Genomic DNA, 72,089 nt, shown 5'->3' on the forward strand with positions numbered 1-72,089 from the left:
CGTAGGAGCTGAATAAGTGTAATATCATTCCTTTCTCATTTTTATCGCATTCTTCCTTTACCATTCCATAGTTACTAGAACCACTTAATTCTGACTTAATGCCACATTACTCTATATTTCCCCCCCTTTAGGGAAGTACTAAGAGTTAGAGCTACGACGATCTACTTATAGATGTTTTATCTCTTCATCTTTGGCGTCTTTTCACTTCATAGATAACCCTTACTCGCCTCGCGATAACCCTTTTGTACCAAGGATAACAAATTTCCTTACTCGCGAGGGTGACACTTAGTATAACTAGCACACATAGTCCCTTAAGCTTAACTTTGCTCCCATTGCTTGCTTTAGGGAAACGTCTTCCTGAATGACCTTTAAGGGTTATTCTTCTGTCGTCCATTCTCTTATCGTCAGAATGCAATCTGAAATTCTCATGATGCCGACTATTATCAAATCACTCAGTCCCCAATTCATGCTTAGTTTATCTTGTCCACCAGCCCATATTGATTTCTATTACTCTGAGGTCTAACTTTTCCTTTTAGTAGTCGTGTTGGAGTCACGAACTTATTTCTCGAAATAAGAATATGACTTTATGGCCTATATTCTTTTGTTGTCTAGAGGCATGTCATCTCTCGTCTTTTCCTTCACTTGACTATAGACTTTATAATACTGTCATGTTTTTGATCTACCGTTGTCATCCATGTATCACATCTTACTCATAATGCTTCATTAACTCTCTTCTTATTTCCCGCTAACATTTATGTCTATCACTTTATTTTGAAAACTCGAACAAGACATTCTTTTGCCTTTTAGCTCCCCTTGGTCCATCTACTCGCTCTTCGGGTTGCCTAACATTCTTTCTCCACTAGGGACGGGAGCTATACTAAGGTAATATTTATCCCTTCAAGGCTTCCAGTGCCTATCTTTGTAGTACTCATATCCAGCTATACTATTTTAGAGTGCACCATTTGGGTGTCTCATAAGGAGATCTATTAGCACATTTGCAATATCCTTCAGAAATGTCAACTAACGCAAACAATCCATTCACCAATTTGGGTTACTCTAACCCCAGTCGGATCCTGATATCTTGTCTTTCTCTCAAACCATATTTGTTAGCTCCCATATAAGGTAGTCATTGTACATTCTTGGTGTACATATATATATATATATATATATATATATATATATATATATATATATATATATATATATATATATATCACTATTGAAGGTAACTCAAAATGCTTATATCTCCCTTCCTGAATGGTAAATAATAATAATCTTCACTAACTGGGTACCTCGTACCCTTTTTCATCTTGCTTCTTTTACTTGTTGAAGCTTGTACCTTCTGATTTTATCGTCGTTTCTCACCATATGGGTGGATAGATATTCATGCCTTAGGGCTCCTTAACAAGAAGCTCACACATCTTAGTACACACATGATCTGCTGGAGACCTTACATTTACTCATCACAAGCATGATGTAAAATCGAGTTCCTCTAACTCAACTTTTCCACAACCGTATTCAATCCTTTACCAACCGTCTTTCTAGAGGTAGGCATCGTCGTATTATGAATAAGATAGAGTTGAGGAGATTGAGTTCTTACAACTGAGCTCTACCACACGATCTAGAGTACGAAGAAAGAGTGACAGTCCTAAATGCCCTGTAGCCTCCTGCTTATAAGTGTGGTGCACAACACACCCAAAAACAAGACTCTACTAGACATGGCTTGTAGATTCCCCAGGACATAACTACTCTGATACCACTTTTGTCATGACCCAAACCGATGGGTTGCGACGGGCACCCGGTACCTTACTCAACCGAGTACCAACATAACGTATCTTTTCAATATCATACTATCATAGATAACTGAGCCGGAGAGGCTGCCGTGAGATAAGTAGAATACAACATGAAATACCAACTTATACATAAGACATACGTCCTATAAGACCAAAATAACCATTCGTACACTGAACATAGGCCGACAAGGCCATACAATCATTTATGTACATGACATATGTCTACAAGATTCTAAGAATACATAATTGTCATAAAGGCTGGGACAGAGCCCCGCCATATCAAACAATACACGTCTAAATCATACTGACCAAACAAGCAACTTTGGAGCAAATGGAGCACACCAACATCTTTCGTTGAGCTAATAGCCTACTTAGAGGACTCTCGACCTGTCTATTGGGACCTGCGGGCATGAAACACAGCATCCCCAGGCAAAAGGGACGTCAGTACACATAATGTACCGAGTATGTAAGGAATGAAAATCAGTAAGTAATAGATATGAGAGAAACATGGAGTAAAAGACTCAACATGTAAGTCTGAATTACTCTATGAATCATTTCATATTTATATTGTCATGCATATGCGTATAAATGTCATACCATGTATAGGTATATGCGTTCATAACATCATCAAGCCTATGAGGGAATCACATCATATCATCTCGTCCACTGTGGACAAATCATCAACGTATACCAGTTGATCATGTGGTGCTGCGTATATAACGCCATAACCTTTTTCTATATCCCATATACATATAATATACGCGTATATAACGCCATCTGTTCATGGGTCAATGTACATGTATAAATGAATTAAATGCATATGAAATACATTAATAAAATCTCTCAAAACGTCATAATACCATTATACCTCTGATTAATATCATGAAATAAACTTTAACAACTTGCGTATTTTTTGAGACCCATGAACATATGATAGAATAATAGGACACACGTGGAATAGATCATAAGCATCTCTAGCATTTCTATGAATAGAGTTATTTATGGAATTTGTGCATTTGCACTTTTCGTTTGTATCATATGGATCATGCCAAAAGGAAAGAAGGGATAGCCTTAACATACCTAAGCCAATTCGCTTGACAATCCCTCTAACACCCGTCAATTGAGAAAAAGACACGTAACGGCGGATCGAAGTAGGGAAAAATCAGTATGATGTTCTTGAGAAAGATTATATCGGACTCCCTTAGAATTGCAAATTCCGTTGCTATTACGCAGTATAACTTCGTATGAATTTCTTGGTTGGAGATCCGTCACTTTGCAGATTAGATTAAGCACCTCTCTTTTGTGAAGTAACTCACATTACTAACAATTTCGTTTAACTAAAGCAATGTATATTGCTATGGATATCGTTACTTGGAGATGGAATGAGGTAAGCATCTCTATTTTGTGAATTTTTTATCATTATTTTACATGTGTTTTGTTGGATTTAAGAAGCCTTTTATGACTTAGCCAAGAGGCCCTCTAAAAGTGCCACCTAGTAATTCAATTCAAGAGTCACTAATTTGAATAGTGGGCTGCCGCGTTGGGCCTTTTAGGCCTTATCCCATAATCAATTATTCATTAATCTTCTTGATTATCCTGTTAATCACCCACTGACCGATAATTGTCCAATTATCCACACAATTAAGAATTATCTCAAATTACTTAAAATGCTACTCACTTTTAACCCGCTTTATTCACCTTGTTATCATGGTCATGTAGTACCTTGTATGGCACTAGTCCATAATACGGGGTATTATACCTTAGACCGTATTTTATCCCGAAATGTCAAATTTTGATGAAATTTATTTTCTTCGATTTGCTTACCCTATCACCTTCGCGAATTTACTCATCACTTGTTCGAAGTAGCATAATGCTTATAATCTCAAAATAATCTCATTCCCGAACTTACATTGATTAACTTACGACGAAATTTTAACATACGAAAATGTGTAATATCTCATTTCCAAGCTTCCATCAATTTACTTATGGCGTACTTTCACGTACAAAAATATAGGGTGTAACATATAGCCCTCGACTTTACCGATGTGGATTAATCAAGCTCGCACATCGAGCCACTAAGGCCATATTCTCGAGCATCGACGAGGATCGGGGTCGGGGCAGGTTGGGACGGTTCGTTCGAGTGAGGACCTCAGATTTGACCCCGGCTGCGGATATGCCATTTCATGAAAAATAGAATATAAATCGTAAGTATAACTTCTTCTTCAAGATTTCTCTTATTGCTTTCCCTTTTTTTGTCCCTTCTCATCGATGTTATTTGATGATGCAGCTATCGCGTAGATGCCGGATCCCGTTCCTCAACACAAAGAGTAGGTCAAGGACATTGTGACACAGAGACCTTATTCAGAGCGCTTATGGCGTGAGAACTCGAAGGGCCGGTGGGAGGCCCGTAATCACTGTGAGAATTTTTTCTCTAAGTTATATTCGATTTTATTTTCACATCATCGATCTCTGAATTGTTCAATTTTCTCTTTGTAGGTCTACCAAAAGACGTTGAGATGAGGCCTCCATCAGCCGATGATGACATATACATCGATCCCCCTGCTCCGAAGCAGGATAAAGAAAAGAAAAGAAAAGAAGAAAAACTCCAAGTTCCTCGGTCCCTGAAAAGAAAAGACCGAGGAAGCGGTTGGCGTATAAACCTAAGAAAGCTAGCGCCCAAGAACTCTCATCGGACTCACTCCTTCGGTTGAGGGATGAGTCTAAAGAAGAAGAAGATTCTGAGTTGGTGGCCCGCGTGAGAAGCAGCTCCGAAATGCCTCAAGCTATGGAGGTCGTAGAAGAAGCAGTGGTTGAAGTCTCTGGGAGGGTCGAGATCGATTTGCCTCGAGCCAGCGAGGTCGAAAAAGAAAATGTGACTGGTACATCTCGCTCAGAAGATAATGTCCCCAAGGAGGCGCTTGAGGGGATTGACCTTTCTGGGTCGCTTTCGTTTACAAATTCTATGATAAATTCAACGGCTTGGATTCTACTGCTTCTGAGGATATTATCGGTTTGGGCGACTTACCGGTACCAAGAAAGATACCGTTCCCGGGAGCTGGCGGGTCTTCTTCGAGCCCAAAATTAGTGAACCAACTCCTCGCTCCGAGTGTTGATCCTACTCGGAGACGTACAATTTTTATGTCCGTTCCGGAGTACGACCGAGTTCTCTCTGCCCCGGTGGGGATTTCTAGTTACCTTCGCTGCTTGGTGACCGAAGAGTATCAAGCTAAAATGAGCCAGGTGTAAGCTCCTTGCTTATTCAACGAAGCTCAACATGCGCTGAATCGGGTAATTTTGAATGTCCTTTTATTATATACTTAGATTCAATAATGAATAATCCTAACATCGTCCTTTGTGTTCGCTGGACTTGGTGCTTCATCATGAGGCCTTTCTCCGATACCGGGAGGATTTCAAACGTCACGAGGCCGAGACTCGGGAGCTTGTTGAGAAGAAGGATACTTACGCCGAGTTAGAAGTGGCTTGGAAGGAGTTTGATGGTTTGGTCGAGTAGGTAATATAAATATTTAATCTTAGTGATGATGATTCAGGCACATTGGCTAACGACCCGAAACTACAGGCTCAAAAGAGACTTGACCAGATCGGGCAGCTCCAGGTAGAGGTGGACGCGGTGAAGGCCGAGGCCGAAGAATGGAAGAAAAATATAGACCGTATGGCCTCGAAAAAATAGACTGCCCGGGCATAGTTGGCTTCTGTTGAAGTTCAACTTCGGGCTATAAAGGAGAGATGCTTGGTGGAGGCCACAACGATCGAAGCACTCCAATATCAGCTGAACTCGGTCGTTTCTAGTCAAGAGAATCCAGCCAAGGAGCTTGAGGCGGCCAAGTCAGAGGTTGTCGTGGCCAAGACTGAAGCCGATGATAAAGTGGCCAAATTCAAGGTCGATGTCGTGGCTATCCAGGAGCAAGCGGGAAACATGGTCAAGCACGCGAGGTGGGAATCCCGAAGGGAGGCCCTCGAGGGGGTCCAAGCTCAAATTTTGACATATTGGCTAAAATCGAGAATGCCAAAATATGCGAAGACATGGCCCGGAGGTTGGCTTACCCCGAGGAGGTTTATGAAGAGTCGGGTGAGTCCAATGGTGGCGAAGACCCCAAAGGCGATGACGTATTCCCCGGTGAAGATTATGCCATTTTAGAACCTTTTTGTTTTTTGTACTATCTCTTTATTGTGGGTTGCTCTCGTGGTAAACACCCTCCACTTCCAACAAAGAGGTTGTGAGTTCGAGTCACCCCAAGAGCAAGGTGGGGAGTTCTTGGAGGGAGGGAGCCGAGGTTCTATCGGAAACAGCCTCTCTACCCCAGGGTAGGGGTAAGGTCTGCGTACACACTACCCTCCCCAGACCCCACTAGTGGGATTATACTGGGTTATTGTTGTTGTTGTTGTTGTTGTTGTTGTTGTCTTTGTTGAGGCCATTCGGCCTTTGTATATAACATGTAACGGGGCTATTAAGCCCTTATAAATAAATTTTGATATATATATATATATATATATATATATATATAAGTCTTTTCCCTTTCATAGCTTTCAAATTTTTCCTATGCTTTATTTACGTTCGCAAAGGTCGAGATGCTTTAGCATGAAATAATTAGGTTATGTATGAAGGTTCGAACAAACCTTGCCTTTAACATTATTTTGTGTTTAAGGCACTGTAGGGAGTCGATGTTACCGAAAACTTTCCCCCAAAATAGTTTAGGTTTATAGCTTTGCTTAGGGTAGCCTTTAGAACCGGTTATAAGAGTTTTTCGAAGGCCTTGTTTTTGTTACGAGTCTCGGATGTCTTAGACCATGTTAATATGGTTGTAGCCTTTTCAGTTCGGGCATTGCCTAATGGGCTTGTCATCCCGAGTTATCCGGGCATGCCTAAGATAACTGTTCCCGAGTAGGGGTGGCCGTGGCCTTTTGAAATTCGGGCATTGCCTAATAGGTTTTACGCCCCTGTGATTTCATATCTCGGAATGCTCGAAATTGTTTAAGGTCAGTTAGGGGTGGGCATTCGGTATTTCGGTTCGGTACTTGAGATTTCGGTTTTGTATTTAGGCATTCGATTTATCAATTGTGTATACCAAATGCCGTACCAAAGTATTTTGGTACGATTCGGTATTTCTTATTTTGGTTCGGTACGTTTTCGATTTAAACCAAATCTTTACTGTCTAGAGCTCCCAGCTGAAACATAATAGAGGATCATTCTGAACCATAATCAAAAGTAAAAGGATAAATTTTAACATTTTTCCTGATATATTTTGACATTAACAATTCACCAAGTTCACGTTGGAACTCCATTAAAATCAAAGGCAAATATAAAACGATTTGCTAACAACAATATGAATAATCCTAATAATACTCTTTTTGAAAATTTTCCAATAGTTGGAATATTTCAAAATTACAAATAGTAGTTATTACATGCAACATGGATCCATCAGTTTGGCCCTATCAAAGCATGTGTTCGGCGGCATAATAGAATATTAAGACTTAAGAAGTTTCGGAATGCCAAAAAAAAGGTTAGCATACCATAAAACAACGAGTCGTATTTTTAGAATTAGTCCCTTGAAAAACAACCAAATTTTGACTATAGTTCCTTTTGTTCGTGAATAAAAATAACCACTGAAAACTTGTTTAAACGTCAATCATTTGTATATGGAAAGATTGACCATTGGGCCTTTGCAATGAGCAGACAATTAGGTGACAACTTGAGAACTACAAATTCTATTGACTTTAAAAATTTCGAAGTTTATACCTTGATTGAGCTCTGGAAATTCATATTAGAATTTGGACTTTTGGGGTGTGGGCTTAAGGTTATTGGGCTAAAAAACAAAAAAAAATTGGGCTTGGAAAAAAAACTATTTCGGTACCGAAATATCAAAAACCCAATATCGTACCGAATTACTGAAATAAATCGAAATACCGAAAAAATCGAAATCGAAATACCAAATTAATTCGGTTCGGTTCGGTTCGGAATTCGATTTTTCGGATTTTATACCCACCCCTAAGATCAGTTGTCCCCGAGTGAATGTTCGAACCCGGATTAAGATTTCCCTTAGGCTCAATATTTTTGGGTGTAGGGAATTCCTTGAGAAATGCAAGAAACGTTTTTGAGAACGAGATATTTATATGCAAAGAAGGCTCTTCTTTTTTATTCTTGCGCATAATAGTTGTACATGTATACATGTTTAGTGCTAGGGCTCGAGTGATTTGAGCGGGCACAGTTCATTTGAAAAGGTCCGATTTTCTGGTTTCAACCTTGATGGCACTAGCATGCGCTTTTACGAAATAGTCTAGAAGCATAGCAAATGAATCAATAGAATTATGAGGTAAGTTGTGAAACCATATCATGGCTCCCTTTGACAGGGTCCCCCCAAATTTATTCACTAAAACATGCTCGATCTTGTCGTCTTCCAAGTCGTTTCCTTTGATGGCACATGTATAAGAGGTCATATACTCGTTTGGATCGGTCGTTCCGTTGTACTTAGATATTTCGGGCATACAAAATTTCTTGGGGATCAGTTTTGGGGCCGCGCTTGGAGGAAAAGATTTTTGCACGAACTTCGTGGAATCGAGTTCATTCAATATCGGGGGCGCTCCTAGGATTTGATCTACCCTGAAATTATAGGTTTCGACCTTTTTATCGTTCGCTTCGATCTTCTTTTCCCTTGATTCTACCCGCTTTGTCAGCTCCTCGAGCATTTTTATAATTTCTGGGTTAATCCCCGACTCTCGTTCATTCGATCTTACCACGACCGGTTTCGTTCTACGAGTGACTTCTTGGGACGGATCGGGCTCAACCCTGCTCAGTGCCTGGGTTTGGCTCTGCAACTAAGCTATCGCCACCTGTTGAGCTTGCATCATTTCGAAGATCATGCGTAGGCTGATCCCGTCTTCTTTAATATTTTGTGTGTTTTGAGCTGCCGATCAGGCTCCACCACGGACACTATTTTCAGGGCCGGTAGACAAGTTCGCTTTGATGGCCACATGCGAATTTACATCAATCGGATCCGTTGTCCGAATTCCAAAGACATCAGCGGGTGGCCCTGCGTTGCCGGACGCCATGTTGTTATTCTCACCTTGATGACCGGACTCGTTGTTGATATATAAAGGTGCTAATTGAGAGTTTGCCATTTTTAGCCTAAAATCAAAGACATTTCAAAGAGCAAGTGTAAAGCAGTGTGTGTTATGGAGAATTGTATCAAATAACCACTAATATCTTTAGCCCCAAAGTAGGCGCCAAACTGTTTACCCCCAAAATAGGATAACAATTGAATTTATACTCATTTTTAAAGATACATGATCTAATTTAATACGGAGCAAGAAATGAGACTTAATATAGAAGAATAAATAGAAAAATAAATGCAAACCATGCAGATTGAACAACTTAAGCCTCGCAAGGTTAACTTCCTTAGAATTTAGTTGTGATTGTTTGGATATACTATTAACCATACGGTTGAGACATAGTATTTTATTTAATTCTTTATGGAACAATTGCTTATTTAATTTATTCAATTCAATAAAGTACCTTTTTAAATAGATCATTTATTACATGTGTGTCCTTTTAGTTATGTCGTAGACAATTTAGTGTATGGAGTCTTAGCTCATGCACAGAAGATTAAATTGTCGGTTCACATAATTAATAAACTATGTTCACAATCGAAGATACTATTGGACAAAATATCTTGATGATTGTAGTACAAGATTATAGGATAATTTGTCTTGATTATGGGAGTGGTTTTACTCCAACTTCTTCTGCTAGTATACTTAGTGTATATTGAATGGACCAAGTAGAGAAAAGATATTTTTGTACTGAATATATATAAAATATTTTCTCTAATTTATTAAAATGAGCTTATACTCCTAATCTTGATATAATTATTATGATTAATGTAATTTGTTTATTGTTTTGATTTATCAAAAGGTACAACTCTATTCAGAGTTGGTGTATGCCTAATAGATTGGACAATAACGAATAACATTTGTGAAATAATAATTAGTAGTTGATATAATCCATGACTTGGTTTTGAGTTTGATGATACCCCTTTCATGTAAGCTTATAAGTTTTCATGTAAAAACCCAACCGGTGAATTTTGTATCCGTCACATGAAATAGTTTAAGCGAAATTATAAAAGATTTAATTAGTTGATTAAATTAAAATTTCAGTGATTTAATTTAATTAACTGATATTTGAGATCTTAACATGGGGAGTTAAAATAAGTGTTAGTGAATTTTCGAAATTCACATTGAGGAGTTCAATTGTAGTTTTTAGTGGAATAAACTGTAATTAATTATAGTAAAAATTAATTCATGTAAAATTTTGAATTAATACTATAATTAGTAGCCTCTTATTATTTCTGTGGTCCCTGCTATGCCTAGTAAAACCTGGACTGACTTGGGTAAAAAGTGACTTGGGAGAAAAGTCATCTGGTAGAGTTAGAGTAGGATTCTACTTGTGCAAGTAGAATCCTACACGTTTTTGAGAGCCTTAATTTTGGCTGAAAACGTGTCTACTTAAGGAAGACAATTTTTACCCAATAACTGACCTTTTAGAGCTGTATTGTTCTTGCCCACTCAAAGCAAATTCATCCAAGGTCTTCCTAGGACCATAGCAGAAGACTGCAACCCTGGATTCTTGTTGTGTGGAGAATTTGTGCAACGATTTCAAGAAGTTAGTGCTTCTAATCGAGTAATTATATCATTGTCTAGTTTACATGTATTTGATGCCTGAATTGTATGCTTGCTTCCGTTGCGCATGCTCTAACAGTGATATTATTGAAGCTATAATAATATGAACAAAGCTGAAAACATAGTATGTTGTTCTTTGAAGTATGTTACATTGTACTCCCATGAATTACTAAGTTCCCTTTATATATTCAGGGATATGAAGTTTTTAAGACATTATTTTATAATAAATTATGCAGACCGTTGGCTTCTTTTTTTGACTTAATCCCGTGATTTCTGCCATAATGATTGGTTAATAGCGAGAATCACGGATCCTTGTCGGATGAGTTGGCGAAACTTTTCTCCGAGGCCGTTAGAAGCAGGATCGGTCGTGCCTTCGGTAAACTCGAGGGCAAATCTGATGGTCTTGTCGAATTTTGAACCTCAATATCGAGCTCGATTTCATCTGTAATTACGATTTCTAATAGATGATTCGAGCCTGGTCTATTGTTCCAGATGCTCGATCAAGTATCGAGCTCGATTTTGCCCGTACACAAGCTGCTTTTGCTTAGTTTCTACGTCTGAGTGATTGGAACTATGGAAGCTTAGTTGTAGAGTAAACCTGCTCTCCCCTGCCCCATTTAATATCTTAAATTTTTTAGATTTGATCCGCCCCGCCTTGCCCCCGTCCCATTTATGCATTGCTCTGCCGTGCCCCATTAAGCCTTTGCCCTGCCCATTGCCATCCCTATTTGATAGAAGCACTAAATTAGTGGATTTCTAATACCAAAAAGCTATCGCCTAAACATCAAACCAACCTTATTAGTCCCTCAAAATTTCTAGTATTATCTTTGCTATTTACTTTTACATCCCAAACAAATATATTGAAGTATTCCAGAATAATAGTACTCTAGTGGGAAGGACCACCCATTAACATCTTATCACACTCAAAATAGTGCTCATTCCAGTAAACTTTACTTATTTTTTTGAAAGAAAATATTTTTCTCACCACCTTTAATATAAACCAATAGGGTTGTAAGTTGTTTGAAAACTTGGTATCTCACAATTAACTATTTCCCCTTTTCACATTTTCGTTTATTATGCCACAAAAAGGGCAAAGAAATGTATGAGGCAAACCCTAAAAATGTCAATAAATTAGGGTCAAACTCTCAATCTCTTGAAAATAAATTTGCTAATGTTGGGATCATGGAAAGTTATCAGTCATATATTATGACTACTCTTGATAATTTTGATTTTTCATAATCTAAAATGGCTGACAGACATGCTATAAAACTACAAGCAAAACACCCAGCTTAAGCTGTAATCCTTAAAAGAACAATAATTAGACCAAAAAAGACAAAAGCTGTTTTATTTTCTTTGAATGAATATTTTCATCACTTGGCCCTATATGTACGTAATATTCATAGTATCATATGAGTATTAGACTCGCACAAGGTAATTGTGTTCTTTTTTTAATGTCAACTTGTCACATGATTCGTCCTTTTCTTTTTCAATGGCTCCACGCCTTGTCCATTCAAAGTTCTCTCATGTCCACACTAATTTGCTTTTTTATTTTTGTTAAAAATAAGTGTTCATTTATGTAATCAAAAAAAAATTAATTTATTTTTATTCTTTTACTCTTATGTGCATATTTCTAAAATTTTTTTTTACTCCTCACGTTAATATTTAATTAAGGGTAGTTTGGTCATACTAGGTATTTTTGTATAAAATTTAATATTTTCTTAATGGATATGAACGTGCCTAAAGTAAACTAGTCACTTATTGTGGACCGAGTGAATAATAATTTTCGTCACAAGCAACATTTGGTTACTATTTTAATTTTTAATCTTCAAATCGTAAGTGTGCTGCAATGATTTATCATTTTCGAAGAACAAAAATATCCTTTTTCCATTTATTTGTGTAGGCATACAAAAAATAACAATTTTATGCATTTTTGTTACTTTTTTTTATAATGTAAAAAATAGATGTAATATTTAGGCGACTTTTGAAGGAAACAAATTTAAAAAGTAGAAAGGCGCGGAGATTATCTTAGCATAATGAAAGCCAAAGCTAATGACTCTTTTGAGTTGACGGAATTTAGAATTTGGATCCTTTATTATAGATAAAATGGTCTCTGAATTAAGTTTTCATTTGTTCTTTTCCTAAGTTTAATCCAGTTATAAAAAAAGGTTTTGCTAAATCTAAATATTTAAACCAAGAGTGTAAAGAGATATTTTAATGTCAAAGTTTACCTCGTCGTTATGTATGTAAAAAACCTATTGGTTATTGGTAATGTATGAATATATAACAATACAGAAATGTGATATTTCTTGCTTAAAAACCAAGGAGTGGAAAAGTTAGAATAAAGATAAGGGTTTCAATACAAAGAAGAGAAGAGGCTTCACATGTTTCTTACAATTATTCCATTACAGTGATTTGTCAGTGGAATCTTTTGAAACATTAGCATCATCATAAAACCACAAGTTTCATGTTTATTATTAAAATTAATGTTCAAATATTTTGATCATGTATTATTAAAAGGATTGTTGACCATGAATTAAAGGAGTAATTGGTATAAAGTTTATACTTTTACCTTTTAGTATGAGATAACGAGAAATAATATTTAAGATTGAATTTCAAAATTAGTTTGTATGCAACTCAAATAGTTCTTTGGTTATTGTGTTATCTCTCGTCGGATAACTTTGACCACTATAATTTTCTTTTTTTAACTTTTTATCTTTAAATTTTGAACCCTGTCTTCTATAATTTTCACTATTCACTCGCTTTATTGACCATTTATCATACCTCTTAGTGCCTTTTGTTTTTAATCTTTCATCCACTAATATTCAAAGTCTACCTCAACTATTCAATAGTCCATTAATTCCTAATGATCGAAAAGCCAATTACCTATAACATATTGAATTCTAAAAAGGAGATATCTTCTTTTTGGTAAGTTTTACAATAACTATCACTTGCTGAAAATTTGTAAATTGCTATAGAAAAATAAATTACGGGAAATGGGAAAGATAGTGCCTTGTAAACAGAAGGCAATCATTCATGTCACATGGACATTATGTTCTTTGCATTTGGAATATTTGACCCTTGCTTGAATTTTTGTTAACAAATCCATTTTCACATGGGAGAAATTGAGATAATTAAAATATTAAATATGAAATCCAATCGTTGATGAAAAACCATGTTAGGATTTCAAGAATTTTGGGTCAACTACTATGATTGGTTCCACTTTTTTAGTTTTCACCACGTTAAATTTTTTTGTTATGTCAATCCACTAACTACAAATGAATCAATCAATAAATAGAAAGTAAATTTGTAGGTAATTAGAAAATTTAATAACCTGACCTAAAGTGGAAGAATATTGAGAAATTCAAGAAAGTGGACTTTATACACTAGCAAAATTAACAATTACTACAACAAATTGCCACCTATTAAGATTGAAAGACCTTCTTAAGGAAACAAAGAAGAAGAAGATCACGCCACCTTATTCCAGAATTATTTCCATGTTATTCCTATTTAATCCAATAATTGAAGCCTTTCAAAGTCACGTTAGCTCCACTAGACCACTATACCTTTCTTTGCAGTGTTATTTAATAACTAATCATTTTAGTAATCTTCAATCAAATCAATAAAACCTTTATATATTAGGGTTCTGCGACTTACTTAGAATTAGAATCAAGATTGTGAAAATTTGTCAAACCAAACCAATAATATCCAATTAAAAATATTAATTTCCACTTATTCCTTATATGTCAAACAAATACAGTATTCCATAAACATCAAAGAACAATAAGGTGTAGGGCAAATATCACTTTTAGCAAACTATATATATTTGATAGTCGAAAAAAATATAGAATTTTTTTACATTACTTATATATAACATGGAGAAAAGAAATATATATATATATTCGACTATTATTTTGAAGACGACTATACAATGTCATTTTTCTTAAATTTGTACCTCGAAATATTACTAACTCTATCCAACTGTCATATCTCTACATTAAAAAACATTACCATCCTTTTCCTTCTAACAAATTCCATTAATTCAATTCTCATTTTAGCAAGACCATTAACGTTTTTTTCTAAAGCAAGAGATTACTTAAATTAAACTAATGGATTAGCAAACATAAGACAATAACTATTCCACGACCGCCAGTGGGCTCCACTGATTACGTGGCAATTATCTGTAGCGAGTAGAGATGGGTTTTACTACTCGCGAGAAGACAGGTTGGTCACGTCTAAGCACGACAATACAATTCCACCGTGTAACTCGGCTTCAAACATTTCAAGAATCATTTGTTTTTTCTCTTTATTAAAAAGGACATAATATCCTTAGTCGAATTCTTGTACTTCTGTCTTCTGCTTCATTAAAAAACACTCTCTTTCTTCTCTTTATCTCAACACCTATACATATTGGTAATGGTGGGATTTTATTTTTTCTTTTGAAATTAAAGGTTTGAAGGTGGGGGGAAGAGGGAAGGACAGCGTTTGAGCAGTTTTGAAAGTGACTGAATATGCAAAATACCCACCCTTTTTGTTCCTTCTTTGTATAGACTTTGGGTTCTATTTTGATCAGTTGCTTTTCTATAAGGACTATTGAACTTTCTTCATTCTATTGATTGAAAAGCTCCAAATTTAAAAAGCCCATCTTTTTGTCCTTCCTTCGTTTCTTTCTTTCTTTCTTTCTTTCTTCTGCTTCGTTTGAGCATATCTGGTATCAAATACCCCTTGTGTGGACTTGTTTTGGAGCTTCATTAATGCAAAGATGAAGTCTTTGAACACTGTAAGTAGCCTCTTTTCTTCTTTACTGGAGTTGTTTTGGATTAGTGGGTGGGTGGTGAGAAGGGGTTGGGGACTTTCAAGTTGCATACTGTTACAGTTTCAAGTTCAAACTTATCCTTTATTAATCATTTTGAGGTTGTTTGTGTCTTTTTATGCATAAGTAGTTACAGTACTTTTGTTTTGTTGGTTGACAACTTGACATGGTTAATGCTGTTTCTGGGGTTGGTGAAAAGCAAGGGAAGAGTAAACAACAGTAAAAATGTCATTTTTATAAAAAAAAGTTTTTGAAGTATTGTTTTCCTCTGTTTGTTTCAAGTTATTGGGAAATTGAAGGTCCTTATTGTGGAAGTACATGGTTTATTTAAGTGTTCCAGAATTTTTTTGTTTTTTTCAAAATTATGGGGATTTTGAAGGAAAATGAGAAGCATTGAATTGGGCAACTTAGAATTATATATTGATATGATAAGAAGAAGGGTCAATAGTGTCGCTTTCTACCCGAATTTGTGTCCATTTTACATGTTTGTAAGTACAGGGAGGAATAGGCAGTTCTTGTTATGGTCCCGCTTCTATTTCTTTCACTTTGTACTGAAGAAGCAAAAGTGAATTTGAGCATCTGGAAAACTAGATTGTCTCCTAGTGGATCACATTGTGTTGTGAATTCTAGCTTTGAGAACTCAATTATTTTCGTTAGGTTTTTATTAAAACTTTTTAAGAGTTTAATTCTTTTATTTTGGTCCTTGGACTTAATTAAACTAGATAATGGATAATGACATTAGGATTATGAAACATAACTTGAACTTTGTTAGATAATCAGTACTAGTAATAGTTTTCTAGGAAAGGTTAGGGTGTACTCCCTCTGATTCTGTTATTTGAATGAACATTCTCTAAGCTTGCAATAGCCAAAAGCATAAGCTTGGGGGTCAAAACCAATTGGATAATCAGATATACAATCTACTGCCTCTTCAAAACCACTTCAATTTGCTTGAGCAATTTCTGTCTCTCACAAGATCTAAGTTCTTGAAGCTCCAGTTTGTGTGCGGTAAATTAATGTACACTTCGTAAGACTTTTTTGGTAAAACCTCTACGGTGTTCTACTAAACTGGCGTTAACCTAAGATGCGATACTTCACCAAGTCATCCTGGAGACTCATTCTACTATGTTAAACAAAATAGAAATATGAGTTAAAAATTCATCAAGATACTCTCTCTATCCTGGTTTTAATGTCCATGGTTGACTTTGTATGACTACAAATATGAGAGTTTAAAATTTTGTCTGTTTAAAGCTTTTTTTTTTTTCGTTTTTATGAAAGGTAAACTTAAAATTTGTCTGTTTAAAGTTAATAGGAAAAACTGGGCAGCATATAACTTTATTCATTACACAACAGTACTTGAGAGTTTTCAGTTCACGAAAGTGGATATGTAGTTTGGATGGGGAGAAAACTAATACTTCATTGTCATTGCTAAACATTTCAGATTATGAAATTCGTTTTCCTATTTAACGAGGTATCTTGTGCTCATTCCATTGTTTCAGGTTTCTGTGCCTGATCCTAAAAGTAGATCATGTATCTGCAGCCTCCTCATGACCGTTGCTTTAATTTTTGGTGTCTACTTCACCGGAAGTGCTTTGATGGCTAAGGATTTCAGGGTACAATTTTTTTATTACATTCAGTTTGAGTGGTTTCACTATTATCCGTTTTAATTCGTGTATAATTTACCTGATACCAGATCGCCTTCTAGAAATTTTTTTCCTTGCCTACTTGAATGATTTGGTTTATTGAAGTGTTAAATTTGGTATCACTTGCACTCATCCTGCAAAATCAAGTGAACTGACATCAAAATTTCGTTATCTTCAACGGATTGACTATCATATATTTTTCTGGTCAGATGCATTTCGGAATTTTAGTTAGGGACATTTAGGTTTGTAGATAAAGCAGTTATGTTGCTCCTTTTATAACAAACTGGCATTCATTATATTTTGGTGTAATGTTTCAGCTTTTTGTTTAATATCACAGAAAAAAGGTACTTGGTGCTAAATGCTTTAACTACTAATTTTAATTTTTGTAGGCATTTTCAGGTTTGACAGTGAACCATGCACAGCAGAATGGACAATGCAGAAAATGCGAGGTTTGTTTCTTCAAAAGACGGCTTTTTGCTGATGTGTTGTTAGCTTTTCTGAATTCGACTCTTCCTATTTCTGGCTAGACTCACCAAAATCTACATCATTGAGAACCCTTGGTTTTAGTCTGAGTTTTTTTTTCCAAGATTGATTTCATTAAATCACCATGGTAGGGTATAGGCATTCTTGCCCATCACGGCGATGCAACAATCTATGCAAAACCTTGTTCTTTCCTTGCACTGAAAGTATAAATGAAGCAAAACATTTCTTCAAGTTTGTCGAGCTCTTCTAGTTTCCTTGAAATATCTATTCCTTTCATTCCAAATTGTCCAGAAAGGTGTATGGGCTAGCTTTCGATATTGCTTTCTCTAAGTGTCCAACTTCCTAAATCCTGAATTGGCCATAGTCTTTTCCCCTTCAATTTGTTACTTTTCTATACAAGAGTTTCTAAACTATACTGAAAGACTGCAACTAGGAAGTGAGAAACTCTTAAAATTGAAAGTGAGGCTTACTGCTTTTTTCTCCTTCATGTCCTCCCTTTCTAACATTGTATAGACTGGGTTTTAGCTTTTCTGTGTTCTATAGCTTCAGTTTTTTCTTCTTTTATGTTACCATATGAACTATCTGTTTGATTGTAGGACTTTGTTATTACTTGCATTAGACTTCATAATGTTCTTCTAGTGGTTTGCTACTCCTGAGTATTTGAAGAGAGGGTGTTGTGAAAGTCTTTCTCTTTGCTCTTCCTGAGTTCCTTCGACGAAAATATGGAAAGTCTATTTTACTTGCTTTTGGATTTATATTAATGGGTCATGCCCCTTTAATTTAGTTTCTGGAAAGGGTTAAATATATTAGAACAAAGCTTAAGAGGCACAACTTAGTTAGAGATTTCTCTTTTATGCAGCAAAATGTCTAGTTCTCTTTAGGACTTCACCTTTGAGATGGAAGATTTCAAGTTTAATTGACGTATCTGGAGGAACATAAGTAATTTGGTCGAGACTAGTCTAACTTCGATTGATTTGGGATATATAGTCCTACAGTTGCAGGATTCACCGTGAATTAACCTCTGAATTTCATTAATTAGGTACCACCGAGACAGGAAAAAGAAGAGAGTCGCGTGACAGAGAATATGCAAAATAATAAATGCCAGGTTTGAGGAGCATCTACTATTATTTAATTTGGTTTTTGATCTTTGGCTTCTTTGAAGGTTCTCATTTTATTACTCACAGAAAAAATGCAGGCCGCTAGGGAGTGAGGCACTCCCAGAAGGAATTGTTTCTAAAACTTCGAACCTGGAAATGCGACCATTGTGGGGAGATGTTGAGGTAACTAATTATTTCCGTCTATGATTATCCACGAGTTTTTTGGCATTTACGTTGATTATCTATAATCTTTGGTTCCTTGCATGGGAATGATTATGATTTCATGGATCGTCCATGTATACTCCATCCTTTTGTGTGCTTTTTTAAATACTTGGATTTCATCGGTTGATGTGTTTGGAAAGCCTTAGGTTTTCTTTTTGATGAATTTTCATGGAAAGCTTTCAGTCTTGACTATGATGGTCAAGGAAGGTCATGAAGGCCGGGCACAATTATCCTTAGGTGGTAAAGTGGATGGCCAGAAGGAATATGTTCGTCAATGTGATCACTCAGACACACGATATTTTTTTTAATGTGTGTATGCGTGAGTATATGTACCTACATATGTGTGTATGGTGCTATATCCTGTGTATAATTTTGGTCTGCAAACCAAAGAGTGGTTGTCAAGAAATATGGCAAAACTTCTAGACCTTTAAATTTTCATGAATTTTTACCGTATCAGTTCCCTTGTCCACAAGCTGAATTATTTTACTTGCTACTTTCTGGTATTTTTCAATGCTTCTGTGTATTGTTATGATGCATTACTTTCATATTCAGAAGAAGTCTCCACATTCAGTTAACTTGTTGGGGATTGCAGTTGGAATAAAGCAAAAAGAGATGGTGAACGAAATTGTTAAGAAGGTTATGATTCTTAATCTTTTGCTTCCTGTTTAGCTTTTGAATGTCATCTTAATATCTGCTTCTTAAATTGCACATGTAACTTGTTGCAGTTTCTTGAACATGACTTTGTTGTGATGCTTTTTCACTATGATGGAGTGGTGGATGAGTGGAATGATTTGGATTGGAGTAGTCGTGTCTTACATGTCTCTGCTATGAACCAAACAAAATGGTAAAGTTCGTTCTAATCAACTTTGTTATTGATTACTGGAGTTGCCTGCAGTTTTTCACTCATTTAACTCTGCAAATAGGTGGTTTGCGAAGAGGTTTCTACACCCAGATATAGTTTCTGAGTACGACTACATTTTCTTGTGGGATGAGGACCTTGGAGTTGAAAACTTTCATCCGGAAAAGTAAGTCTGTCTTACAATGCTGTCTTCTATATCGTTGCGGAATTCAGAGTAGAGAAACTGTTGGGTGCTTAAGTGACAACAGTTTGATTACTGAGCTTATGTTTTCATACTAAAAAGTTAACAATGATTGATGATTGAGAAGATTCAAAGAAAAAGTTTTGTGATGTAATGTTACATGCAAGAAATAACCTACAAGGATTAGGTTAGTTTGTAACAAAATAAAATTCTCACCGCGAATGCTTTATTCAGGTACATATCTATTGTTAGAGGAGAAGGGCTGGAGATATCACAGCCAGCACTTGATGCTAGTAAATCAGAGGTACATCATCATATTACTGTACGCAGAGGGAGATCCAAGGTGCACAGGTTAGACACACATTTTTTATTGTTCACTTAATGGGACAGTAAATTAATCATATATAAGTTGAATAACTACTCGTAGCTGAAGCATCCCCATTCTCTATACTCATGAAACAAGCTCACAGACCAAAGGATTAACCCCGTTTGAGTTTGAGATACTGAGACTGAAACTGGAAGTTCCTTTCCAGTTAGAAAATCAAAAAAATACTGTTAAACCTATATTCGCTATGTAGTGTGTTTTCCTGCAACCCGGCTTTACAGTAGGGACATCTCTTCGCTCTAGGCTCTAGCATTTGGGAAAAAGTTAAATTCCTGATATTATTTTTGTCTATTTGCTTTCGCATGTACATTGTCTTGTTCAGAAAGCTGATTGGTAATTTCTTCGCTTTGATAGGAGGTTCTACAGATTAAATAAAAGTGGTCAAAGGTGTGATAACAACAGCACAGCACCTCCTTGCGTGGGGTAAACAACTGCAATTTTGTTTTCTTCTCAATTTAATATTATCTGATAAGTGATAACAAGTTTCTCCGAACTAAGTCTATCTGCTTTGAAACTCCTTTTCTTTATAGCTCAGATGTCTTATTATGGTTAGAAATAAAAACAACATTGTCTTTTCATTTATATTAAATCTGTTGTGCAGGTGGGTAGAAATGATGGCTCCTGTATTCTCAAAAGCTGCCTGGCGTTGTGCTTGGTATATGGTTCAGGTACCGGAGCTTTTATTATATCCAATGGTTAACAAGCTAATCAGCTGACTCGTGAATTGACGAATACAATTGTCCCAAATTTTTTACTAATTAGCTTGACGGGAACTGCAAACCACTCTTTTATCTTTCTTTTTTTGTGGTTATTTCCCATTTCTTTTGCTTTTTACAGTTATCTCCTTCATGATTGTGTATGTGGTTAAAAAAAGTGTACACTAAAGAACATGATTATCTAATTGCTCCTTATGTTTATAGCATATCACGTTACCTTTTTAATCCTCACAAAGACCTGCTCAGTGATGATATACTAGTAATGTGTAACTGATAAACTTGCAGCTCCTCTTTTTGCTCGGCTTAAACTACTTGTTCTTTCTCTGCAGAATGACCTGATCCATGCATGGGGCTTGGATATGAAGCTCGGCTACTGTGCGCAGGCAAATCCTAATTAGAAGTTTTAAATTACTTTTGTCCTGTTTCACGTCTCTTTTGGCATGATAGTAATATGTGTTATTAGTTCCCAGGGTGATCGTACCAGGAAAGTTGGTGTGGTTGATGCAGAGTACATAACTCATTTGGCTGTCCCTTCTTTGGGTGGTAATTCAGATGTAGAAATGGCAAGTAGTTCTTCCCTTCATTGATTATTGATCCTCTCCGCACAATTTTTGATGAAATTTTAACACTATAGGGCAATATGATGATAAGTGTTTGGCTTGTGTAACACTTCAGTTTCTAATTTGTGTAGGTAAACAAAGAATTAGATCATTCACTTCAAGGGAAGAACTTAACTGATTCTGATGCATTGGTATGATCCGCATATCTTACCTACTTATTCACATAAATATTCTGCCTTTGGTATTTCTTATGAATGTAATATTTCTTTTGGAATTGCAGGCCACTCCATCTTTTGAGAAATTTGATAATAGGTCTTTGGTAAGTTCAAATTCTACTTCATAAAGCATTTCTTTTGTGATGTCCATACTAACGCGATACGCATAGCTGTTTCAACATTTTCCTTCAACACTAACCAGAAGCACCAGTAGTTCATTTGTTATTAAGTTGCCGTTGTGCACAAAAAAAAAAGGGGGCGGCCCAGTGCACAAAAAGCATCCCGCATTTATGCAAGTCCGGGGAAGGGCCGCACCCCAAGGGGTGTGATGCAGACAACCTACCCTAATGAAAGCATAATGGTTGCTTCCACAACTCGACCCTTTACCTATAGTCACACAGAGACAACTTTACCGTTGCTTCAAGGCTCCCCTTAGTTTGGACAACGAAATCTTGTGCATTTGTAGCAGCTTTTTGCTGCAGAATCCTTCTTCTCATGTTCATTGTGTTTAATGACATTATGCAGGTCAGAAGACAATCATATATCGAAATGAAGATTTTTCGAGATAGGTGGCGTAAAGCTACCAAGGGAGATCAATGTTGGGTTGATCCATTTCAAAGTCAAGAAAAAGGAAGAACATCCACATACACATAATGACATTCTCATAAGCTATACATTCAGTTATCTATACATTTGTGTACATAAGTTTGATTGCCTCAAGAGTAAATAAATACCACACAAAACTGATAGAAATTCAGACTTCATTTTATTTTCTTTTTTCCATTAGCAATAATTTTTCTTTCTCACATATTTTGGACTTTCCAATTTGCTCTAAAGAGAATTTTGTGTATTTGTAATTATCATTTTTTTTGTACCTAAGAATAATGCCAATGTTCTGTATATGTTTATGACATTCAATTTGATAACCTTTCCGGGGGTCAATAATAACATTATGGTGTTAATTCTTGCACTCTTACATTTTGTGATATGCCTAGTTTAAAATGAATATGTGTAATATCTAGCAAATCTTGGGTGTGTTTCGTACGAAGGATTTTCAATTTTTTCATGTTTGGTTGGCTTAAATGTTTTGGAAAACATTTTTCTTATGAACTCATTTTACTCCAATGGAGGAAAATATTTTTCTTATCAAAAGAAGAGAAAACATATTCCAAAACTCTTTCTCAACCTTCTCCACACTCACCCACCCACCTAACCCCACCCCCTCTATCCAAAAAGGCTTTTTTTTTGTTTCAAATTTCAGTTTTTTTTTTCCTTCGCCTATAGACGGCGGCTTGGTCACCATCCACCCTACACCCCGCAAAAAAAAAAAAAATTCTGCACTCCCACCCCGCACAAAAAAAAATGTTTTACTTTTTTTTGGTAATTTTCAAATTTCTATTTTTTCCCTGCACCACCCACCCCCTCCCTCTCCACCCCGCACAAAAAAAAGTTTTTTCTTTTTTTACTTTTTTTTTTTTTGTAATTTTAAATTTCTATTTTTTTATTTTTCTGCACCCTCCTCCCCCGGCGCCCCTGCCCCCTCCCCCGAGAAAAAAAATATTTTTTTTTATATATTTTCAGTTTTAGTTTTTTCATCTTTCGGTTTACAGGTTCGAAATTTTATAAGTTCCAAAGTTATGAGTTCAGAGGTTTATGTGTTTGGAAGTTTACGGGTTTAGAAATTATAAAGTTTACGGGTTCGAAATTTCGCGGTTTCGAAAGTTTAGCGGTTCAGAAGTTTATGAAATTTGTGGGTTTGAAAAGTTGTTGGTTCGAAGTTTATGACTCATGTTTATTGTATCTAAATTATTTATGAATACTCTTGAGAAGTTATTTTCCTTAATTTGCGTACCAAACACAGGAAAATGAATAGATTACTATTTTTTTTCCAAAAAAATATTTTCTCGGAAAACATTTTCCACGAAAAATATTTTCCGTTATACCAAACACACCCCTTATGTTTTTCACTTTCATGGCTTGACTTTGTGTAATATGTAGTGTACAACATTATTCAAAATTTCTCATCTTCAAGTGTATTTATATTCAAATGTTGTGTTTTGTAATATAAGGGGGTTAGGTTAATTGAAATTGAATGACACAAGACCTGTTAGTGTAGCATAGTCATGTTAATATATATCTAAGGTTTTCTTAAAAAAGAAAAATATTAAAAATAACAAAAACAAACTATTAGTTTGATTAATTTAACAATCCGTGCATAAGTAGAAAAAAGGGGGGAGATTAGGAAATGAAAAAATATAATTAAATTAACCAAAAAAAAAATTGATATACTTTTGGATAGGAAATAACATGTCGTGATGTGAAAATGAAAGCGCATCATAATTAATCACCTCTAGTGGTATCCATAAGCACTAATATATTTTTTCTACTTTGTTTAACTGCTTTATTTTTGAATTGCAATGCATTTTCTCATGCTTTATTTAAATAAACAAAAGGAACAATAAGTCGACTTGTCTAGTGATAAATATGGGTAGGTATTTGGGCAGCTTGGATTGATATAAAAATTTCAGTTTGGATTTTTGGTTTCGCATTGAAAAAATATCAATACAAATCTAATCCATATAAGCTCAAATTAGATTGGATTAAGTTCGATTTTGGATTAATCGGTTTGGATATTTCGAATTTTCGACTTTCAACTTATAAGTTAAGATATTTTTTCTTCTTACAAAAATAACATCCAAATAAAATAGTCAAGTTAAATTGCCTAAAAAGTTCATCATTCTCGTTGCAATCATTTAAATAAAGTATTCAAATAATGAAATCATCGTTAAGGAAATATAACAGAGACATTAATAAGATTGATAAGAATTAGCTATAGTAAAACCATATCCAAATAAAAAGTATTCTAATAGTAACTTAGTAATTAATATTGAATATACGAGATAATACCTTATGGGTAAGGTATTGGAGTTATTATTATTTGCATATTGATAATTGACTAAATATAAATATAAAATTTTTGGATTTCCGAATATCTAAAAAGTGCCAAATCAAGCCTTAAATCCAAAATCTAATTCGTAATCCGAAAAATCAAACAAAAAATTTTAAAAATTCGAATTTCGGCTTTGCCCAAACTATTTTCATAAGTTCATTCCTATTGACAAAGGTGTTTCATATAACTTGTATATACTACAGTATTTATTATGTAGACACAAAATAAATATAATGCTAAGTACATTGTTAATTGTATTTTTTTTCAATCATTAGGTTAGATTAATCGTTAATTTCGTTTTTATGTTACCAAAATTACAAGTAATTACAGCTTTTTCTGAAACAAAATTATACTAGGTATTTATACGTTTTCCACATAGGTCGCTGAACGAATGAGCGACCTACGGGTAAACTAAAAGCAACGGTGTCTGATCAGTGTACAGAAAATCCAAAATTATATCAACCACACATTAACATTTCCTGCGTTAAACCACGCTCTCATCATCTCTTCACTTTTTGTCTCTCTGCAAATTAAACTCCACCTCTAGGGTTTAAGGTTTAAGCCTCGCACACATTTCCACTCTCAGTATTTCACCTAAACCTTACTCGCGATGTCACTCTATGGCATCCTCCTACGCTCTCTCCGCCGTTCCTCCGCCGCTGTCAGAACTCAACTTACACCGTCCGTTCATCCTCACCCAACACCACAACTACCACCTCCTCAAAACCCTAACTTCCTTCTCCCTCAGCGATCATACGCATTTTCTTCAGCCGAAGAAGCCGCCGCCGAACGCCGCCGTCGCAAGCGCCGCCTCCGTATTGAACCACCAATCAACGCCCTCCGTCGTGATCCACTCCCGAGGGGACCGCCTTCACCTGACGACCCTCGTTCCCGCCTTCCCGATACCACGTCGGCACTGACCGGCCACCGGCTTAACCTTCACAATCGCGTTCAGTCTCTCATCCGCGCCGGGGATTTGGAATCCGCAGCTGCCGTTGCTCGTCACGCCGTTTTCTCAAACACACGGCCGACTGTATTCACGTGTAATGCTATCATCGGTGCTATGTATCGCGCCGGCCGATACAGTGATGCTAAGGCTTTGTTTCAGTACTTTTTCAATCAGTATAGTATTATTCCTAACGTTGTTTCATACAATCATCTCATTGTGTCACATTGTGAAGCTGGTGAAGTTGATGAAGGCTTAAAAGTATACAGTCATATTCTTGAAAATGCACCTTTTAGTCCATCTGCTGTGACATATCGCCATCTTACTAAAGGATTAATTGATTCGGACCGTATAGCAGAAGCTGTAGATTTGCTTAGGGAAATGCTTAATAAAGGACACGGTGCGGATTCTCTAGTTTATAACAATTTGATATTAGGGTTCCTGAATTTGGATAATTTAGAGAAAGCGAATGAGCTGTTTGACGAGTTGAAAGAGAGGTGTACTGTTTATGATGGGGTGGTGAATGCTACTTTTATGGACTGGTTTTTCAAGCAGGGGAAGGTAAAAGAGGCGATGGAATCGTATCGATCCCTTCTTGATAAAAAGTATAGGATGGTTCCTGCGACTTGTAATGTGCTGTTGGAGGTGTTGTTGAGGCATGGGAGGGAAACGGAGGCGTGGGTGTTGTTTGATGCCATGTTAGATGATCACACACCACCAACGTTCCAGGCTGTGAATTCAGACACTTTTAATTTAATGGTGAATGAATGTTTTAGGTTAGGGAAGGTTTCAGAGGCCTTGGACACCTTCAAGAAGGTGGGGAAGGGCCTCAAGACCAGACCTTTTGCAATGGACGTTGCGGGTTACAATAATATGATATCGAGACTTTGTGAGCTAGAAATGATGGAGGAAGCAGAAAAATATTATATGGAGTTGTGTAACAAGTCATTGAGCCCAGATGTCACAACTTATAGGACAATGATTGAGGCATATGTGAAGATGGAGAATGTTGAAGGCACGTTGGAGAAATACACGAAGATGGTGGAGGCAGGGCTGAGAGTCATTCCAATCTATGCTGACAAATGGTTTAATTTCTTGATTGAGAAAGGCAAGGTCGCGGAGTGCGTGCCTATTCTGACCAAGATGGGTGAGAGAGAACCAAAACCTGATGTCACAACTTATGATATTGTGATTAGGGCACTATGTGGAGAAGGCAATTATGATGCGAGTTCCAATTTAGTAATTCAGATGATAAACTATGGCGTTGGTCTCACCAGTGCCCTCAGGGAGTTCCTGTTAGAAGCTTTTGGTAACCAAGGTCGTCGTGAGGAGATTGAAAGAGTTTTTGCTACAAAGCCGACTTACTTCCCATCTTCTAGACCATCAGGGCCACCTCGAGGGCACGTTCCATGGCTTTCACAAATACCTAGACAATCAGCAGGAACTTCTCAGGTTCCAGGTACTCTATTCCCACCTTTCTGCACATTTCCATATTCCCTAACTTTGTCTTCTTCTTTTTCTGTAATTGCTGATTTTACATAATTCTTTACTATATTTTTTTAAGTTTGTCCAACTTTTGGCAAAAAAGAACCTCTTCTGCCAAGCAGGAACATAGAGAACAATTTAATCCACATCATTGTACAGCACTAGGGTCATTATCTATACCCAAAAGCTGCTGCGCTGATCATTCGCTACTTGTCAATTCTTTTATGTCTTTATGCAGCCCAGCAGACGTCACCACCTTCTTTTTTCGAGGGACAAGGATCATCACAAGTGCAAAGTCATCTTTCAGCTCGTAACTCATTGTGGCAGCAAAATTCATCTCCCTCTTTCATGGGAGGACAAGGATCACCACAAATGCAAAGTGCAGCATATGCTCCTAGCTCCATGTCGCAGCAGTCTTCATCACCTTCTTTCATGGGAGGACAAGGATCACCACAAATGCAAAGTGCAGCATATTCTCCTAGCTCCATGTCGCAACAATCTTCATCACCTTCTTTCATGGGAGGACAAGGATCCTCACAAATGCAAGGCCAGCAGTCAGTGCCTAATCCTAGCTGGCAACAAGCTTCACCACCTTCTTTCATGGGAGGACAAGGATCATCACAAATGCAAGGCCAGCAGTCAGTGCCTAATCCAAGGTGGCAACAAACGGCACCACCCTCTTTTGTTGCTGGACAAGGATCACATCAAATGCAAGGTCAGCCTTCACCTTTTGCACAAAATCCGCATCAGGCATCATCACCTTCTTTTACTCAACAAGGAGCTTCACCACCATCTTTCATGAATGGACAAAGATCACAGCAGATGCAAGGTCAACAAGGAGCTTCACCACCGTCCTTCATGGATGGGCAAAGATCACAGCAGATGCAAGGTCAGCCATCAGCTTTTGCAAGAAACGTGCAGCAGTCCTCACCGCCTTCTTTTGTGCCACAACAAGGAGCTCCACCACACTCTTTCATGGCTGGACAAGGATCACTGCAAAGGCAAGGTCATCCACCACCTTCATTCATGTCACAACAAGGAGCTTCTCACATGCAAGGTCAGCCATCAGGTTTCACACATGTTCCACAATGGTCATCTCCATCCACTTATATGGCAGGACAAGGAGGAAACCATCAAATGCAAGGTCAGCCATCAGGTTTCACACAGACTCCACAAAAGGCATCACCTTATTCTATGGACATACAAAGAGAGTCTGCTCATACTCCACTAAATGAAATCTCACATGCTTCCCAATCATTTAGAGGTGCCCTCGAAATGCAAGGTCCAGCATCAGCCTTTACACAAGTACCTAGGCAAAATATAAGTCCTCAAGTAACAAAAGAGGCATCATCCCAAGGGGACAACGTCGAGCAATACCCCCAAGTGGTAGGCCAAGGGAGAATGTGATTTGTGAAGCATAGTTTCTCTGGCGGGCCTGCTTTTGTTACAGTTATCTGATTAGTACTGCAGGAATAGGAAACATCCTCTTGATGTCACATGCTGTCATAGTTGATGTGGCTACGATCATGGGTTAATATGCATCAATAGAAATCATTGGAAATTTTGTAGAGAAATTGATGGGTTTAGGGTGATTTGAGTTGCTCATAAGTGAATTACCTGTCCTTGGTGAAATGAATTAAATTGTAATATTGCTGAGAAAATATTCCTATTTATTCTACATCTTGTATTCTGAAATTTTCCCCTTTCATATTAATAAAATTCGCCTCATCAAAAACAATATCTCAGTTGTGATTTTTTTTTAAAATTTTGATGATGTCTGTCAAATAATGTACCTAAAATAGTCTAAACCACGAAACACTTACTCATTCACATGTCTGTAATAGAGCAAAAGAACCAAGCGGCATATATTATCATTAGGGGTTGTAGATAAGCTGCTACTTGGCAATGTAAAATGTAAATCATCTGTCCCTTTCTTGTTGATGTTCAGCAATGACCGCAGATTACTGCTTGGGGACTTAGAGTTGCAGCCTTTGGGGTCTCACTCCTCAGGACATCAGCCGCTGCACCACATTCTTGGTTGGTAAGTAAACACAACCTTCATTATGATTATAAGTTTTATAATCTGGCAGACTGGTAGAAGTCAGCCCCAACACTTTGTCTCTACGCCAAGTGAGAAGCTTTCTTTTTGAGCAACCATTATGATCATCATCCATTATCTTGTGCTTATTATGTGTTTTCCATATCTCACTTCAAAAATTATGTGTTTTCCATATCTCAGTATCATTGACTGTCGATAATTCATTTTCGATTTGTTTCTGAAATCAGAACCCTAAAACGGTTAAAAGTTACCAGTTTTTTTTTTAAAAAAAAACCCTAAAACGATTAATCATTACCTGATAAAAGAATTATTTTGATGTTGGTGCGGGGGGGGGGGGGGATGGGATGAGTTTAGGTTTCAATTGGTAGATATCTTAATTACCAGCAAGCCTCCCAACAACCTATTGGGGATGTTGGGCCTAACTTCGGCACCTTATGATGCAGAATAACTAATTTTTCCTTTTGACAAGTCTTTAGAACAGTTCCTTTGTTCTAAATTTGCTTTAAAGTATACTAGACCTGATGTTAATTTAAGTAATTTAGAGTTTGACTTGTCAGTAAAACAGAAGACACTGAGCTGCTTGCTTGTGTAGATAGTTTTTTTTTTAATATATAATTTTGGTCAGCTCTTTTTTTAATTCTTTCAGAAAGTTTTAACTTCTTGTGAAAGATGTTTCATTCGACTCCGTAACTTTAAGAAAAATCAATAGTATCAAGATGCAAAAACCTTCCTATATGTTAATGTTTGTTCTCATATTAAGTCTTGATTATCCAGTGAAATGATATGTAGCTTTATGTGACACTAGAACCTGCAAAGAATAGAAGCTTCTATTGTGGACGTTTTCCTTGAAGAAGAATAGAAGCGGTATAAAAGATCTTCAGTAGATTGCTTGTCAGCTACACAATAAGCAAAAATCATTAGTGTCTACAGTGATGTGTGTACTTATGTTGAAGTTGTTGGACTAAATGGTACAATAATTAGTTCCCAGAAAAGATGAATGTGTACCTATGCTTTCCATTACAGTTAATTTGTTGAAAAAAACCTCAAATGCTTTAAGCTGCCTAAATGATCTATATTTGCTTTTGCTCTCTGGTTCCCTCGTGTTTCCGATTTGCTACTTAAAGCTGCTGGGACCCCATTTATCCGAGTAGGTGTCGTTGGATCTGGTACAGCTAGCATATTTGATGAAGCTGTTCAGTCTTCAAAGCAGTCGAAGGGTAGTGACTCAACTTCTCACTTTTTCTTTTGACTTTTACAAAAACAGCATACGCCACAAACATGTGCATCGGGGCTGACACTTGTATTTGTTATTCATTTAGATCCCTTGTATTTGCAGAAAGTGTCGAAGTGAAAATATGACTGATATTCTGTTTTTTCGTCACTGGCTGATATTGGGATTTTTGTTTATATCCAGCAGCTGGTAAGGTTTTAGCTGCAGAACATCCAAAGAATGGGAATGACAAGTGCACTGTTCTCTGTCCTGCTTCAGCAAAAGCGGGCACTGACATTGGTGTGCACGATATTGCTCCTCCTCTATATGTTTCTGTCGCTCCTCATTCTCCCATTCATCCAATTTTTACAGAAATCTCTTTTTCCAAGTATTCACATTCTGATTTCTTTCCAAGTATTCACTAGTTTCTATAGAGGTGTCTTTTTCTATTTTCAACCATTATCTGATAAAGAAAAAGAGAAAGAATAACGACAAAAATCATGGCTTCCGTTCCTATTTGCAAGCCGTAATTAGTACACAGATCCAGATTCATCTGATATCTGCAAGACTGCAACTGTCTCACCTTGATATTTCGTGTTTAGCATAGAATTTTTCCTCAGCATATGTGAAGTAGTCTTGAACTGACATGCGGCTTCTTTATTTCCAGAGGAAGGACTTTTTGAGCGGGGATTTGAGGTTATTCGGTTGAAACACATCCACACTGGTACAATATTTCTTTATTGCATCATTGGTGAAAGAAATTCATTTTTACTCACACGAGACTAGTGTGCTTGCAAATTTGGTTATTTAGTAGATTGAGCCGACTGCTATTACAACCGTGCATGGGAGCTGCTACCACCAACATCCTGTACAGCATTCTGGCGGAAGTCGACCTTATACTTTTAGCTCTTCCTGACATGTCCAATACTCTCAGAATTATGTAACAGTGTTCTTGTGAAAGTCAGCCTTATCCTTTAAGCTCTTCCTAACATGTACAACTAATACTTACCAGTAGTATGTAGACGAATGTGTTTGTCAATGTAGACGACGCTTCATTTTTGGGTGGTTGTCTATCAAAGCACTTGCTGGTATAGCAGTTCACTAATTACACTTCAATTTTATCTTAAGGTCGTATGTTTTTTCTTTAAAAAAGCCCCTTCTTTTATGGAATGTGGGATAGAAATGTAGGAGGAGAACTGTTGTGCCCAAATGGGAGCATAATTATGACTTAGTTAATTCCTTCAATACGGCATTGTTTCCTCTAAGATAATTACATTAGAAAGCTTTGGCGTGGGGTTACATGGGAAAAAAATATTAACGACGAATGATATCTGGTACCAACTTTTACTGCGAAAAAAGCTACAAAACCATCTTGAATATCGTTATAATTCCCCCTACTACAAAAATAGTGGCAAATTTCACCGTCTGCATATTTCCCCTCAATTTTAAGAACCTAAATCCTCTCCAAGAAATTCTGTATCATGTTACTACAAGCGTCAAATAACTCATAATGCAGACTTGAACTGGTGTGCAAAAGATCTAACATCAAAATCAATCACAAGAAAGGGTGAAAAAAGATACCCTTATCTCCCAAAATTTCTCTTCAAAATTCCAACACGCTAGAACTGAGGTTCAGTAAAGGTTCTAGAGCACTTGGTTCAAACTTTCTAGCAAAGAGGTAACAGATATGTGACTTCTCTGAGTTGTATGAACATGCTGTTCCATTGTTCCTTATCGACTGTAAGAAACCTTCAGTAATATTAACCGCGCCGAATGTTGCAGGGTGAGGACCCCCTACGGACCAGTCAACATACGTCACTGTCCGGTTGGCATTTAAAGGTCCATAGAACAATCGAATAAAAGTAGGAATATAGTGCTCATCGGGGTAGCAAGCAGGTGTGCAAAGTCTTCTGAACATATCGTAGTATTTGGTATCTGAAACTACCCTAACGGCTAAAGTTCGGTTCATCTCAAACCATTGAGACCCTTTTCGCCAATCAGAAAGTTTGATATCAGGTTTCATGCGGCGGTTATAGCGGCCCCGCCCATAGCGAGAAGGATCATCATATGATTCAACAAAACTATGAATGGATCCAATAAGATACTTGTAGACAGTTGGGAAATTGTAAACTGGAATACAGCTCTCAGAAAGGAGCACAAACCGCTCATTTGAGAAGTCGAGCAGGGCATTGGCCAAAAGCCGCCTTTCAGCATCAACCAGTGTTACTGATCCCCATTCAACATGCTGAAAAATATAAAGAAAAATAGTTGTATTAGCTAGATAATTATGAGTTATACTTGTTATATTTGCACATCACACAAACACAGGATTTCAAAACACTTAGTTCATTTAGAGAACAATTCCAATGTCCATCAACTTTGAATCTACATCCTGCAGGATTTCTCACTCCAGCTAAAACCATTTAGTAGATTGACAGGTTGAAGAAGCAAGAAAGAAAGATCCACGTCTCTTCCTATCTGCACCAATATCATACACCTAGCCCAATCTAATAAGTACACCAAATAACTCGGTATTCTCTTAGGGGGTTCCAGTAACATAACTCAAATGCATTCAACTTGTAAGCTCAACCGATAGGACTGTTGGTAATATCATAAATGGATTAAACTCAAAGTTATGGCAGTCGCATAAACTCATCTACCTTCTTCTCTTCTTCTTCCTCTAAACTGATTAGCTCATCCAGAAGATTTTTTTTTTCTTTTTCTTTTTCAATTGTACTATTTTGCACTTGATGTGCACTGCACATGGATAAGTAATTTAACCAACAAACTGGAAACTTCAATTAATCAGAATCTATATAAATTAGATATTAGCTAGAATAAGTTACTTGAAGGCGTTAATAGTGCTCTGATCGATCTGGATCCGAATTAGTTTTCTATTGGTGTTGCTTCAAATTTCCACACTAGCTGACTCTAACAGAAGTCCATGTAAGCCCAAGGATTTAAGTGAAAGGAATAAGGCTAGAGTTAGTGTTAATCGGCAACTAATGGAGGTTCACCTTTTAGCTCCTCACTTGAATTATGTACCAGACTGCAACCTTCATGTTCCAAAATAAACTCACATCTCCTTCTTATCAGATCTGAAGGAAATAGAGGCGCAGCCAGGATTCGGTTTATGAGGCTGAAGCTGGTTTTATACATACTTCTTTTTACATGCATCTACAGAATGCAGTCAAATATATGAAATGTGTTTTACTTGTATCAGATATGTATATACAAATATGCGCGTGTGAGTGTGTATTTTCTGGTAGATGGTGGTGCTGCATTAGTTAGAGATTTTAGATATCACCACAGGGATCAACAGAGAAAATATAAACACACAGGAGTAGTAGAATTATTTTGGGGATATAGGCCCAGAAATTTTAGAAGAAAAAAAAAGACTCTTCCGAGCCCATATCGGCTATAGCTTTAGGTTGAATCTCAACGGATCCTAGCAACAAGACTCTGACACTTACAATACCCCATAATGTAGGAGCCCCACGCCCATAACTTTTCTACTTATAATTGTTCCCCCCCCCCCCCCCCCACACACACACACACACACAAAACCCCCGCAACCCCCAAAATAGATTACTGATTGTTTCTTTTTCTTATTTTGGATAAGAAGCATAGCTTATCTGCTGCATCACTGTTTTACTCTCAAAAATGGAAATTCAAGCAATGAGGCATCCCTCTGACTCACATCACACGCTGCTCAATCATTCCCCGAACTACCTCTAAGGCTAGAAAAACATGTTTTCAGATAAATCAAATCTACGGGTAGACTGACTAGACATTCTCCGTTATATCTTAATGAATGAAAAGGCTCTATGAGAATTGGTTATGTCTTTGCTTTTTCCAACTATCACCATTGTAAATTCAATAGCCTGAAGATTATGCAATGAATCAGCAATCAACTCATATAATTTCTATCTCGTGTCATTTTGGAGAAAACTAAATCACACTTCACACAGCTCAATAGTTCAAACAGTAGTAGTTTATACAAAATCTTAGCCAACTTTGGTAGTAGACAGCACCCATCAGTAAATGTTTTAAAGCATCTTCTCAGTAATTTATCTCAGAAGAGTAATATGAAGATGTTTCATCATATTTTTCTTTTATGTATATTGTCACAAAACCAAACTAATTAATAAACATCAGACAACTGAAAAATTCAACATTTGCGTCAAAGGAACTACTACACTCTTGCTTAAAGCATCAACTTAAACTGCTCATTAAAGAGTTCAGCAACCTTATAAATCGTCGATGGACAATGATATGTCCTTTTTTACTTCCCACCTAATATGAACTTCACTATTAAAGAACATAAGTGTCCTTTCAAAATGAAAAGAGCTAGCATGCATCTTTTGTGTGAAATAAGAGTCGTCTCTCCACTATAATGCATTCACACATTCCATGTGAAAACAGAACCAAACTAACACATTCTTCTATGAATAAAAAAAATAACATATGCACAAAAGAAAGCATTTCCTAGACTAGCACACAATAAGCATGAAAACAACATCAACCAGACAATCTTCAAATTCATGTCAGCAAAGAATCATATATACCTGACTTGGGATTTGCCGCTTGTAGAAAACTGAGGTATTTGAAATACTCAGCACATATCCTGGTAAAGCATGCACATATATAGAGTACTTATTCACATCCTGTCCTTCAAAGAACCTTTCCCACAACGGTATTAACGGTAATTGCCCTCTAGTCAAGAACATAAAAGCTACTTTAGGCACTCTCTTAAATGGAAACTCCTCTTTATAAGGCTCTAATGAAGCCCTCCAAAACAGTTCATCATCAGACATTCCATGAATCAAAATCTTTGGCCTAACAAAACTTTCCATACTTAAACAATCCTCCTTCTCACAAACACTACACTTTCCATTATTGTTATTATTATTAGCTCTGCTCACTGTATCAGCCAATGCATTATTTGCAATAATTTGTTCAGCTTGAAAAGTAAAGTACCTATCAATATGTGAACTTGAGGTCAATCCAATAACTACTCCAACTACAAATACAATCAAAGTTGTTAGTACCTTTAAAAGACTAACTGTTGAATCTCTTGTTACTGAAACCGGCAACCTACTCTCCAGGTCATTCTTTTCCCCTTTATTCCTCATCTTCACCTTTCCTTCCTCCAAAAAAAAATCTAACTTTTTGACTCTCAAGATTCTAGAATCATCTACAGATTCAACCTTTTACAAGCAAGATTCGAAACCCAGTTCCCAGAATTGTGAATTCAGCTTTTGAATTTGAAATTGAAGAAAACCCCAGATGAAATTTTGCTACTGTATTACAAGAAAAAGAAGCAAAACAAGAAATCTTGATGCTTTTGGATTGTGATCTATAAATCAAGAAAATGGGAAAAAGTGAAACAGGCTAATTTAGGAAAGCAGAGTTAAAAATTGGAAAGCGGAATCGACAGAAATAGAAAAAATGGAATGATCGAAGGGAAGGGGCAAAGGCGGCAAAAAAAGATGAAGAATTCGACACAGTGATTTGACGATGACGATATATATAATGAGAGAAGATTAATGGAGTGTTTTAATTGCCACTGAGTTTAATGCTGTTTTTCACTTCGAATATTGCGCCTCTCCAATTTTGGTCGTTTCTCTCATGGTAATTGGTAATGGCTTTGACAACTTTGTTCTTTTGTCCGCCATTTGTCCCAAACTGAACAAGGAATTTTGGACAGGAGGATCAAATTATTTAATTCGGATAATTACTCTTTTCATCCCTCAATTATTGATAAATCAACTATTATCAGTAGTTATATTTAGATATTTTGATAAATATATTTTCCTCAAAATATGGAGTTATTAGTACAAGGCTAATAAAATGCATGAGCAATTAAATGATTTAACAGTTACTAATTACCAAATTATAAAAATCATAAGCAGATGGACCAAAAGTACATATATATTTTACCAATATGCCTAATCAGATATCACAACGGTCAAAATTTACAAATATTTCAGGGACTAAAAGCGAATTTTTTTAATTATTGTTTATGTCTGAACAATAATTATATCTTAAATGTCTATTTTAATGTTATATGAAAAGTAATATAAAATTATCTATGAATGTGGTGGATAGTTGGAATCCCTCTCGACTTATTTCTCTAGTTCAAGCGTCGGGATTGCAAAGCTTTTCTGATATGGACGGGAGCATTTTACCTTCCTAATAGACCTATTCAATACGAATTTAGATAATAATACCAGCGTATTTCAAATGCCAAATATCCCAATAACTATTTATAAAAATTCCTCTTCAACAAAAGAATTTCATAGTGGAAAAAATAAAAAAGGTGAAATATGTTTCTTAAAACTTTTTTAAAAACCAACTAAACAGAATTTTATGTCTTAAATAACAAAAACTTTCCAACAATAAACGAATTCCACTTGCAAGATTATTTCTGGCTGGAAAGTTGTGGAAATGCAGAGAGGTTGCAAAATGAGGGAGGGGAGTGGTAATAATTTAATTGAAGAATAATTAATGTAATCTGTTCCTAATTAATTAGATAGTGCTTTACCACTACTGGAGCATACTCATTGCAAGTCCACCTGTCCTTCTTTGATATCATCTCCAGCTGCTATGAGTTGTGTGTATTTATTTGTAAAAAAAGGAGGCTGTTTAATAAAGTAACCAAAATTTTGGATTGATATACTCTAACTCTTAACAAATTAGGATAATTAATAGATAATCTTCATTAGTTCCCTAGTAACTGTGTAATCATATGAATCCTTTTGCAAAGGATGGAGTTCTATACTAATAAGGAGATTGAGTACAAAGTTGAGTTCAACAAAAAAATTGCTATTAGTACTATATAATTGAGCTCTAGTCAACTCTATTTTTATCGACAATTTAATGAGATTACTTACTCCATCCATCCGTTCACTTTTACTTGTTCACTATTTTAAAAATATATTTTCACATTTATTTGTCCACTTTCGCATATCAAGAGAAAAATAATTTATTTTTTTTGTTTTGCGCTTAGCATTAATTACTTATTCCAAATTATTTTCCAAATCTATTAAGGCTATACATCAATTAATATGAGTATCATGATAAATTATATATTTTATTTATTATTTTTTAAGGAACATGCAAAGTTAATAGTGGACAAGTAAAAGTGAACGGAAGGAGTATTTTTCAAATGTAATAAATGAGAGGCCGAACTTTTTACCTAACTTTTTATAACTTAATAAATGTGTGCAGTTAATAATTGGGAATTCCGATGAACCAATTTACACGAGTCATTTAAAAAAAGTTTAGAAAGACAGAGCTGGAATAAACAGTGATTTGGTTTTATTTCAAAATCCATTTTTTCTTGGTTATATCTAAATGAAGACGTGGTTTAAAAATTATGGATCAAAACACAAAGTATCAAATCTCTGATCCGAACGCCATATGTTAATCCTTTAAGAAACCTTAATCTTAGAGATAATATCGTAAGTTGAACAAACTTCTAAGTACTCTACTTCTTCTATTTTATAATATAACACCATTATTATTTGAGAAGTTAACAATTTTTTTCGATAAACTATTTAAAATACTTGTTAAATAAGCCACTTGACGGTAAGGAGAGGACCACCAGCTAGCGGATCGGAAAGATTTATATGGAATGTCCTACTCTGTCCCAAGAAAAAAAATAGACAAGCAGATGCCTTTGCAAGACGCTCAAGATCTATTTCAGCTTGGCTTGGTTGGAATGCTTGCCTTGGGGCAGAAAGGCCGGGCTTTGAAAATAATTACTCTACCCTAGGTTTGTTCATTTGGATCGGATATCCGAAATTCGAACCGATCCGTTCAATTTCGGATTTCGAATTTTGGATTGGATCGAATTTCAGATTGTGTTTATTAAAATTTCGGATTTCGGATCGGATTCGGATTGGTATAATTTTAATACGATCCGATCCGAAATTATTAAGGCATGTATAAATTCTAAACTTTAATTCGGATAATTAGTACTTCCTTTACATTTTTCTCCAAGTTATTACCTTTACAATTGATGGACTTAGCTCAATTGGCACCATAGTACTCTCATAATTGTATAAACATGAATTTTTCTTACTGTACTGCCTCTTTTACAAAGAAAATATACATATGAGTTTGTAACTTTGAGACATAATAATCCAATCCGAAATCCGAAGATACGATCCGAAATGCGCTAAATTCGATCCATGCACAACCCTACTAGTCTACCCTACGCGAAGCACACACCTCAATCACCCTGCCTGTGTGAATTGAACGAATTTAAAAGTACAACCAACTTAAGCTGGGTTTTTACTTATTTTTTAGTGTTCGGCCATTACTAACAAAGTCTAAAGGTCATATTAAAGAAAGCCCTGTATGGATTGAAGATGTTGTTCTCCGAACCTTGTTTGTTATTGAGCTGTGGTTTATAATACATCTCATGCAAGTTTTATATATGTATATGTTATTTTTAAATTAAGAAATTAATGTCCGAACCTCAAATTAGGAAGTTTCACTACTAGTAAAAAATTATTGAAGTCACACTCTTCTTAAGTTCAACAAAATATAAGCCTGCTCTAACTGCAAGCTTCTGAACACTTGCGGGATTACTTAGCACTTTGCAAATAATTTGATTTAAAAAAGGCATAAATTAAAATATAAATATATATCACTTAATTATAGATAAAAGATAAGATAACGTTTATATAGTAAACAAATGTCTTTGTAAATTTGGTGCAATCACTGAGTATAAATAAATACGTGAACAATCCCAGTTTGATAGCATTTATTTAATAATGACAAAGCTTCTGATACGTTTCTCGAGGTCATTAATTGGTTTCAGTTTATATATATATATATATATATATATATATATATATATATATATATATATATATATATATATATATATATATATATATATATTAGATATAGCTACTTTCCTTTTTGGTCTGTTACAAAATAAATGACACATTTCTAAATTTAGAAATAATTCAACTTTAAATTTTTTATTTTACCCATTTTACCATTAATGAGAAACTTTTATAACCATACAAATATTATGGCCCCACAAAACTTTTACCCCTTAAGCTTTTAAGATTATAAATTTCAAAAGTCTTTTTTTTTCATAAATTATGTGTTAAGTCAAACTAACTTATCTAAATTGAAAACGGATGAAGTACACATATATATTTATATATTATTAGTTAGAAGCAGCACTTTGAGAGTACGAACACTGTATTAGTGTGAGTACGAACACTGCATTAGTAATAGTACCAAAAGTAACATAAAGTGTCAATAAATTTGTGCTGAATAAAGGCTGTAAATATGGGCCTATTTCATTAGCTTTTTGTTTTTTCCCCTCTTTAGACTTATTTTGTTGGGTATTTAACACGTGTATGTGTTGCTTTTCCGTAAAGCCACATGATATTCACTGTTCTTAGCAGACAAATTCTCATTTCACTCTATGCAATTTCTCTCTTCTGGTGAGTTTTTTTTTTTTTTTGTTAGGATTTGAAATTCGGATAGTGCGAAATTTAGCTAAATAATATTATAATGATAATAACAAAGATAATAGAAGTTGATAATAACGATAATTAAAGTAGATAAAGAAGACACAAATTTAACGTGGTTCGGTCAAAGTGACCTACGTTCACAAGCGGAGAGGAGCAATTTTACTATACCAATAAGAGTACAAAAGAGAGTACAAAATTAAAGTAAATACTCTAATTAATTCCAAATACCCTAAGAGAATAACCTCACAAGATCACTCCAAAGAAAGGGTTCACACAAGTGCTTCCCAATACTTAACTCATATACAAAACACTCTTAATAAAGGAGGAGATGAAGAAATAAGAAATGAAGACTCAAGTCTTATTGGTATATCTAAAATGAACTAATTGCCTTCCCTTTTATAGGCAAAAAAATTTTGGCCTCTTAGGTGTAAAAGAAGAGATACAACTTGTACAAATGATGTCCACCATACAATGCAATATTTTTGGGTCCCAAAGAATATTGCCAACAAAGTCTACACTTTGCAAAGATGCTTATGTGAGATGGACTCCATTAGCCAAAATATTGGCCATATTACAAATCTCCACCTTGGCCTAATTTTGACTGATATAATAAATTTGCTCCACCCTCTCCGCAAAAGCCCCAATGGGCATATGTCAAAATTTAATGCCATCAAAATCAGATAAGTTGTCTGATACCGAAACTGTAGTAGGGCCTATAACAATGGATCCCAATAAAGTATACAACGAACCAGATCTGTGTGCTTTCATAATCACAAGAGCATCATGAGAAACTTTGAGAACTCCACCTTCACCTGTGTACTTGCACCCAAGAGATTCTAGAGTACCCAAAGAGACGAGATTTTTCTTTAAGTCAGGAACATGTCTAATATCGGTGAGAATTCTCACCACATCATCGTGCATTTTGATCTGAATTGTACCTTTGCCAATAACGTTACAAGTAACATTATTACCCAGTTGGACAACTCCACCTGCAACTGAATCATATGTAGAAAATAAGTCCCTGCTAGGACACATATGATATGAACAACCGGAATCTAAAATCCACTCATTTTCTGATCTGAAACTAGTTTCAGTTGCTAAAAATATAGTTCCCTCAATCTCATTAGTTGCTACACTAGTTTCGGTGGTGTAAGTATTTTTGTGCTCATTTTTTCTTTCTTTATGCTTTTCTTTATTTTTCAGTTTATAACATTCAGAGATTATGTAACCTTTTTTTATGACAATAATGACACTCTAAATTATTGTATCTGGATATAGAGTCGGATTTGCCCCTAACAAACAAGCTAACTTCCGCTTGAGTTCCACTAGCTTCCCCAGTAATATCACTATCTATCTGTTCTTTTGATTTTAAGATAGATTTAATATCCTTATAAGAGATATTATCCTTTGCATAAAGCATGGTATCTCTTATATGCTTAAAAGATAGGGGTAGAGAACAAAGTAGTAACACGACTTGATCCTCATCTTTAATTTCAGCATCTATATTACTCAAATCCATAAGAATGGAATCAAAGGTGTCAAGATGAGAGAGAATAGGGGTACCTTCACCCATACGAATTGTTAAAGTCTATTTTTCACCGTCCTCTTCATATATAAGGTTTTCAATTTTTCCACATGCCTTTGGCTGTGGTTTCTACAGAAACTTCACGTAAAACCTCATTTGAGAGATTTAAAATGATACCTGCTTTTGCCCTTTTGTCTATTACAGCAAACTACTCGTCCGTCATTTTATCCGGCATCTTCTCCTTTTCTTGCAGTGCCAAATCTAAGCCATCCTGAATTAGGATAGCTTCCATCTTTAATTTTCACATTTCGAAGTTTGCACTTTGGTCAAATTTCTCAACATAAGACTTTATTAGAGTCATTTTGGCTATTTAAACTAACCCGGTTAGATCTGGCTCTGATACCAATTTGTTAGGATCGGGAACTCAGGTAATGCGAAATTTAGCCAAACAATATTATAATGACAATAACAAAGACAATAAAAGTTGATAATAACGGCAATTAAAGTAGATAAAGAAGACACAAATTTAACGTAGTTCGGTCAAAGTGACCTACGTTCACAAACATAGAGGAGCAATTTACTATAACAATAAGAGTACAAAAGAGAGTACAAAATTAGAATAAATACTCTAATTAATCCCAAATACCCTAAGAGAATAACCTCACAAGATCACTCCAAAGAAAGGGTTCACACAAGTGCTTCCCAACACTAACTCTCATACAAAACACTCTTAATAAAGGAAGAAAGGAAGAAACAAGAAATGAATACTCAAGTCTTGTTGGTGTGTCTAAAATGAACTAATTGCCTTCCCTTTTATAGGCAAAAAAGTGTTGGCCTCTTAGGTGACTTAGTCTTCATTTCTTGTTTCTTCCTTTCCTCCTTTATTAAGAGTGTTTTGTATGAGAGTTAAGTGTTGGGAAACACTTGTGTGAACCCTTTCTTTGGAGTGATCTTGTGAGGTTATTCTCTTAGGGTATTTGAGATTAGATGTAAAAGAAGAGATATTGCAAGAGTCTTATGTTGAGATATTATCTAAAAAGAATATTGCATTGTGTGGTGGACATCATTTGCACAATTTGTATTCTATAAGTTTTCTTTCTTGATGATTAAAATTTATTTGTAGTGACAACTATCTCGGTAGTATTCGTTTTCTCTTCTTTAGGTGGAACTGTGTTAGTTTTCCTGCACGTTCTTTTGGGTAAGTTCCCAATCAAATAACATGTATGGTACAAATTGTGGATATAAGTCGAGAACGAGAGAGTCCCCAGAAAAAAACATTTGATTTCAAAATCTTCTTTTACAGGATGAAGAGGGAATTACGTATATATTCATAATATATATTTAACTTTATATAATTATAATTTAACTGCATCTCTAACAGATATTGACACTTTGCAAGACAAATACATTAGAGGAGCTATGTATGGCGATGCCATTCCATATTATGCCGACAAGGTTAAGCTCTTCCATATATATCTAATATCCACTTCATTAGTTAAAGTTTCATCAACTCTATAAGGACCATCAATATAAAAATTTTATTGGGTGCTTGATAAAAAAATTATAATACAAAGTATCGACTCAAATGATGAGACCGACACACCATTGCCACCACCGACCAAGTTGAATATCACTGCTTTTGACCACATTGCTCATATGACTCTGCATCCAACTACAGAAATTGGTAATTCACTTGTGCTAAATATTAGCATGATGAAACATATATGCTTCTATAAAATAAATAAATACACCTCATTATATTTTATTATTTTGAAATACTAATTCCTTTTAACTAGCAGATATACTAGGAGTCATTTGTAGGGAAACGTGTCAGGCTAATAGAAGAGAAAAAAATATTTAAAAGAGAAAAGCAATAAATTGCACAAGACAAGACAAGAGAAGATTTACGTGGTTCGACAATTTTTTCCTACTCCACAGCCACACAAAGAATAGTTCTTTATTAATTGAAGAGAGAAAGAAAAACTTGAGGGATGATATGCAAATGAAAATGCATACTCCTTTTATATGCATTTGAATGCCATGCCGATGTAAGCGCTTACATCATAAGAATGTCGATGTAAGCGCATACATCATAAGTATGCCGATGTAAGCGCATACATCATAAGAATGCCGACGTAAGCGCTTACATCATAAGTTCATCTCTTTTTTATTTTTCTTTCTTTTGTTTTATCTATTTTTCTTACTTTCACATACAACAAGTTTGCTACTATCAATCTCACCCATAAACAGCCTTTTGTAAGTGGATTCGACACGTTATCTCTTAACTTTATGTAGTCAATTGTGATAACACCACTAGAGATTAGTTGTCTAACGGTATTGTGTCTCCGTCGTATATGACGAAATTTTTCATTATACATAATGCTCCCTGCCTTGCCTATTGCCGCTTGACTATCACAATGTATACAAATAGGTGCCAAAGGTTTGGGCCAAAATGGAATATCTTCCAAGAAATTTCGGAGCCATTCAGCTTTTTCACCGGCCTTATCTAAAGCTATGAATTCAGATTCCATTGTAGAACGGGCGATGCATGTTTGTTTAAATGATTTCCAAGACACTGCTCCGCCCCCAATTGTGAAAACATATCCACTCGTGGATTTAACTTCAGATGATCCAGTGATCCAATTTGCATCACTATATCCCTCGATCACGGAGGGATATTTGTTATAATGCAAAGCGTAATTTTGGGTATGTTTGAGATACCCCAAAACTCGTTTTATTGCCATCCAATGTATGTGATTAGGATTACTTGTAAACCGACTCAGTTTACTAATAACACATGCTATATCTGGTCGCGTACAATTCATGATATACATCAAACTTCCCAATACTCTTGCATAATCCAGTTGTGAGTCACTTTCACCTTCATTCTTTTGAAGTGCATAACTCACGTCAATTGGAGTCTTGGCAATTTTGAAATCCAAATACTTGAACTTGTCAAGTACCTTTTCAATGTAGTGAGACTGTGATAATGCTAGACCTTGTGGAGTCTTGTGAATTCTGATTCCTAAGATCACATCAGCAACTCCTAAGTCTTTCATATCGAATTTGCTAGCCAACATGCGCTTAGTAGCATTTATATCTGCCATGTTTTTGCTCATTATCAACATGTCATCAACATATAAACAAACAATGACTTCATGACCTGGAGTGTTTTTAATGTAAACACATTTGTCGCACTCGTTGATTTTAAACCCACTTGCCAACATTGTTTGGTCAAATTTGGCATGCCATTGTTTGGGTGCTTGTTTAAGTCCATAAAGCGACTTAACAAGTTTGCACACTTTCTTTTCTTTATCAGGAACTACAAAACCCTGAGGTTGTTCCATGTAAATCTCTTCCTTTAATTCTCCATTTAAGAAAGCTGTTTTAACATCCATTTGATGGATTTAAAGACCATACACGGCCGCTAGTGCCACTAACACCCTAATAGATGTTATCCTCGTTACTGGCGAGTAAGTGTCAAAGTAATCAAGGCCTTCCTTTTGTCTATATTCTTTGACAACAAGTCTTGCCTTATATTTGTCAATAGTACCATCAGCTTTCACTTTCCGTTTAAAGATCCATTTCAAACCTAAAGGCTTATTTTCCGGAGGAAGATCTACCAATTCCCATGTATGGTTATCCAAAATTGATTGAATCTCACTATTGACTGCCTCTTTCCAAAACGCTGAATCAGAAGATGACATAGCTGCTTTAAAAGTTTGAGGCTCATTTTCAAGCAAGAATGTCACAAAATCTGGTCCAAAGGAAGTAGATGTTCTTTGACGTTTGCTACGCCTTGGATCTTCTATACTTGGAGTATTTTCCTTTGGTTCTTCCCAAGGTCGTTTAGGTCTTTCACTTAACGACTCACATTCAGTTTTATACGGATAGATGCTTTCAAAGAATTCAGCATTATCTGGTTCCATTACCGTATTAATGTGAATTTCGGGATAATCGGATTTATGAACCAAAAAACCGACGTGCTTTACTGTTTGTAGCATATCCAATGAAAACGCAATCAATATTTTTTGGTCCAATTTTAACCCTTTTAGATAAAGGAACTTGTACCTTTGCTAGACATCCCCACACTTTGAAATATTTCAAGTTGGGTTTTCTTCCTTTCCATTTTTCATATGGAATAGATTGCATTTTGCTGTGGGGTACTCTGTTGAGTATTCGGTTAGCTGTAAGGATAGCTTCACCCCACAAACTCTGGGGTAATCCGGAACTTATTAATAAAGAATTCATCATTTCCTTTAATGTATGATTTTTCCTTTCCGCAATTCTATTGGATTGAGGTGTGTAAGGTGCAGTAGTTTAATGGACAATTCCATATTCCGAACATATTTATGCAAATAGAGATTCATATTCTCCACCCCTATTACTTCTAACCATTTTGATCTTTTTATTCAATTGTTCTCCACTTCATTCTTGTATTGCTTAAATACTTCAATTGCTTCATCCTTACTATTAAGCAAATAAACATAACAATATCGAGTGCAATCGTCAATAAAAGTAATAAAATACTTTTTCCCACCTCGTGATGGTGTCGACTTCATATCACAAATGTCAGTATGAATTAAGTCTAAAGGATTTGAATTCCTTTTAATAGACTTATACGGATGTTTTATAAACTTAGACTCAATACATATTTGATATTTTGATTTATTACACTCGAATTTAGGCAATACTTCTAAATTAATTAACTTTCGCAAGGTTTTGTAATTGACATGTCCTAAACGAATATGCCATAAATTATTTGACTCCAATAAATAAGAAGAAGCTGAAATTTTATTCATACTGTCAACAACCATTACATTTAGTTTGAAGAGGCCCTCTGTGAGGTAGCCCTTTCCAACATACATTTCATTCTTGCTTACAACAACTTTATTAGAAATAAATACACATTTGAATCCATTCTTAACAAGCAAAGAAGTAGAAACTAAATTCTTCCTAATAGTAGGAACATGAAGAATGTTGTTGAGGGTTAACACCTTGCCGGAAGTCATCTTCAGGAATATCTTCCCATAACCTTCAATCTTGGCCGTTGCAGTATTTCCCATGGAAAGCTCTTCTTCGAGACCAGCAGTAGAGTAAGTCGCAAATGCTTCCTTGACAGCACAAACATGTCGAGTGGCTCCAGAGTCAATCCACTACTCTTTCGGATTTTCAACTAGGTTGCATTCCGAAAGTATTGCACATAGATCATCAATGTCATCATTCTTCTCTACTATGTTGGCATGTCCCTTCTTCTTATACTTTTTCGGGAGACGACAATCAGGGGCTTTATGACCGATTTTTCCACAATTGTAGCAGTTGCCCTTAAATTTTTTTTTGTTCTGCTCCTTAGTCTGTCCAGAAGACCTCTTTCTCTTCTTACTTTTTGGAGTAGTCTCCTCAACGATATTAGCTCCCATGATCGTTGAATTTCCACGAGACTTCTTCTCGGCTGTTTTGTTGTCTTCCTCAATCTTGAGACGAATCATAAGATCTTCCAACTTTATTTCTTTGCGTTTGTGCTTAAGATAGTTCTTGAAATCTCTCCACGAAGGAGGCAATTTTTCAATCATTGCAGCCACTTGAAATGCTTCATTTACGACCATACCTTCAGCAATAAAGTCATGAAAAATAAGTTGAAGCTCCTGAACTTGGGTTCCAACAGTTTTGCTGTCTATCATTTTATAGTCTAGAAACTTTGGCAACCACGAACTTCTTCAAGCATGCATTTTCAGTCTTGTACTTCTTCTCAAGTGCGTCCCATAATTCTTTCGAAGTATTCATCGCACTGTACACATTGTACAAGTCATCCTCTAAAGCGCTTAAGATATAGCCTTTGCAAAGAAAATCTGCCTGCTTCCACGCCTCAACAATCATGGATTTTTCGTTGTCCGGCATGTCCGCAGCAGGCACTGGAGGTTCTTCACTAGTGAATTTCTGCATACCAAGTGTGGTAAGTCAGAAGAACACCCTTTGCTGCCATCCTTTAAAGTTGGCTCCGGAAAATTTCCTCGGTTTTTCTGCCGGTGGAACAACAGTCCGGCTTGACGAGGCTATCGTCGTTGCCACAACAGTCGCAGAAGAATTTTCGTTATCAATTACCATTTCTCACTGTAAACAACAGAAGAATTTAATTAATGGCAAAACCAGAACAAATACAAATACTGTTATTAACAAAAAAAATAGTATGTATAATAAATAAAATCGAAATTTTTTATATATTGTTTCACAGAAAATGATGAAGTTTTTATGTTCTTCAAATCGTTTTATGAATTTCAATACTGTGATGAAGTTTTTTATATCTTCAAATCAGAATAGTAAAATTCAGAAGGAGTAGAAAACCACACAGGTTTTAATCTCCACAAACAAAATACAGAATATAATAAAATAATTTCCTTACTTTTGTTAAAAATTTGTATTGCTGTAATAAACAATTAAACTTTCTGAAATATATAAACAAAACAGAAAGTTAGTAATACTTGTTTAACAAAATAAATTCTGGAAAAACAGTATAGGAATAAATCGAGCCCATTGAATACACAGTGTGTCCTTAAGGAAATTATTCCCCTCAAGTACCCGAGGTGCTGGAATATATCCTCCCAGGATAGAACGATTTAACTCACCGGAGTGTTGGTACCAAAAACGCCGGTGAACAGTGAGCCACTCGAAGGCTGTAAAACACACTGAAATTTTTGTGCAGAAGAAGAAGAAGAAGATCAGAATAGCCGGAGCCGAGCGAGCGACGACGATGACGGCGCGAGGCTTGCCTTCTTCTTAACTTTTTAAGAGCTAGAAGAAGAGCAATTATATATATACCCATTAAAAGCCTTTTCTTCCTCCAATATGGGACAATGTCGCTTTGCCAAGGAGGGAAACTCAAATATTTCATTTTTCCTCCATTTCTTATTCACCCATTTTAAGCTACACAAACTTAAAATACCAACAACTTTCACATACAACAACAGGTTTGCTACTATCATCATTGTCCGTTGTGGCCATTCAAAATACTCAGGTCGAGTCCCAAAAGGTGTCGGGAGATTACCATCACGGACAATCAGTCAGTACAATATTTTTACATTATATATACCCCAACTTTACTTTTCAAGATATACATATATCCTTATAATAGATATTCAATAATTTAGTATTATATTTTCTAAACTGTCTGGAAAAAGCAGTTCCCGCTCACTATAGGGGAGGGCTTTGCAGATGTTAAAGGAAATGAACTTCAGGAGAAAATCGAAAAAAATGAAGGATATACTGTAACACTTGGAAAAAGTATGGGAAAATCTCTTTATCAGGGTATATCAGTGTTCTCAAACTATTCCTCATACATTTTTTTTAACGTACAACCTTACACAAACATTGTGGCATATGCAGGTTTATCACTTCAGACTAGGTTCAACTAAACAATACAGATAGATTATTCTTATCCACGGGCGTTGGAGTTGATCAATTGGTATACGATTTTTAGTATTATTCTCTAACTTTAATTTGCATTTATACAACATATTAAATACTCTATTTGTTCTGCTGATAGGGGGAAAAAAACAAAGACATGCTTTCAAGTTATGCATCAAGAAGCGTCTCAAAGTCATCCACCTCTCTCATAGTGATTCCCGTTCAGCAACAAGTTATCCCTATTGCAGAAATTCTAGCACAAGCTGCTATAAGTTTGGTATTATATCTAGGCGTATGCAAGTTTTTAGTAATAAAACACGATAATTAACATTTACTTTTTCCCCCTAACAAATTGGAATTTTCCACATTGAGCCAGAACTATCAATATAAGAGGATATGTAGAAGTTTTATGTGCTTGAATATTCAGTTTGCAAACAGAAATTGTGAACAAAGGAAAGAAGGGCATTTGATTGCACAAACTGTAAATGTGGGACAACATAGTTCCTCGATATTATGTTTTTGCCGTGCTTAATAGTTTTCTTTTAGTAAAATATATCATATATGTAAAAAATTTAATTTCTCTTTGATTGTAGGTGCGCCTTCCAAATTGATCTTAATGGTGATCTAGCTGAAAAGATACTGTCCATGACATCAGAGGACATATTTGACACAATCTGTGTCAAGGTACATAGACCAATTATTTATTTGTATCGTTGTATTTTACATATATTCTGAAGCTATGTGAGCTACGAGTGAATCAATTTTAGCATGCAAAATATCATCTTTATAAACTTTCATGGTTTTTCATATTTACTGAGTACTTTAGCTCTAAGAATTGCTTCCAGAAATAACTCTTTTCCATTAAACATGTCCAAGACATATTTTCTCACAAAATCTTTCGAATTCAATTGGAAAATCATCTTGGAAAGATTCTAACAGCATACATGCAACTACATCGAAAAGGAATACATTTTAGCGAGAGGAACAAAATAGAAAGCCAAGCCCTCTAAGTTCGACTGAGGTAGAAATAAAAACAATAATTGTGATATCTGAATATTCCAATGCAGGGATGAAGCTAGAACCATCCAAACAATAAAAAAGATGTAAAATGTATGTTTTCTTAAGTATCTATAGTTGAGATTTGGCTTGTTCGCCTGACTTCTTAATTGATATGATTGAAATATAATATAGCTTAGATTTGCTTATTTCATCACAATTCTTATTATATTTATGTTGTCCACCTGCATGAAGTAGTTACCTTATTTTGGGATTTTAGATTACTGTAAAAGAAAACTTTTTTGAGTTCTCTGATGAATGGTACAGTCTCACTAGGCAGTGGAGATTGATCATGAAGAACTATGGAGGATGATATGGTGGTTATCCAAGTTTTTTGCTGTCTCAGTGTTTCATATTTACATATTTACCGGTAAAGCAATGAGCCAGTTTCTGTTAAATTACTTGAAACAACTTTTGCTTTAACCGCATGAGATTAATTGATATTAGTAAATACTTACATCTATTTAGTTTTGACGTTTCATTTACTATGGTTGCTGAGAATTATAAAACATTATTTCAAAGGCCTATCTGTAGTGTCATTATGATTGATGAGATGGTGTCATTTTGAAAAGTTGATTTTTCCTTTTTTCCTTTGCTGGATGTGAATTCCAATATTAATTTGCATAAGTAAGACGACAACTAAACTAAGAGCACTCATTTTTTGTTAGTACAGAACCCATATTCTACACTTCATATTCGGGAATTTGGTAAAAGAACGGCTGAAACAGGTTTCTAAGGTCACATTGGTTGTTCCATTATCGGTTTTAAAAGAAAGGAGGAGGAAAACATCAGTAAAAAAGTTTAGTCAACTGTCATTCTTCTGCTCCTTGATAGTTTGATAATTTAGCCATTTAGGAACTCTTTAAAAAGTTTATACTCTCTTATAATTTTCTTTAAAATGTTTTAATAAAGAGAGGTATCATAGATGTCCAGAGTTTCTTCTACAGTTCTATATTCACCACAAGGCATAGATGTCCATTATTGTTTGAATTTATGCTTTTGGTGGGCCTGCTAATTTCTTAAACCATTTGGAGTCTTAGTAAATACTTCTCTTACATGGATAATATTTAACCAAAAATAGATTTCTCGGTCAAAGTCAATATTTAGAAGAAAACGGGTTACTAATAACAAAGATTTACTTCACTTTCCCAGCAATTTTAGAAAAAATATATCAAAGAATGAAAACGATTGATAAAAAAAAAGGAGATGAACTGACAATCACTTCCCAAAATCAAGGCTTAAAACTTGAAGAGTAAAGCAAAGAATAATAATATGTATTTCAATAATAATCGTAACTTGCCCTTACAAATGGAATTTCTGCCCTTATATATGAGCATATAATTATAACGGTTCCCATACCTAATTTGGGATCACTAATGACATTAATTTTATTAATTGTCCGTTACCATAGGTAACCGTAACTGACACATTTATAACTAAAGATTTCTTGTAACTGCTCTGATTCTCCTTCCTTATTACTTCTGGTTCATGTATCTTCCCTTCTTTGCAACCTTCATTCATTTCATTCCTGTTTCTTCCTTGACAGCTGTCAGGCCCGCTTCTTTTTTCTACGTTACCCCGTGGCTGTTTCTCCTGTGCCTTTCGTGCATCCTTAATTCACCTAATTGAGAGTGCCACTTGTCGCTATATCGATGCTCCATATGTCATTCCCCGTCAGCTTACTGATTGTCCACGTGTCATGTCTTTTTTCTACCAATATAGATAGTCCCCCCACTTTATGAATATTCTCAACTGAATATTCGGGAAGTGGTAAGTTTTTGTGGTGGGAATTCCTTGCAGCCGTTTCTCGAATATCATCATATCTCCTTCAGAATTGATGCGACGTATGTCACATCCATTTAATGTCCATGACACGTGGCTTTTTACGATTGGATCTGCAGTTTCTCAGTGCTTTTTAGAGTTTTTTCTGCGGCTGCGTCAGTCACGAAGTGACGGTTCCATTATGACACTTCATAATGAGCAATTTTAACGACGATTGTATCTTCTTATAAATACTTTATTCTTTTTGATTTCTTGAAGTCTTCCTTCTTCAATATAGATTACCTCAATCCTTCTTCGTATCTCTGTACCCTTTCTTCTGTATTTCCTTTGATAATCATGTCTTCGTCGACACCAGACCCTTACAAAGTTGTGATCGTTGATGAACTTGCTCCTTCCACCATACCTACTAGAAGTAGGAGAGGCGATAGACTTCGTAGCCTTGGTTCATTATCTAATTGTGGTTCTTCTTCTCAAAGTAGTTTTGTTAGGCCATCTTCTGCTAAACCTAGGGCTCCTCTAAACCCTAGATCTTCTTCTAGAAATAGGGATCTAAATGAACTCGTGCGTGAACCTACAGTTGCTGAGATTGTTCCTCAAGAGTTTTCTTTTGTAACAGACCATGAGACCATGAGAAATCAAGTCTCTTCTATAGCTTCCCTCAACCCTGCTAAACTTTACCCGAGTTTAATCACCGCCGGTCTTCTTTCCTTAGTTTGACGAGAATGTCATTGGAAACTGGATTTCCTAGTTTTAGTCCCTGGTGCCAACCAAAGAATCACCTTTTATCATGCCGGTTTCTCTTTTGTTTATACCTACCCTTTTACTTTAGGGTTTAAGCCTCCTATTGATCTAGTAATAATTGAGTTTTGTTGTTACTTCAATGTGTGTCTTGGCCAAATTGGCACCATCATGTGGAGGGTTGTAGCGTGCCTTCGTTATTTATCGGATTTGGTTTCCGTCCTTTTTACCTTTCGACACTTGCTTCATCTTTATTCCTCCAAGTAATTTCGTGAAGGAATTTTTCTCTCGTGGCTAGAAGTAAAAGACTATTAGTTAGCCCCGAGGATGACCGAGACCGTGGTTGGTACTCCCTCTTTGTTGCTTCCCCCACTAGTGGATTAGTGGGTGAAGAAAATATGCCAGAAAAATAAAACTTTGCACGCAAGTTTTTTTCTTTTTTTTTGTTTTTATACGTCTTGAATTATTTCATGTAATCACGTACCCATTTTTCAGCAACCATGGAAGTCTTTGATGATATTTTCGACTTCCATGCTTGGGTAGAAAAGATGTTAACTGCTTCTCCTATGGACAAAAGATCTTGGAAATTTCTTTCTCAAAATTTCGGTTGGAAAGTGAAAACGCACGGTACTTTTTACCTTCATAATTCTTCTTTTTCTCTTACTTGTTCATACAGAAATTTCTCATCCTCCCTTTTTTATTAGGGTTTGTTATTCGTGGCATTAGTCCCGCATCTGTTCCATCAACCAGGCTTTCTGTGAGTCTTTCCCAGGAACGGATTTTGAGTGCTCGTTCCTCCAAAAGGAAAACTGATGACGGTCGCGGCTCTGATGATGAAGAGGAGTTAGAAAAAGGCTCTTTGGTGAGAAAACCGCGCGTCAGAAGATGCAAGGTTTGTGATGATGAAACTCATGCCTCTCATGACCTTCCATCAAGTTCAATTCCTTTCAGACTCATAGATGAGTGTGAGTCAGAAAATGCTTCTTTAGTGATTTCTGATGAAGATGTTACTAATCCTCTATCTAGTTCTGTTGATAGATTGTTCGCTCGAGGCTTCGAGGGTGAAGAAGCTTTTGGCACTGTTTCTGAAAAATTGCCTCTTGCTTCCCTTCCAGTTCCATCTACCATTAACCCCCGTGTGTCTTTACCTGATCTTACTCCGGTTGTTACTCCCGTGGCTGCTTCTCATGTAGAAGCCGAACCTTCTAGCCGCAAAAAAGAGATGAAAAGAGTTGTAATTGAGGTCCCTGAAGGCGGGAATTTATTAAGAAAATCTGGTCAAGCCTATGTGTGGTTGAAGCCACTACTAGGCCCCGTGGAGAAGAAGAAGTTAGAAATCCATAACTCACTGACTTTAATGAACGACATTGTTCATTTCTCTTTGAAGGTATAAGTTTAATTACACTTCCTTCTTTTTACTCATCCATAATTCTTCCTTATCCCCTACGTTTTTTGTTGATTAATTTGATTGGCACAAAGCTTATGAAAAGAGTTTCTTAGACTGGCCAGTAAATTGCTGAATTGCGTACCGAGGCTGATAACTGGAAAGAACAATTCGAAGGTCTTCAACTGGAAAAGGAAGTTCTTGCAGAAGAGAAGAATGCTTTGGAGCAACAAATGAGGATGGTTTCCGCTGAGTTAGCGATTGAAAAAGTTTCTTCCAGTCAGGCCGAGAAGGATAAGGACATACTGGAATCCTCTTTTGCTGAACAACTTTCCAAGGCTACTGAAGAGATAAGGGGTTTGAAAGAAATGCTTAATCAAAAAGAGGTTTATGCGGGTGAATTGGTTCAGACACTTACTCAAGCTCAGAAAGATCTCCACACCTCTACAGATAAAATTCAGTTCTTGGAAAGTTCTCTCGCCCCTTTGAAGACATCATATGAAGCCTCAGAAGCAGAAAAAGAAGAGCTGAGAGCTGAGATTGAGCAGTGGGAGAAGGATTATGAGGCCCTCGAGGATAAGTTATCACTGGATGGTAGCTGAGCTTTCCTGAACACTCGCCTCAAGACTTTAATTGAAGCCAACCATGAGGGTTTTGACCTTACTGCTGAGATTGCTAGGGCTAAAGAAGTAATTCATAAAACTCAGCAACGTTAAAGCTTTTCCTCACCTGAAGACCAAGGTTCCAAGGGTAATGGAGATGGACTTGCTCCTGGCAGAGCTGATGTTCAAGCCTCTTCTTCCCAAGTTAATCCTTCTTCTCCCGTCGATGATGCTCCTGTTGATTACGCTCCTTAGCTTTTTCCTTAGCTTTACTTTTTTGTTGGCTTTCATTTGGAACTCCCTAATGCTGTTTTTCCCTTAATTTAACAACTTTTTGGAATATTTGTTTTTGGCTGCTCCTGTCTTTTTGGGATTTGATGACAAATTATCACCCATGTTTTTCAAGGTTAATATATAAAGTTTCGACTGCTTTTGCCGCATATTACACTCTTTGCCTTTTTAATATTTGAGCATTTTTTCTTGCATTTAAAAATGCCTTAACAGTCCGTGACTTTGATAAACACAGGTTTTTATAAAAGAGGGCCCTTTTATGTTAACGACACTGATGAAGATGACGTCTCATCTTCATATTGGTGCAAGTATACGAAGTATAAATTTGGGTCTATTATTCCGTGACTAAATTATCCGCCTTAACCTAAAACTCGTGGGAATATGAAATATCTTGCATCCTTTTCGCGAGTTCTAACTCCTTCTAAAAATTTTCAAGGTTTCTTCAAGGTTTTTGATTCATACTGAACTATTTCTTCAAGATTTTTTGCTTCCTTCTATATGCATAGTCCCCCCAGTGTTGGAGCTTTAAAGTATGAAATTCCGAACACTGGATCACTCATTTCTTTTGGTTCATTCCCTAAAAAGGAAAATACGAACGGGACTCGTAGATAATTATTTAGATGATGACTGCATAACCCTTTTTCCATCAGAAATGTTGCAACCTACCCCGTAAATAATTCAGTATTCCACGTGCCTTTCGGGTTTAATATCATTATTTGGTAAGGGGCAGCTTTTTTCCTATCATCTAAAATGGTTAGTAAAATTCAAAAGAACAAAATAAAATTGAACTTGTGTGATACCTGACCGTGGGTATTTTCCTTGTCTAGAAATAATATTTCTTCAAATGAACTGCATTCCAGTTCAATGGTAGCACCTTGCCATCCATGGTTTCCAACTCTTATGCTCCTTTTCCATCGATGCCCCGAACCATGTATGGGCCTTCCCAATTTGGGATTAATTTTCCTGCATTGGCCGCTTTTGTCGACTGAAACATCTTCTTGAGGACAAAGTCCCCAATCTTGAAGTATCTCAAATTAACTTTCCTATTGTAAGATCGTTCAATCATCTGTTTTTGAGTTGTCATTCGAATTAATGCTACTTCTCTCCTTTCTTTTAATAAATCCAAATTTAATCGCATCTCCTCCTTATTTGCTTCCTCAGTAGTATATGTGTACCTCGTACTTGGTTCACCTATCTCTACCAAAATCAGAGCTTCTGCACCATATACAAGTGAAAATGGAGTCTCACCCGTACTTATTTTTGTTGTTGTTCGATAAGCCCACAACACCCCGATAATACTTCTGGCCATTTGACTTTTGATTCTTCTAACCTCTTCTTCAAGTTATTGATAATAACTTTATTTGTCGATTCAACTTGTTCGTTGGCCGCAGGGTGGTAAGGTGCGAATGTAATCTGTTTAATCTGCCAACTTCGAAAGAATTCTGTGATTTTCGTGCCTATGAACTGCGGGCCATTATCAGACACGATTTCCTTTGGAACCCTAAATCGACATATAATGTTTAGCCAAATAAAATCCCTCACTTCTTTTTACCGTACTTGTTTGAAAGCACCTGCTTCTACCCATTTAGAAAAATAATCTGTTAAAACTAATAGAAAACATACCTTTTCTTTAGCTTGAGGCAAAGGTCCTACAATATCCATGCCCCATTTCATGAAGGGTCATGGTGAAATAACTGAATGCAACAGCTCTGCTGGGCGGTGCATATTATTGGCATATCGTTGACATTTATCGCACCTGGCTACAAATTTTTCTGCTTCTTCTTCCATATTTGGCCAATAATATCCTGCTCTTATTAACGTCTTTACCAATGATCTTCCCCCGATGTGAGTGTCGTAGTGCCCCTCATGTACTTCTCTTATCACATACTCTGTTTATGATGGACTGAGGTAATGTGCTAAAGGTCCGCCAAACATCTTTCGATATAAATTTCGGCGAATTAAGCAATACCAAATGGCTTTTTGTCGAAGCAATTGTAATATTTTCTTATCCTCAGGAAAGATACCATACTGCAAAAAGTTCACAAATTCGTTTCTCCAATCCCAAGTTAGATTATTAAAGTTTACCTCACTCTTGTCTTGATCGAGTGCCAAATGGAACAAATGTATAATGATGGCATTTTCTGCATTTATTATATCTGCGACAGACGCGAGATTTGCCAACGCATCTGTTTCTGCATTCTCTTCCCTGGGTATTTGCACGGCCTTCCATATCTGAAATTGTCTAAGCAATTCCCGTACCTTTTCCAGGTATTGTTGCATTCGTGTTTCTCTTTCCACATAAGTCCCCTGCATCTAGTTAACTACCAACTGCGAGTCACTTTTGATCATAATTTGTTCTATACCAAGTTATCGTGCCAATTCCAAACCTACAATCACAACTTCGTACTCTGCCTCATTGTTAGTAATTGGATAATATTTTATTGCTTGTCTTATGACTTCCCCTGAAGGTGGAATCAGAATAATTCCTAAACCCGCTCCTTTAATGTTTGAAGAACCATCGGTAAATAGTGTCCAAGTCCCCATATTAGCTCCGGTAAATACTTGTAGTTTATTTTCTGCTTCAGGAACTAAATTCATGCTAAAATCCGCTACAAAATATGCTAAAACCTACAATTTTATTGCAGTTCTGGGCTGATATATGATATCATTCTTGCTGAGTTATATTGCCCATTTAGCTAATCTACCTGATAATTCCTGTTTATGAAGTAGATTCCTCAGGGGGGAAAGCAGTTATCATAGAAATAGGATGACATTGAAAATAAGGTCTTAACTTTCTAGATGCCATAATTAATGCTAAAGAAAGCTTTTCCAAGTGTGGATACCGTGTATCCGCATCTAATAAATATTTACTAACATAATAAATTGGGGATTGTTTACCTATATCCTCTCGGACCAACACCTCACTTACCGCCACTTCTGACACAACGAGATAGATGAGAAGCCTTTCACTATTTTTTGGTTTGGCTAGCAAAGGCGGATTTGACAAATACGACTTTAGGTACTTGAGGGCTTATTGGCACTCATAAATCCATTCAAAATGATTTTGTTTTTTCAATACTGAAAAGAATTTAAAACTCCTCTCTGACGATTTTGATATAAACCTCCCCATGATTGTTATCCTGCTTGTTAATCTCTGCACTTCTTTATTGCTCATGAGTATTATGGTATTTCCTCGATAGATTTGATCTGCGCATGGTTCACTTCAACACCCCTGTTAGAAACAAGAAAGTCTAAAAACTTACCTGAAGCCATGCCAAAAGGACATTTTTCCGGATTTAGCTTCATATTATATTTGCGGAGAATCTCAAAAGTGTCTGACAAGTATTGAAAATGATCTCCCGCCTGTGCTGATTTGACAAGCATATCGTTAATGTAGACTTCCATTGTTTTCCCCAAATATTCTTGAAACATTTTAGTCACCAATCTTTGATATATGGCTCCAACGTTTTTCAAGCCAAATGACATAACTTTATAATAATAGGCCCCTTATCTGTGATAAACAATTTTTTTTTCATCTAGAGGGTCTATTTTTATTTGATTATATCCTGAGTATGTATCTAAAAAACTCAAAAGTTCATGTCCTGCGGTAGAATCAATTAGTTGATCTATATGCGGTAAAAAGAATAAATCTTTAGGACAAGTCTTATTTAAATCAGTATAATCTACACAAACTCGTCATTTTCCATTCTTTTTGGGAACTACCACAGTATTAGCTAACTAGTCAGGGTATTTTACCTCTCGTATTGACCCAATTTTTAAAAGATTTTGGACCTCATCTTGGATCACTTGATTTTTAAAGGATCCCTGCTTCCTTTGCTTCTGCTTGACAGATGGGTACGACATATCGTTATTCAGCTTGTGGGTCATCACCTCCGGTGGTATACCTATCATATCTGAGTGCGACCAAGCAAAGCAATCCGCGTTAGCTTGTAAAAATTCAATAAACTTACATTTCATTTCTGGGCTTAAATTCGCTCTGATGTAAACTTTTCTATCTGGCCAGTGTACAAATAGCACTACAGCTTCGAGCTCTTCAGTAGTTGTCTTAATATTTTCATTTTTTTCTGGCTCTTGAATAACATCGGATCTCGAATCAACATCAGTTTTTCCTGGCATGTCTTCAGTTGAGATCTTTGTAACAGCGCCCTCAACCGAATTCTATAGTTTATATTTTGCGTATGCATCATTGGTTACTGTGCTTGCAATCACCACTGAATTGATACTTCTTGAAGCTTGCTGATCTCCACGGATTTGACGGATTCCTTACTAAGAAGAAAATTTGATAACTTGATATAATGTGGATGGGACAACATCTATATCATGAATCCATGGTCTTCCTAGAATTATATTATACGCCGTGTCCGCATCTATCACTTGGAACTTCGTATCCTTGACAACCCCTTCTACGAACGTGGTGAGTATAACTTTCCTGTAATAACCCGACTTGTCATTTTAAGAATTTACGTTCCATTCGGTGGCTTAAGGTCTCGAGGAACTTTGAAATGTGTATTATGACTTGCGAGGGTGGCCAAGTTTGGTTTTCGGATGATTCGGGATTTAATTAAAAGAACAATTCTTGTTTTAGAAGCTTAAGTTGAAATAATTGATCAGATGGTGAATTATGTATAAACGACCCTAAAATAGAATTTTGATGGTTCCAATAGCTCCGTATGGTGATTTTGGACTTAGGAGCGTATCCGGAAATTTTTTTGGAAGTCCGTAGTGAAATTTTGCTTGAAATGGCGAAAGTTGAATTTTTGGGAAGTTTGACCGGGGAGTTGACTTTTTGATATCGGTGTCGGAATCCAGTCCTGAAAATTTTTATAGATCTGTTATATCATTTATGACTTTTGTTCAAAATTTGAGGTCAATCGGAATTGATTTGATACGTTTCTGCGCAAAATATAGAAGTTGGAATATTTGAAAACTCATAATTCGATTTGATGCGCGATTCGTAATTTCGACGTTGTTCGGCATGGTTTTAAGCCTCAACTAAGTCCGTATTGTATTTTGGGACATGTTTGTATATTTGGTTAAGGTCCCGAGGGCCTCGGTGGATTTCGGAAGGTTAACAGAATGGATTTCGCACAAAAGGAGCTGCTAGAATTTTTCTGCTGCAGAAGCTGTTTTTGGACAATAACTGGTACAATCGTAGAGCCAATTTTGGAAGCTTATATCTTGAAAGTTATAATGAATCTAAAAAGTTTCAAAACATCAAAGTTGTAGCTCTTTGATTCTAGTTTCTAAAAAGTTAAACCATTCATCATTTGGACATTTGTATAGAAGGTTATGGTCGACTGGATGAAGGCTAGTAAAACAGTTTTGCTAGAAATTTCTGATGCGTGGAGCCTACTTTGGAAGCTTATATCTCGAAATATATAAGGAATCTGGAAATTATCAAAACATGAAAGTTGTAGTCCTTTGATTCTAGTTTCTAGAATGATAAACCATTTATTATTTAGATATTTGTACATAAAGTTATGATCAATTGACTGAAGGCTGGTAGGGTCGATTTTGGGGCTACAGCAGTGTGCATCGCCAGAAATTTATGCTGCACAGGGCTGACTTTGGAAGCTTATATCTCGCAATCTATAAGGAGTTGGGCGATGAGCAAAACATAAAAGTTGTATCCCTTTGTATCTAGTTTGCAGAAATTTAAACCGTTTGGCAGTTGGAGTTGAGTATAAGAAGTTATGGTTAATATATTACAGGCTATTGGGGAAGAGTTTTGGAAGAGTTTGATGTTTTCAGCATAAGCATGTAATGATCCAAAGGTCCATTTTTAGTTCTAGAGATCGAAATTTGATTTCGAGACTTTCAGGATTTTGATAATGAATTATAGGAGTGATCTGGAAAGTTTGGTCTAATTTTATCAAGTCACGATTGGGTTTTTAGCGCAAAACATGAGTTAATTGTTTAACGAGTGAAATTGGTATCATATTGAGCACATGAGCTTCGAATTGAGTTTCTATTGAACGACTATGTTCGTATTATTATTTGTGACTCATAGGAATAAGAATCGTCGAATTCTGAGTTCGCATGATGGAGTTAGAGTCTTTTTAGTGAAACAAATAACTGCTGGTGCAAGCACGTTCTGGTGTGGACGTTTAGTCACGAAAAATGGACTTTTAGTGACGGAAAATGGACTTTTAGTGACGGATGGGCAGAAACTTAAGGACCAAAAATGGTCATTTCCTTCATTTCGTTTTTGTATTTTTGGAGCAAAGTTCTTGGGCGATTTTGAGTATTTCTTCACGACTTCGACTTGGGCAAGTGTCCTATATCCAAAAGTGATTATATTTCATAAATACATGGTTATATTCATCATTTATTTCAGATTTAAAGGGAAGAAATCAAGATTTGTGCAAAACTTTTCAAGAACGAAAATTTTAGATTTGGAGGTTGAGTTGTTATCGGAATTTAATAAAATTGGTATGGGTGGACTCTTAATTGAATGGGTTGTCGGATTTTATGAGTTTCGTCGGATTCCGAGATGTGGGCCCCACGGGCAATGTTTGAGTTAAATTTCAGATTTTGTTGGAAAATTAGTATTTTCATATAGAATTAATTCTTATAATTAGTATTCACTGATTTGAATTAATTTGGTTAGATTTGAGTTGTCCGGAGGTCAATTCAAGCAAGAAGGCTATTTTTGAATATCGACCTAACTTCAAAAAGGTAAGTATCTTGCCTAACTTTGAGTGAGGGAAATTTCTCTTAGGCATTGAGTGTTATGTGCAATTTGTGTAATTGAAAATCATGTACGAGAGGTAACGAGTACGTACTTGGTTTATATGTGCAAATTACATTGGTTAAAATTCTTAGACGCCTTTATGTATTAAATTAGAAATTATTGAGACTTATTAAATCCTTTAATTGTCTTACCTAAATCCTTGTTTTGTTGGATTTGTTTTTATATAATGATTTGGTGTGATTGCCACCTTGATTTTTATATGAAATATTATTTTGTTGAGTTGTTCACTCCCAGATATATTTGTTAAGATTTTGTGCATATTATGGTCGAACCATGGGCTCCTTATTGTGGAAAAATAATGTATTGTTGATTTTTGTGGAAAGTTGTAATATTTGAGCACTTTATGTGCAATTTGTGATATGTTGTAATATTTGAGCACTTGCTGTGCAATTTGTGATATGTTGTAAATTTGAGCACTTGATGTGCAATTTGTGATATGTTGTAATATTTGAGCACTTGATGTGCAATTTATAATATTTTGTAATATTTGAGCATTTGATGTGCAATTTGTGATATGTTGTGATATGTGAGCACTTGAGGTGCAAGTTGTATTATGCTGTGATATTTGGGCATTTGAGGTGCGATTTGTGAAATATTGTGATATTGATATGCGTGCGGTGATATAAGGTCAGGGTGTTGAAACGCATGCGGTGAGATAACAGTGGCTTGAGATGCATGGCTAGTAGGGGAACTACTAGAAGTCATGCAGTGTGATAAGGGTGGCTAAAACGCGGGATGCTATTTTGGAAAAAATAATTTCTTTAATATTGGGTGATTTTATTTCATTTAATATTTAAATTCTTGTCTTCTTCTGTGATGTACTAGTTCACTTTATTATTATGTGTTTTGTGCTCATAGTTGTATTGTGTTGACTTTGGCTTTTTAGCACGAGACTCTGAAGAAGTATATTTATGGTATTTCTTACTGATTTTTAATGATTGAGTTGATTTAAATAAAAATAATTATTATTATATTTTTAATTAAATAGTTTTACATCCAAATCAGTAGTTTATCTGATGCTTTAATTTAAGTGCAATGTTATTTTCTTCACCCAAATGATTTCTAAAATAAATTCATTTCTTTGTTGATTTTTTACTTGATTAAAAAAAATTATAAACTCACTTTAGTGAAAATAAATTGATCATGTGGATCTTATATACATTGATATTATTGACACGTGAGTTGTCCATGCAGTTGTGATGGAAATATGGGCACAAGGTGCCGTGGAGATATGGAAGTGGGTTGAGACCCATATTTTTATGATTATGAAATGAGGTGTCACAAGGTGACTTTTATTTGAAGGAATTATATTCCAAAAATATTATTTGAAAGAATTATCGTTGAAAGAAATTTATTTGAAGGGAGTATATTCAAAATATATATTTATTTGACAAGGTTATATTTTAAGAATTTTTATTGAAAAATTTATATTTGAAAGACTTATACTTGAAGTACTTACATTGAAAAGACGTATATTTGAGGGATTTGATTGATTGGATGTGTTTGTATTCCTTATTCGTTTGAGCAATATTTATGGTGTTCCTGTTTCCTTATTGTTTACATTATTTATTTATTCTTGTTGGCATCATTGCCATTTGTTTCTATTATTATTATTATTATTATTATTATTATTATTATTATTATTATTATTATTATTATTATTATTATTATTATTATTATTATTATTATTATTATTATTATTATTATTATTATTATTATTATTATTATTATTATTATTATGATTATTATTATTATTATTATTATTATTATTATTATTATTATTATTATCATTATTATTATTATTATTATTATTATTATTATTATTATTATTATTATTATCATTATTATTATTATTATTATTATTATTATTATTATTATTATTATTATTATTATTATTATTATTATTATTATTATATACTGCTACACTGCACAGGTTAATTGATTAGTGAGTGTCTTGACTGTACCTCGTCACTACTCCGCCGAGGTTAGTCTTGATACTTACTGGGTACCGACCGTGGTGTACTCATACTACACTTCCTCACATCTTTGTGCAGAGCCAGGTACTGGAGATATCGGGCTCGGGCAGAGTTAGTGTGTTGATCGCAAGGATTCAAGGTAAAGCTGCTTGGTTGTCGCAGTGGCTTAGAGTCTTTTTATTTTATTGTACTGTTAATTATTATTCGAACAGTAGTGTATATTCGATCCTTGAGATCATTTCATAAATTCAGTTAGAGTTCGTGACTCAGTATTACCAGTCTTGGGAGGTTTTTCAAGTTATTTCCGTTGTTGGTTTCGACACGTGTATTAAATTATATCTTTAGATATAAAAAAAGGGCTTGAATTGTAATTGTAATCGGCTTACCTAATCTTAAAGACTAAGTGCCATCACGACGCCTGTGGTAGGATATTGGGTCGTGATAAGTTGGTATCAGAGCTCTAGGTTCACAGGTTCTACGAGTCACTAACGAGTTTAATAGAGTCTTGCGGATCGGTACGGAGACGTCTATACTTATCTTCGAGAGGCTACAGAGCTAGTAGGAAAAATTTTCACTTATTTCATTCCTTATCGTGCGGTATTTATTCAGCTTGAAGCACATATCTTATGTTCTTTTGCATCCACTCGTGCATGAATTTGCGCACTCAGTATCAACTATGCGTCAATGGTTCGTGATACTACAAAGGGGTTATAAGGGAGCCAGGGTTGCTCAACCATTGTTACCACGTGTCGTCCAGATCGAGGATGCGGAAGTATTGAGAGATCATTCAGTTGTGCACATGGGGGTGCAGCAAGTTCTGACATCTGGTTGATAAGTATGATCTTAAGAAGGTTTAATTAGTTGCCTAATCGTCACAATCGTGGTAGGGTCACGAGGTGGATGTAGTTCTAAAGATAGTTGGTGGTATTAGAGACTATGTGGTTCGTATGGGATTTTCATTTAGTGAGGGTATATACTAGCAGTCAAGGCACTGGAGGAAGCGAGTTTAACTGTCATGAGGATGACATGCACCAAATAAATGACTTGAGGTGTCTTATGACAGGTGTCGTACGAGCGGTGAAGATTAGTATTGTGGATCATCGGATTGTATCCTATGGCTTCACGCCAAGTGAAGGGAGTCCACTATCAACAATCAGATTGCGGGGTCATGTGTTATATGAGTTTTGTCCTGAGATGTATTTATGTGGTATTGAAAGGTTCTCCAAAACTTGCATATGATTAAGAGCTGAGATTTGTATGGGATGATGCTGGGACTTGCGGTATTCCCGCGTCCTTAATAATTCTACATTTCAGTATCAACGGGGTCATGGAAACAATTTCAGAATACTCGGGGTGTTCCAGTAAGTTCTTTTAATGCACCACCTACACGGGGTTCCTATAATGGTTATTCCAGTTATCCGGCACAGACTCAGTGTGAGCAATCGAACCCGCAGAGGGGTTGTTATGAGTGTGGTGATATTAGACACATTAAGAGAAATTGTCCCAGACTTGGGAGAGGTAGATATCATCATAGCACTCAAGCTACAAGTTTTATTCCAGTTAATACTCCATGTGCACAACCAGTTAGAGGTGGAGGACAGGCTGGTAAAGGGCGCCCTAAAGGGGGAGGCCCAGCCCGTTGATATATTTGCTATGGTGTGGCTGAAGCCACTACACCAGATGGTGTCGTTACAGGTATAATCCTGATCTGTTATAAAAGAATAGTTTTTCTCAATTTGATTTGGTTCTGAATATTGAGGCGAGTCCTCCTATTATGCTCCGCTTATGGGTGAGCTTCGTAATTTTGTGAATCACTTATATGTTATCCTTGTTGGGAAATTTGATGAGGCTAGCCCGCGTCTATCATTTTTATTTTGTATACCATTGAGGACTATATGTCCAAAAGTGACTTTTTATTACTCTCTACAGTTGGTTTTGATATGATTTCGGAATAATTGAGTTCAATTTTATGAATTATATGCCCTACCGGTATGGGGGTTCATTATGTGTTGTGAAAATTATTTACGGAATTTATTGAAAAGAAGAAAGAAAGGAAATTGAAAAATTCAGTTGGCATGATGTGCAAAATACTTGTGATTCAGCACTGAGGACGAGATCCTAGCATTTTTATATGATGTGAAATATTTAAACTAGGCTACAAGTCGCGATGAAAGTTATATAAGGACGAGGTCATTGTGGTGAAAAATTTATGAGTTTAAATTCTCCCTTTGTGAAATTTAATTTGAACTATAGTATTAATGGGGAGTCATGCCTGTTAGGCCTATTTGATAATTCTTTTATATATTTCTGTGCATATTTATCCATATTCGTGCTGTAAACATTGCGTTTTAGCCTATAAGGTGAGTGCCCATGTGGTGTTAAATGCGACTCGTTGATTCGGATAAATAATTATGAGGTCTTCATGCCCCGTGTGTTGCTGTCAGTGTTGCGAAAGTTTGAAATAAGATTTTAGTTAATATGAGATTAATTGAAGATGCTGGAATTAATTATAAACAACTATTATGACCAGAGATGTGGTTATGGGCATACGTTGATGTGTGTGTAGGAACAAGTTCCTATAGCTTGTTGAAACTAATACCATGCGTTGATGTGATAATAAGGTCTTTTGAAATTAATTGGAGTGTAAGAAGTTGGCTTTAAAGTTTATAAATGAGGAAATATGGTGTTGTCAGACCCATGCTAAATTTTGGTGACGTAGAATCAACCGCGAGTATGGGTATAATAATACACTCAGAAATTTAATGTCCTCAGAATAATTCTTGGCACGTTCGAGGACGAACGTATGTTTTAAGAGGGGGAGGATGTAACAACTTGTCACGACCCAAACTAACCCTGTTGTGATGGCGCCTATCGTGGAACTAGGCTAGCCGACTCATATTCCAAAACAAACCGATATTTTTATTTCAAAGATAATCTCAAGGCCATTTAACATAAAAACCTTCGTAAAGGAGTTCAAATCAAAACAAAAGTGCGGAAAAGAAAAGCCCGACATCGGGGTGTTACTAGTCATGAGCATCTACTACAACTTGTTTGATAATATTGAGATTAACATAGTCTAATAAATAGCTAAATACAGCTAAAGGAAGATAAGAGGGAGAAGAGCAGGGCTGTGATCGCCAGGCAGCTACCTTACTATCCCTGAGAAAATCTGCAACCGGAATAGTCAACAGCCGCTACCGTGTCCAGCTATACCTGGATCTGCACACAAAGTGCAAGGAGTAACGTGAGTATGCCAATTCAGTAAGTAACAACAATAAATAAAGACTGAGCAGTAGTGACGAGCAATAAGGCATATAAAGTTCATATCATGAAATCTCGGTAAAATACAACATGCTTTAAAACAAATTAGGGTAGGAATCAAATCATCTCGTTTAAACCCAGTTCCAGTAAAAATCATTTAAAGATATTTTTCAATAGTTTTTCAAACAAAGGCTCAATGCAAAAGTGGGCAAAAATGATGAAATCATAATCAGCCCCTCGGGCAACATCACTCGTATACAGCCCCTTAGGCAAACCTCACAATCGCTCGTATACAGCCTCTTGGGCATACCTCACAATCACTCATGCCTCTCAGGCATACCTCATAATCACTCATGCCTCTCAGGCATACCTCACAATCACTCATGCCTCCTAGTCACTCAGCACTCGGCACTCGCACTCAGTAGGTACCTGCGCTCACTGGGGGTGTGTACAGACTCCGGAGGGGCTCCTTCAGCCCAAGCGCTATATCAAGCCAAATCATGGCATAAATCACTAAGGCCCTCGGCCTATATCAAACATGCTGCGGCGTGCAGCCCGATCCCATAAATATCCTCACAAATCAGGCCCCGGCCTCACTCAGTCATAAACCTCTCAAGCCACTCGGGCTCTTAGTAAAATAGGGTATTCAACCCAAAACAACATTTATATGCATCAAAACAGAGTAGTTAAAATGGAGTTATGCAATAAACATGTATAACCATGACTGAGTATAGATTTTCAATCAAAAACAGTGAGATGGTAGTAAGAAAAAGGCCCCTAAGGGTCCAAACAGCACTGGCATAAGGCCCAAACATGGCATTCCGCCCAATTTGCAGAAACTCATTTCTAAAACTCATAAGTATCATATAGTTTCAACAAAGTATGCAACTTTACAGTTGCTACGGGACGGACCAAGTCACAATCTCTGACGGTACACGCCCACTCGCCCGTCACCTAGCATGTGCGTCACCTCAAAATATTAAATGATACGAAATCCGGGGATTTCATACCCTCAGGACTAGATTTACAATCGCTACTTACCTCAAACCGATCAAATCCCTACTCCGCGATGCTCTTGCCTCTCGATTTGGCCTCCAAATGCTCTGAATCTATTCACAATCAGTACAATACCATCAATATATGCTAATGGAATGAATTCCATAAGAAAAACTATCAAATTAGCCCAAAACCCGAAATTGGCTCAAACCCGGCCCCCGGGCCCCGTCTCAAAATCCGACAAAATTTACAAAACTAGAAAGCCCATTCACTCACGAGTGCATACATACAAAATTTATCAAAATCCGACCTCATTTGGTCCCTCAAATCTATAAATCAAACTCTCCAAAATCCCAAGCCCTAACCCCTCATTTTCACCCCTAATTTCCACTAATTACATGATTAAATAATGGGAAATCACCATAAACATGAGTATTAGGGCTCAAGCAACTTACCTCAATGAAAATCCTCTTTAATCCCTCTTCAAATCACTCCCAAATGCTCCAAAACCGACTGAAAATGGTGAAGAATGAATCCAAAATTCGTGAAATCTCCTTTATACTTTCTGCCCAAGCCTTTCGCACCTACGGTCAAAATACTCGCACATGCGAGAATCACTTAAACTCTCAGCCTCCGCAACTGCGCCCAGGTCTCGCACCTGTGGGCTCGCAGGTGCGGCCAATCCTTCGCACCTGCGCTCTAGCCTTGGCCTCCCATTTTCCGCATCTGCGCCCCAGGTCTCGCACCTGCGGGCTCACAAATGCGATAAACTTCTCGCACCTACGCATCCTGCCTAGCCCAGCACCGTCTGCACCTGTGAACTCCCCATGCGCACCTCGACCTAGCACCTACGGTTCTCCCCTCCGCAGATGTGGAAATATCAGTAGCAATAGCTTCAGCTGCATTTGCCAACTTCAAACAATCCGTTAACCACCCGGAATCACCCCAAGGCCCTCGGGACCTCAACTAAAAATACCAACAAGTCATATATCAACATAAAAACTTAGTTGAACCTTCGAATCACTCAAAATAACATCAAATTACCAAATTACCCTCGGATTCAATCCTAAGAAATTATAAACTTTCAAATTCGACAACCGATACCGAAACCAACCAAACCACGTCCGAATGACCTCACATTTTGCACACACATCACAAATGATGCTACGAACCTACTCCAACTTCCAAAATTCCATTCCGACCCCGATATCAAATTTTCTACTGCCGACCAAAATCGCCAAATTTCCAACTTTCATCAATTCAAGCCTAATTCTACTACGGACCTCCCAATCACATTCCGGACGCACTCCTAAGTCCAAAATCACCTAACAGAGCTAACGGAACCATAAATATTCAAATCCAATATCGTTTACACATAGGTCAACATCCAGTTGACTTTTCCAACTTAAACTTCTAAATAGGAGACTAAGTGTCTCAATCCACTCCGAAACCACTCCAGACCCGAACCAACTAACCCGGTATATCATAATATAGCTTAAAAGCATAAAGGAAGCAGAAATTAGGGAAACGGGGCTATAACTCTCGAAACGACCGGCCGGGTTATTACATCCTCCCCCTCTTAAACAACTGTTCGTCCTCGAACGGATCTAGAAACATACCTGGAGTCTCGAATAGGCGTGGATATCTGCTCCGCATCTCCCGCTCAGTCTCCCAGATGGCCTCCTCCACAGGCTGACCTCTCCACTGTACCTTTACCAAAGTTATGCCCTTTGACCTTAACTTCCGAACCTGCTGATCCAAAATAGCCACCGGCTCCACATCATAAGTCATATCACACTCCAACTAAACCGTGCTAAAGTCCAAATCATGGGACGAATCTCCAATATACTTCCGGAGCATGGAAACATGAAATATTGGGTGCACACTCGACAAGCTGGGTGGCAAGGCAAGCTTATAAGCCACCTCCCCTATCCTCTAAAGCAACTCAAAAGGCCCAATGAACCGGAGGCTCAACTTGCCCCTCTTCCCAAACCTCTTAACACCCTTCATGGATGATACCTTCAGCAAAACTTTCTCCCCAACCATAAAAGACACATCACGGGCCTTCCTGTCCGTATAGCTCTTCTGCCTAGACTGCACCATGCGAAGCCGCTCCTGAATCAATTTCACCTTATCTAATGCATCCTGGACCAAGTATGTACCCAAAAGCCTAGCCTCACCCGGCTCAAACCATCCAACCGGAGATTTACACCTCCTCCCATATAAAGCCTCGTATGGAGCCATCTGAATACTCGACTGATAACTGTTGTTATATGCAAACTCTACGAGTGGCAAAAACTGGTCCCATGAACCCCCAAAGTTAATGACACAAGCGCACAACATGTCCTCCAATATCTGAATAGTGCGCTCGGACTGCCCATCCGTCTGAGGGTGAAAAGTTGTGCTCAACTCAACCCGAGTACCCAACTCTCGCTGCAAGGTCCTCCAAAACTGCGATGTGAACTGAGTACCTCTATCTGAAATGATGGAAACCGGGACACCATGCAGGCGAACAATCTCTCGGATGTAAATCTCAGCCAACCGCTCTAAGGTATAAGTAGTACCAACTGGAATGAAGTGCACGGACTTGGTTAGCCGATCCACAATCACCCAAATAGCATCGAACTTCCTCGAAGTCTGTGGGAGCCCAACTACAAGTCCATGGTGATCCGCTCCCACTTCCACTCTGGGATCTCTAATCTCTGAAGCAAGCCACCCGGTCTCTGATGCTCATACTTAACCTAATAACAGATGAGACACTGAGCTACAAACCTAACTATATCCTTCTTCATCCGCCTCCACCAATAGTGTTGTCTCAAATCCTGGTACATCTTCGCGGCACCCGGATGGATGGAATACCGCGAGTTGTGGGCCTCCTCAAGAATCAACTCCCGAAGCCCATCTACATTAGGCACACATATCCGACCCTGCATCCTCAACACGCCGTCATCACCAATAGTCACATCCCTAGAATCACCTCTTCGAACTCTGTCCTGAAGAATAAGCAAGTGAGGGTCATCATACTGACGCTCCCTGATACGGTCATAAAGAGAAGACCCGGAGACCACGCAATTCAACATCCAACTCGGCTCCAAAATATCCAATCTCATAAGCTGGCCCGCTAAGGCCTGAACATCCAATGCCAAAGGTCTCTCTGCTGCTGGAAGATATGCTAAACTCCCCAAACTCTCTGCTCGGCGACTCAAAGCATCGCCCACCACATTGGCCTTCCCCGGATGGTACAGAATAGTGATATCATAGTCCTTAAGAAGCTCCAACCATCTCCGTTGACGCAAATTAAGAACTTTCTGCTTAAACAGATGCTGCAGACTCCAGTGATCAGTATAAATCTCACAATGAACCCCATACAAATAATGACGCCAAATCTTCAAGGCGTGAATAATGGTTGCTAACTCGAGATCATGGATAAGATAGTTCTTCTCATGGGTCTTCAACTGGCGCAATGGATAGGCAATCACACTACCCTCTTGCATCAAAACACAACCAATGCCTATCCTCGAGGCATCATAATACACGGTGTAAGAACCTGAAGTTGATGGCAGAACTAACACTGGAGCTGTGATCAAAGCAGTCTTGAGCTTCTGAAAGCTCTCCTCACACTCATCCGACCACCTGAATGGAGCACCCTTTTGGGTCAATTTGGTCGAGGGCGATGCAATAGATGAAAATCCCTCCACAAAGCGACGGTAATAACCATCCAAACCGAGAAAGCTCTGAATCTCTGTAGCTAAGGATGGTCTGGGCCAACTCTGAACCGCCTTTATCTTCTTCAGATCCACCTGAATACACTCATTGGACACCACGTGTCCCAAGAATGCTACTGAACTGAGCCAAAACTCACACTTGGAGAACTTTGCATAAAGCTTCTCCTCCCCCAATCTCTGTAATACAACCCTCAAATGCTGAGCGTGCTCCTCCTGGCTACGAGAGTACACTAGGATGTCATTAATAAATACAACAATGAATGAGTCCAAATAGGGCTGGAGTACACTATTCATCAAATGCATGAACGTTGTTGGGGCATTGGTAGGGGTGGGCATTCGGTATTTCGATTCGGTATTTAAGAATTTCGGTTCGGTATTTCGATTCGGTATTTAAGAATTTCGGTTCGGTATTCGGTTTATCAATTGTGTGTACTAAATACCGTACCAAAATATTTCGGTACGGTTCGGTATTTCTTATTTTGGTTCGGTACGGTTCGGTATTTCTTATTTTGGTTCGGTACGGTTTTAGTTTAATATTCGCTAAATAAGCAACACTAACGAGTGACAATATTCGCTAAACTTTATCACAGTAAATTATTCTTATAGTGGTCACCCTACTGCAACCCTTTATGCTTAGGACGTAGTATGTTTTGTGAGATGATGTTGTAAATAACTAAATATTGCTAAAAATTCCATGTTCTTTTCCATTGCACAACTAGTGCATAAGATATACAAAGCCATTACTTTTCCCTTTGCTTTTTTCAAAGTCTAG

General features: G+C 36.6%; 3 protein-coding genes and 2 long non-coding RNA genes across 5 annotated transcripts; 3 read left to right on the forward strand and 2 right to left on the reverse strand.

Annotated features, from left to right (window-relative positions):
• Positions 1 to 14,794: 14,794 nt before the first annotated feature.
• Positions 14,795 to 22,572, forward strand: LOC107806594 (uncharacterized). The gene is made up of 16 exons (XM_016630779.2): positions 14,795 to 15,258; positions 16,788 to 16,901; positions 17,321 to 17,380; positions 18,454 to 18,519; positions 18,599 to 18,694; positions 19,286 to 19,369; positions 19,459 to 19,577; positions 19,657 to 19,758; positions 20,008 to 20,124; positions 20,513 to 20,581; positions 20,760 to 20,826; positions 21,204 to 21,257; positions 21,345 to 21,437; positions 21,566 to 21,625; positions 21,715 to 21,753; positions 22,175 to 22,572. The coding sequence occupies exons 1-16, from the start codon at positions 15,241 to 15,243 to the stop codon at positions 22,301 to 22,303; spliced, it is 1,287 nt and encodes a 428-aa protein (XP_016486265.1). The 5' UTR covers positions 14,795 to 15,240; the 3' UTR covers positions 22,304 to 22,572.
• Positions 22,573 to 25,091: 2,519 nt separating this feature from the next.
• LOC107806585 (pentatricopeptide repeat-containing protein At1g10270-like) lies at positions 25,092 to 28,765 on the forward strand. Its single transcript, XM_016630755.2, has 2 exons — positions 25,092 to 27,004; positions 27,269 to 28,765. The coding sequence occupies exons 1-2, from the start codon at positions 25,210 to 25,212 to the stop codon at positions 28,435 to 28,437; spliced, it is 2,964 nt and encodes a 987-aa protein (XP_016486241.2). The 5' UTR covers positions 25,092 to 25,209; the 3' UTR covers positions 28,438 to 28,765.
• A 1,727-nt stretch (positions 28,766 to 30,492) lies between these two features.
• On the forward strand, positions 30,493 to 31,358 carry LOC142173305 (uncharacterized). The gene is made up of 2 exons (XR_012702966.1): positions 30,493 to 30,599; positions 30,967 to 31,358. It is a non-coding gene; the product is annotated as an uncharacterized LOC142173305 (long non-coding RNA).
• Positions 31,359 to 31,631: 273 nt separating this feature from the next.
• Positions 31,632 to 36,039, reverse strand: LOC107806586 (glycosyltransferase BC10-like). Its single transcript, XM_016630757.2, has 2 exons — positions 34,868 to 36,039; positions 31,632 to 32,544 (listed from the first exon to the last, which is right to left on the reverse strand). Exons 1-2 carry the CDS (start codon positions 35,432 to 35,434, stop codon positions 31,903 to 31,905), a joined length of 1,209 nt encoding a protein of 402 aa, XP_016486243.1. The 5' UTR covers positions 35,435 to 36,039; the 3' UTR covers positions 31,632 to 31,902.
• A 6,552-nt stretch (positions 36,040 to 42,591) lies between these two features.
• LOC142173855 (uncharacterized) lies at positions 42,592 to 43,314 on the reverse strand. Its single transcript, XR_012703219.1, has 2 exons — positions 43,239 to 43,314; positions 42,592 to 43,002 (listed from the first exon to the last, which is right to left on the reverse strand). It is a non-coding gene; the product is annotated as an uncharacterized LOC142173855 (long non-coding RNA).
• Between the last annotated feature and the right edge of the window lie 28,775 nt (positions 43,315 to 72,089).

The sequence above is a fragment of the Nicotiana tabacum genome, chromosome 19 (genome assembly GCF_000715075.1).
Source record: "Nicotiana tabacum cultivar K326 chromosome 19, ASM71507v2, whole genome shotgun sequence".
In the NCBI taxonomy this organism is placed as follows: domain Eukaryota; kingdom Viridiplantae; phylum Streptophyta; class Magnoliopsida; order Solanales; family Solanaceae; genus Nicotiana; species Nicotiana tabacum.

Bases quoted from the DNA above. Each gene is read 5' to 3' on its own strand.
- LOC107806586 (XM_016630757.2), bottom strand. From the start codon at position 35,434: ATGAGGAATAAAGGGGAAAAGAATGACCTGGAGAGTAGGTTGCCGGTT. The intron at 32,545-34,867 runs GTATATATGATT...TATATTTTTCAG, and splicing joins AGCGGCAAATCCCAAGTCAG to CATGTTGAATGGGGATCAGT.
- LOC107806594 (XM_016630779.2), top strand. The intron at 19,370-19,458 runs GTTATGATTCTT...AACTTGTTGCAG, and splicing joins TGAACGAAATTGTTAAGAAG to TTTCTTGAACATGACTTTGT. The intron at 21,626-21,714 runs GTATGATCCGCA...TTGGAATTGCAG, and splicing joins TAACTGATTCTGATGCATTG to GCCACTCCATCTTTTGAGAA.
- LOC107806585 (XM_016630755.2), top strand. From the start codon at position 25,210: ATGTCACTCTATGGCATCCTCCTACGCTCTCTCCGCCGTTCCTCCGCC. The intron at 27,005-27,268 runs GTACTCTATTCC...GTCTTTATGCAG, and splicing joins AGGAACTTCTCAGGTTCCAG to CCCAGCAGACGTCACCACCT.